Genomic DNA, 72089 nt, shown 5'->3' with positions numbered 1-72089 from the left:
CTCTGCAGGTCAGTGTGGTGGTTCCACAGGAGGCCAGGGGTGGGATTGCCATATGATTGCCAATTGCAACCCTATTGCTCAGTATATACCTGGAGGAACTGAGAGCGGACATTTGCACACTGGTATTTATGGCTGCAGTGTTGTGATTCATAATGGGTGAAGATGGCCTAAGGGTACAATGATTGAGGAATGGAAAGGGGAACTGTAGTGTTTACATACAACAGACAACTGAGCAGCAGCAAGAAGGAATGAATTTGTGAGTCATGCAACTAGGTGAATGAATCTTAAGGACAGTATGTTGAATAAAATGTCAGAAATAAAAAGACAAATATTATCATGTCCCACTCATATGGATTAGCGATAACATACAAACTCAGAGACTTGAAGTTGAGAGCACGTGCATTAGTCTGTAAGCTGTGAGAATGTGATATACCAGAAACGGAGCAGCTTTAAAAGAAGTAATTTATTTGCTTGCAAGTTTACAGTTCTAAGGCCATGAAAACGTCCAAATCAAGGCATTGAGGGAAAGATACCTTAACTCCAAAGAAAATCCCAATGAAGTTCAGGTCTTCTCTCTCAGCTGGGAGGACATATGGCAATGTCTGCTAGCTTTCTCTCCTCATTTCATAAGGCTTCCCCTGGGCATTTTCCTTCTGCTCCAAAGGTCTCTGGCTATGTGGGCTCTGTCAGTTCAGGTTGCTCTAAAGCTTTTAGCCAAATGGTTCCCTCTTAAACGGTTCCAGTAAGCAACCCAAACTTGAATGAGTGGAGACACATCTCCATGGAAACCATCTAATCAAAAGTTACCAGTCACAGTTGGGTGGGTTACAGCTCCATGGAAACAATCAAAAAGATCCCTCCCAGCAATATTGAATGAGGATTAAAGAGGCTTTTCTGGGGTACATAATAGCTTCAATCTGGCACAGCATGGGTTATCAGGTTGGGGCCTATTGTGAAGGATCCTAGATTGTAAGCTTTTACATCAGTAACATATATTTAGGAGTTATAACTGATATTTCTAAATTCTGAGATACTGAACTATTTGTATATAACCTGGCCAGTCTCTGAAACTTCAGATATTTATGTGACACCCAAGACTCAGAGTTAGAGACTGAACTATGAAAGTCAGCATTACTTCATTCCACAACTTTTCAAAAAGCTGAAAAAGTTATCAGACTTTATCTAGAGATATGAATGAAGCTGATCTGGATAAGACTAAGATAAATCAGAATATGGCAAAGGATGATATGGCCCATATTTTCAAACTTCAACCTCTATGCAGGACAAAGGGAGAGATGTTTATTTGATGCAAAATTTGTATTTTGGGTAGCACATTATTTAATTTAAACTTGTATGGTCAGTTTACTTGAACAACATAAGTACATGGAATCTTGAATAGAGCATGAGATCTTATTCATTTGTACAGGTTAGTGTGATGCCCTGGTATATCCCAGAGTAATTTGGGCAGAGAACAAAAAAGTATATGCAAAGTTCCCTTGGGGGACTGGGGAGAAAGGGGGAAAAATTAAACTTCCCCATCTGGGGAATTCCTGATATTCTTGTAACCAGTGAGGACAACCAACTCAATAGGCTGGGCCCTCAATCTTGGGGCTCACCCCTATGAAGCTCGTTCCTTCAAAGGAGAAGCTAAGACTACTGATAATTATGCCTAAGAGTCACTCCTGGACAACCTTTTTTGTTGCTCAGATATCGCCTCTCTCTCTCTAAGCCAAAGTGGCAGGTGAACTCACTGCCCTCCCCCTACATGGAACATGACTTGTGAGGATGTAAATCTCCCTGGAAACATGGGACCTGACTCCCAGGGATAAGCCAGGATCCAGTACCTTGGGAATGAGAAAGCCTTCTTTACCAAGAGGAGGAAGAGAAAAATTAGACAAAATAAAGTCTCAGTAGCTGAGAGATTTCAGAGTTGAGAGATTATCCTGGAGGTTATTCTTATGCATTTTATAGATATCCCTTCTTTAGTTTCTGGTGGAGTGGCGAGAGAGAAATACATGACACTCTTAAACTGTGTTCCAGTAGCCTTGATTCTTGAGGGGGCCTACACCACACTATAGCTTTTACAGTGTGACCATGTGATTGTGAAAATCTTGTGTATGATTCTCCTTTCATCCAGGCTATGGACAGATAGTTTTAAAAAAATGGTAAAAAATAAATAAATAAATGCGGTTGGGTGATGATGGCACAGTGGCAGAGTTCTCACCTGCTGTGCTGGAGACCCAGATTTAATTCCTAGTGCCTCCCCATGCAAAAAACAAACAAACAAATAATAAATGATAGGAGGAGATAAAAGGTAAAAACTGGGTAGATTGAAATACTGTGGGTCAATGAAAGGGGGGTAGGATTACATGCATTCTTTTTTCTTTTTATTTGTTTTTCTGGAGTGATGCAAATGTTCTAAAAATGATCATGGTGAAGATTGCATAGCTATGTGATGATATTGTGAGCCATTGATTGTATAATATGGTTGGACTCTATGAGTGTGTATATTTCTGAATAAAAATATTTTTAAAAACAAACCAAAAAAAAAAAACAGGACTCATAGAGAAAAGTTCAAGAAACTTGCTCAAGATTAAATGGCTGGTGAATACCAGAGCTAGAATTTGAATCCAAGACACTCTTACTCCAAAGTCTATTGCCTGCTCAGCAAAAAATCAAAGTTATTGTTAAGAACTTAAGAGACCAGGGTTCTTGTTATGTCTTTGCCAATATATCATTGAGTGATCTTGAGCATTTGCTTAACATTCCCTGCATCTCAGTTTTTAACATGTGTAAATGATGGAATTTTTTTGAGCAAAGTAAAGTAATAAATACGCTTTTATACATATTTTACAATAAAGTTTTTACAATAAATGAAATTGGTACTTCCTTTACTTTTCTGTGCTAGATCTTGCTGTTTTAGCAATCTAAGACATGAAATATGATATAAGACCCATGTTACTTGATGTATGTGTTTTAACCTTTCTAAGCATCGATATCATATTCACAAAGGAAGGATAGTAATAAATAAATTGCAAGATGGTAGAAAGGAATAAATGAAAATGCAAGTTGATAGTATTATTATCACAATTGTGTTTCCTCTCTTTGTTCCTTTTTCCTTCCCTTCCCATGACTTCCTTTTCGCGTTTTCCTTCTTCTTTCTAAATGTGCATCTTATAAAGTTCAGGGTTGTATAAAGCCTGGGCATCTTATAAAGTTTCAGGAATCTCTGTTAGTGGGAGATGAGGGACATATTCCAGAGAGTTCAGTGGTGAGAATGATTAGGGGGGGCAAGAGGGCAGGAGTGTTCCTTTCCAATGTCATCGTTTCCCCAGAGCACTGGCAGAGAATGGAAAGATGAGCTAATGTGTCATTATCACCTCTAATCAATATGATCATGCTTCTGGCACTGACGCAAGGGCCAGATGTGGTTCAGAGAGAAAGTATGCATTTGGTTTGGAAGAAGTCCTCAGAGCTTTTAACAACCCCTTAGTAAAAATGTCTGATTAACCTCAGCTAGGTTCCCAGGGGACTCTCTAAGATACCATATATATTTTATATATATGTATATTTTTTGCCCATAAAGAATGTTTTGAAAGAGAAGAGGTGAGATGGGAGGAAGTTAGAATGGGAAAATATAAGTGAAGTGTCAGGATGGTTCATATAAAAGGTATCAATGTCAGATCAGAACCAGAAGACTGCCTAATGTGATCCCTGAGTTGTCAAGTTGGCAATGCAAAATTATGAGAGGATAATGAGGATGGCTGACACTTTTAGAAACAAGTGATTGAAATCTTCTCCTGTTGTCCTTTTAGAACAGCTCCTACCTAAAGTCAGACTAAGGCTCTTAGAGCCGGGCTGCTACATTGTATTATCTCCAAGGGTCACCATTTGCACTGTAACCTATGTGAACATCACTCCTGGGTTGCACAGTTGTGCAGAGCAAAGCATAACATAGAGCTTTGCAGTGTAAATTTCACTGATAGGCAAAAGAGCTGCAAGACTCAAAAGGTGAAGTCCCCCTGTTCAAGGTCAATACAGACAGCAGCAGAGCTGAAATCAGAAGCCAAGCGTCTCTACTTTCATTGTAGTATTCTTTCAACTAAACATGTGACTCAATCTGTGGGCTGCAGTGCTCAAAGGAATGTAAAATTGAAACAAGAAGCCCTGTTTGTGTTTGTGTGTGTGTGCATGTCTGTGTATGTTTATCACAATATAAATTAAAAGTACAATTTTTATCATGTACTAGGTTCTTACAGTTTCTAGTATTTAAAAAAGGTTTCTTATATAAGATTAGGTTGGTAACTTCTGCTGTAAACCTCTTTGCCTGTGAGTTAAACTGCTAATACATATTTTGTTCTTTTTTTTTTTTTTTGCTAAAAAGAGAACATAAACATTATCTTTGAAACAGGCGATCTTGAGAACTATCTGCCAAAGAGAGCCTGTATTATGACAGGTTTTCCAGTTAGAGTTTCTTACTTTATCTCAAAAATAAATTACAATGAAAAATGACATATTCATGAAAAAGCTTTATATTTACACATCAGCCAACCTCTTTTGGACAAGTCACTTATCCTCTCTTTTATTTAATAGGTAATTAAGAGTTCATGGTTCCTGGCATTTTTCTGGTGTGAAGAAAGAGACAAAACTACAAATTGTTACTTAAGAAGCTCACAGTCTAAGTCTAATGAGAGATGAGAAAACAGATTATTACCATATAGCACAAGTGCTGTGCTCACTTTGATAACTGTGCACAATGAGAACCCATGGGAGTGAAATCTATCCTGGGTTTGGGGAAAAAGGGTATTAGGCTACTTTTCTCAGAGGAGATTTGAATTATGGAGCAAAATTAGTCACCAGCAAGTGAAGGCAGAGGAATGCTGCCCAGGTAGAGGGAGTGCCGTGTGCAAAGGCAGAAGAGATGAAACTATACTGTCTGGCTCACAATTTTCTTACTCCAATTCCTTGAAACCTAGAATTTCTAAAGAGAAGCAAATTGGAAATCTGTGAGCTATTTTTCATAGTTCAAGAAGCTTAAATAAAATCCTAAAATGGCCTAAGTGCTGCAGAGCCAAAGTAAAATGCTGATTTTCTTAACCTTTGATTTTAATTGTATCAGCTAAGTTGCTTTCTCTGAGTATTCATACTAATCAGAAGCTCTGCTCAAGAAGTATATGACATTTATTTGCAATAATGGGGAAATTAATATTGTTACTTATTAAATGCAATTTGGTAGACAAAGTTCTTTTAACCATGGAATGAAGGAAGAAAGGTATAATTAAATACAAGGGGTTCTAGAGTGCTCTTATATGCTTCTGGGAAGCAGAAAAGTCATAGATGTGCCTGTTCTATTTATATTGCACAAGAGCCATATGTTGAATTAATAAATAAACATAGCTCTAGATTATAGGGAATATTGTTTAGGAGTTCCTTGATTACTTTCTTGTCCATGAACTTTCGAAGCTAGTTTCTCTCACTTCATCCCTCTTTGCTTGAGAAACATAAAGCAAGAAGGGGACACCAACAAGCATATCAAAATGTCTGGTTGCCATCTGTCTCTTAAAACAATTATATTTATAGTAAATATATTTACTCATTACTAGGATAAGACTTCTGCCAATTTTTCATTCTTATTACATTTTGCCTGTTTCATTAGATTGTGGAGTATATGAAGAAATTTAAGATGCAAGTCCTACCTTGAAGGCCTAAGTTAGATGCAAGACAAATAAAGAGGAAACATTTCAAGAAGAGCTAAGAGATAGTCATGAGGTACCTCTTCCCCCAGTGAATCTCAACTCCCTTCTAACAGATATAGCCTCCAGTTTGGGCCATCATTTCTTGAAATGCCTGTCTTTCTGTGTATTACAGGCTCTTTATGCCAATTTAGTTTTCGTATCTGTAAAATGGTAATAGTTATGCTTACTTTGTTAGATTTCTGTGAGGATAAAATGAGGTCATGTGTAAACCATCTAGTGCATAGAACGTACATTAAATGCTTGTTTTGGCTATGAGGGAGGCAGGAAGGAGTAGTAAGGCTGGCTTGATAAAATGAGAATAACCTACATGTATATTTTCTGCTTGTTATTGTTCTATGATCTTCAGTAGTTAACCTCTCAGAACTGCCTTTTTACAATGTATTAAGTAAAGATATAACTTATTTTCTAGGAATTATGTGCAGATAAAATGAACTAATCTATGGCATAGACATAGCACAGTAGGCTGGAATATAAAAGTTAATTCAGTGCAGAAATGCTTTTTTTTTCCATATCAGATAATGAGAAACTTGGGAGTAAGTTGTAACTCCAGCGTCTAGCATATGACTTGGAATTCAGGAAGTTATTAATGAATATGGGATGAGCAGAACTGAATTTTTAAAACACCTATTTGGTAAGGCTTTTTTGGTGCATGGTTTATACAGTCACTCAATTGGAGATTTCTCAAATAAAGGTAGACATGGATTTGGAGTGTGGGGACTCTTGAAAATCAAGATCCAGAGTTCTAAATGTGAAGGACCTCATTTTATTTTTAATTCAAGGATTGATCTGTGTTTAATTGCTGAAGATTACCTTTGTAGCAGAACTAAAGGTCTCTGTCGCAGTGCTCAGCTATTACAAAGCTCAGCTGTGCTCCAAATGCCTGCTGCTTTCTCTTTGCTCCTAACCAGTCGAATCTTCTCATTCTTCCAGAGCAGCCTAGCATGAGTGGAAATCTCAGTGCTTCAAGTCATCTTTTGGAACAGGCTATGAAATAATCCTCTAACCAGTTTATGGATTCTCTGCCTTTTGTTCATATGGTTACTCCTGGTCTACAGAGTGGGAAGCCTGGGAAGTACAGTTCCAAACAGAAGAGGGATGCTAGACTCGTGGCTTAAGAGGCCTGTAGGTATATGTCACCCTTTGACTTCTATCCACTAACACCCTTCATTTGTTAAACTTTTGTTTGTGATGATCTAATCTTAATTAGAGCAAGGAATGGTTAAAAGTTATAAGCCTTTCTGTTGGGGGCTGAGGAATACTGTTTGTTTCTCACCTATATCTTGAAAAAAAAAAGGTGCTGTGCTAATTAATTTTCTGGTTTAAAATATACAAAGGATAAAAGATGATTTTGAACTTCTCAGGATGATCTGGCCAGAGAGATGTTTTGATTTCCAGTCCTGCCAAATTTGTATATGTGAGATAAAGTAGTTGAGCCAAATAAAAAACAAGCCTCCAATCTCTGGGCAAAGAGAACAGCAAGAGAAAGTCGCTTTATTCTAAAGGTCAGGAGCTGAGGGAAAGGGTATATTCAGAAAAGGTCAAGCCTCAGCTGGGTATGATTGCTGCAAGGTACATCTTAAGAGGATACTTAAAGACCGAGTTCAGTCCTTTTCCATTTCCTTTATAAGAACAAGAAAAACGACTCATAATGGGGTCCAAGCAATAGTCAGGTCTTGGTACTAGAGGGGTCATTGCAGGCTGCAACCTGAGGAATTGTTTTAGTTGCTGAGCTGCTAAATACCACAAAATGGGTTGGCTTAAATAGTGGGAATTTATTTGAGGCTAGAAGATGTCCAAAATCTAGGCATCATCAAGGGAAAGCTTTCTCTCGGACTGTGGTAACCTGGGGCTGGCTGCCAATGAGAACTGGTCCTTGGCTTTTTTGTCCCATGGATATGCAACAGTGGCCTCTCTTGGCTTCTCCCTTCTCTTCCAGGTTGTGTTATTCAGCTTCTCACTGCAACCTCTGGCTTTCTCTCTCTCTCTGCAACCTTCCCAAAAAGGCCTTCAGTAAATGGATTGAGAACCATCCTAATTAATCTGGGCCATACCTTAACTGAAGTAATCTCATCAAAAGGTCCTATTTGTGAGAGTTCACACCCACAAGAAAGGATTAAGTTAAAGAACATGTTTTTCCAGGGTGCATAGTTCCAAACCACCATAGAAATAATGCCCAGATCAGGAAAATCTTCTACCTTGCAACCAAGGGGTGTGGGATTAAAGAAAGTGCAACCAGTGCCTTCTTCCTTTTTTTTTCTCACTGTACCTGATACATAAATATTTATTGGGCCCTCCTTTTAAAATGGTGTTTAATTGAATTGGACCATGTAGGCTGTTTAGAGAGAATTAAAATAGACTATATACAAATTAAGGTGGCTAAATATTATTCCGAACTGCTTTTCTTCTGTATGTGCATTTCTAGTATGCTAGCATCACATGTGATTCATGCATAAAATTTTATTGCATTCATCTTATTCATAGAAAGAATTCAAAATCACATCAAGCCACTGTTTTCAGTGGTTGTGATATCATGGAAACCCTTTAAGGGCCTTCATCCTCACCAGACACAATGTCCAGGTGAAGCTAATTCCTCCTCTAGACCCATCTTTTCCCATCTAGATATTTCTCACCATTTCACAACCTATGAACAAAATGGTAGCCATACCCACCAGCAATACACTCATTACAGAGTAATGGAAAAAGAAAAGTCTATTTAGTTAACAATGACTATATTCATTATTATTGTATTGAAAAAGAAAAAGAAAAGGAGACCAGTATCTTCCATGGCCATACATCCTGCATTCTTAGAGTCTTTAGACAACACCTCTGCTGGATAGACTTTATACTCCAGGAAATGTGGTCTTCATTCCTGTGGGGTCTGAGCCCCACAGGAATCGGATATGGTGATTTTAAGAACTGTCTAGAAAGCTTACAATTTCCAGAGATATGCCCAAATCCCTGCAGACACAGAATATGGTAGAAGTCAATTACCCCTTTATACTCAGTATTAACAAATTGTCCAACACTTGAACTCTTTCCCAAATGGTTCTGCCAGTGGCCTGAGAAGCTAGAAATGTCTACATGGTATTCTAAGCTTCAGTTTTTTAGTCTAAGCATTACTGTGTACCTAGGTAGATGCATCATTCTCATGGGAACTAAAATCTATGGACTAGCAGGGTTTATAGTGACTGGGATGGGAAACATTTTGAAAGCGATTGTTTCTCAGTCTTCTATAATTTGGCAAGGGAAGAAAGAGTACCACATATGGATCACTGGTTCAGGCATGTGTCTTCAAAGTTATGCATCAACTTCCAGATTGATATCTTCTAGCCATAAGTGTGGCAAAGTTTTAAATAGGGCTTTTCATCATTCAGTAGCTTGAGTTATTTTTTTGAATGATAGACTACTTAATAATTCTAGCGACCATAAGGCATCAGCACTTTGTCTCCCTACTATCAGTGTAAAGTAGAATTTCTTTGATTAGAAACATTGCTGTGTCTTCAAAGCATTTAACAAATCCATAGATGAGCGTGTCCTCAGAAGCATGATGGACAGGGAAATCAAGTCCATGATAAGAATCTAGTCCAGTGACAGGGTGGGCAGGGAATAAACTATTTCCTCTATTCTGGAAGAAGTTTAATGTAGCTAATGTGCCTACCATGAGATAGCTGCTGATTCCCTCAGTTTTGGGTACCAAATTGGAGTGATGACTGTGGGTTGCTCTCCACAACTGGGGGATTGTTTGTACATTTAGGTGTGGTAGTATAGAGATTAGACAAGAGGAGGTGACCATGTAAATCTCCTGTTTCTTCCAATTAAATTCTAATTTTGTCTATGGCTCTCCATTGGCCAATGAGGGAGGGAGAGGAGGGGTTATTTTCACCAAATAAATAATAAACTCAGGTTCCACACTTCTAGGGGACCATTCATGTTTTTTTTAGTAAACACCAATTTTTTTCTGGTTTCTAGATCTGACTTGAAAGACCAAGCATATTCCCTAATTTGTCAAAAAAAATGGCTTTTAGAGGGTGTATTAATTAGGGTTCTCTAGAGAAACAGAACCAACAGGGAACACTTGCAAATATAAAATTTATGAAAGTGTCTCATGTGACCGTAGGAACGCAGAGTCCAAAATCCACAGGGCAGGCTGCAAAGCCGATGACTCCAATGGATGGCCTGGACGAACTCCACAGGAGAGGCTCACCAGCCAAAGCAGGAATGCAACCTGTCTCCTCTGAGTCCTCCTTAAAAGGCTTCCCATGATTGGATTTAGCATCACTAATTGCAGAAGACACTCCCCTTTGGCTGATTACAAATGGAATCAGCTGTGGATGTAGTTGATGTGATCATGACCTAATCCTATGAAATGTCCTCATTGCAACAGACAGGCCAGCGCTTGCCCAATCAGATGAACAGGTACCACAACTTGGCCAAGTTGACACCTGTCCCTAACCATGACAGAGGGCAATTTTTGTAAGGGTGGGAAGTGATCGAAATCAGATTATAGGACGCAACAATGGAATGAAGAAAGAAAGACATGGAAATGAATATCCTTAGGAAAGTCTGGCAGTGGAAATGAGGAATTCAGGCCTCATTGAGAAACCAAGCAGACTCAGGTGACGGCCCATAAAAATGAGAAACAAGTGATTCTGTCTGGAAGCAGGTGCCAGAGAGCTAGAAAGGAAGGGTTACATCAGGAATTGTGACCTTTAAACTCAGTCCTGTGGTAACTAATGTGACCTTGGACAATTCACTGAGTGTCTTTCTGACTCTGGTTGCTCATTTGAAAATGAGGCAGCTGAGTTACATGATGGCTAAGGGCATTTTCAGCTCTCTCTCTGCTTCCTACAACACAGTAGTGTATAAATTAATACCTTACCCCAAAACATATAGAAGATACCATACAAGAGTAATTGCCTCTGGCTTCATCCCTTACAAGCAATCTCTGTGTGCATAGTGGGTAAAGGTGATTATTGCTCTTGTTTAAGATCACGTTGTCCGCGATGACTCCTCAATTCTGGCTCATTAGATTAAAGTATATAAATAACCTTGAAAAACATCTCCTTGGCTCAGAAGGTGTATAATTGGAAGCCTTCTGCAAAACCTTAGCTAACATCCCACACAAAAATGCCCCACTGCTGCCAGTCTTGCAAAAGCAGCACTGTGAGGCCGAACAAAATGCGTTCTGTTCTGTGTCATGCATCATCAACAAAATTGCCACTTAAACCCTGATTCCAGAATCTTTACTGTTGGTTCTAATTTATGAAGCAAACTTCAGAACACAGCTTGATTTTTTGTGATGCCAAGATGAGCTGGTGTTTGCTAAAATCTTATTCTAACTTGCACAGTGATTATATATGAGGTTAAAGCTATCAGGGAGGTCTAAATATGAAATGCCAATGTCCTGCAAAAATTCCTAGATTTGTGGTTCTAGCTATAAAACCTTTTGAAATGGTGGCTCTGTTAGGAAGGAATAGGATTTGAGGGGTTAGTTTGCAGAGTTCCTTTTATTAGATTAACAAATTATTTGACATCTGTAAATAAATACATAAATAAATAATGTTTAGGCATCAGAGCATATATTTAATAGACTCGGTGCTCAGAATATAAGACTCTTATAGAGCTAGGATCTGTTTAGTGTCTAGTAAACAAAGAATCCACTATGTTAAACTGACTGGACTTATTCAGAGAAAGAAAACATTAGGGTACCCTGATATTTTGTTGAGAGGAAGTAGAGGAAGTAAAAACTTGAGATTTGTGGTAACAGAAGCAGTTGGATGAGACAACTGCTAATCTTGCAACTGTTCAAGGAAACTGTGGTAAATTCCCCCCAGGATGTCCATTTCTTAATCCCCAAAACATAAATATGCTACCTTACTTGGCAGAAGTGACTTTGCAGATGTGACTAAGTTAAAGATTTTAAAATGGAGAGATTTTATGGGGATGGTTACATTTATTTAAACAATTATTGAGTGTTAAATGAAGGTACAATGTAGATGAAAGGATTAATAAAGACAAGAGAAATCCCTGAGCCTATTTCCTCCAGAGTAGTGAAGGTGAAGTATTGCATGCTTTGTTTGTTTTATATTTTCCTACTAATTCCTGAGAGAGCAGTTGTTTGCTTCAGGAATCACTCAAATGTATTCTACAATTAGAAGAACTCAAAAGAATGGCTTCCTCAGGGTGAATCTGATGATTCAGAAGAAAGTGTTCCCTGTATGGCTCAGGCATGGAGGCTCTAATGATAGCTGTCATGCCTGTGGCTTCTGCATGTTAATATGGATGCATTTCAGAAGTAGTGTCAGTCTTAGGGAATGGCCAGGGAAGGCTTCCCTGAGCTAGTGCTAAGTGGAAACCTGAAGGATGAATAGAAGCGAATCAACTTCAGTGTGAGGGTCTTGATTAAAAGCATATTGCAGAAAAGGAAATAAAATATGCAAGTCTAAGAGCAAGCAAGTGCATGTGTGAGTCACTGCAAGTAAGTATTCTTGCTTAAAGTATTGAGTGATATGGTGGAGGTGAAGGGAGTGAATGGAGATAAGACTGGAGAGTGAAACAGGTGATGTTAAGAGTATTGGGCATTGAAGGCTGTTAGGCTTTAGAAGGCTTGATCCCACATGATGTCAGTTTCACAGATGTATGGGCCATGTTGGTCTCATTTATCATTGGATTCTTGGTGCATAGTACAGTGCTTCGGTTTGCTAATGCTACCAGAATGCAATATGCCAGAAATGGTTTGGCTTTTACATGAGGATTCATTATCTTACAATTTACAGTTCTTAGGCTGTGAAAATATCCAATTTAAAGCATCGGCGGGAGGATACCTGGACTCTGAAGACAGGCTGCTGGCATCTGGGACAGCTGTATCACATGGGAAGGCCCATGGCTGATTTCTGCTCATCCTTCTCTCCTGGGTTTCAATGCTTTCAGTTTCTGGTTCCAGTGCCTTCCTCTCTGAGCTTCTGTGAGTCCTGTCTTTGCTTTTCTGAGGCTTTTCTTTATGATTTCTCTTAATTTCACTTCTCTCAGCTACTCTGGGTGTGCTCTTGACTCCCAGATTCTTTGGGGCTTCTCTGAGTTCCCTGGGATTTTTTTATTTATCTTTTATCCTCTTATAAAAGACTGCAGCAGGGAGATTAAGACTCACCCTGAATGAGGTAGATTATATCTCACTTGAAATAACTTAATCAAAATGTCCCCCCCCCCCCCCCATAGCAGATCTGCACCCACAGGAATGGACTCAAAGAATACAGACTTTTCTGGAGTACATGACAGCTTCAATCCTAGAAGAGTAGAGTTGAGTTCAGTAAATATTTGTTAAGGGAAAAAAGAAGGGATGGATGAAAGAAGAATGGTAGGGAAGGCTAGAGAAAAAGAGAGAAGGAGAGAAGGAAGGAAAGAAGGAACAAGACAGATTCCATGAAGTGAAGCCCTGAGTGATAGCTCTATTAATTACATCAACAGGAAAACTTTGCTGCCTGTCTTTGTCCTGTATTTTAAGGGCACCATTTTATTCATCTGTTTTGTGCAAAGTGCAGTAGACATAGACAGACTCCCAAGTAAATTTGGTGGTCTATGAAAGAGACACTAACTTTATTTCTCAAAGTTTCTCAGTGTTCTGGTACAGATAGCATTGTCTCTGATTTACTCCTTTACTCTTACTCACTTTGTTTCTTAGTTTCCCAGCTTCTAAAACAAATATCAGTTGATAGATTGGCTTAAACAGTAGGAATTTATTAGCTTACAGTTTTGAGTCCAGGAGAAGTCCACGATTGAGGCATCAGCAAGGAAATGCTTTCTCCGTGAAGACTGTGACATTCTGGAGCTGGCTGCCAGTGATCGTTGGTCCTTGGTCTTTCAATCACATGCACGTGATGGCATCTTCTCCTTTATCTTCCAGGTTCTGTTGACTATCAGCTTCTACAGCTTTCTGGTGGCTTTCTCTCTGTGAACTTGTCTATAAGGCCTACAGTAATAGGATTGAGACCCATCCTGATAAAATTGAAAGCACCTTAATTAAAAATAACGTCTTCTAAATGTTCTATTTATAATGGGTTCATACCCATAGGAATGGATTAAGATTAAGAAGATATTTTTCCCAGGGTTCATAATTCAATCTGCCACACCTTGTGAAGTTCCAATATTTTCACTGAAGCTAGTAGCATTAACCCTAATGGGAACATGAAAAGGCTGTTTAGGAGAAAGTTTAGAAAAGCTTTTTGTGGTATACATGACATACTCACTGCATGAGTAAAAAAGCCGCAGGGAGCTTTACCTTTTGCAAAAGAAAATAGGAATTATATGTTCCCAAGAGAAGGCATGTTTTAGTTTTTCAATGCTGCTGGAATGCAATACATAAGAAATGGACTAGCTTTTATAAAGGTGGTATTAGTTACAAATTTACAGCTTTTCAGAAGAAAGGCATTTGGCTTTCCTCTAGCTTTCTCTGTCACACAGAAAGGCACGAGGGATGTCTGCTGGGCTTCTTTCCCGGCTCCTGAGTTTCGTTCAGGATGGTTCCTTTCTGCACCTCCAAACATCTGGGTCTGAGCTGCTGAGTTCTCTTCCCATCTCTCTCTTTTAAAAGCCATCAGCTAATTGAATTAAGTGTCACTCATTGCAGAAGGCAATCACAGGTGTAGGTGAATTTCACATACTGATGATTTAAGTCCACAACAGCAGAGCAACTGGACACCATCACCTGGCCAAGTTGACACCTAAACCCAACTACTCCAGGGCAGAAGTAGAAAGAGAGATAAAGTGAGTGACAGGAAAGCAAAAAGAAGGGGAAAAGACAAAGTAATGAGGTGGTGTGAAATCGATACTTTTCCTTGGATGAAGTGGCTGTAAAAAAAATATCCTGATGGAAAGGTCAAAGAAAAATTTAAGACCAGGCACATCTAATATTTAACCTAATTTTTTTTACACTATTAAAAATATAAACTGTGTATTTGTGTACTCAATTATGCGACAAAGTCTACTGTACAAATAAATGCCTTATATTATGGAATTTTTGTAAAAATTGAAGTGCTTTTGTCTAGATTAATATAGTTCAAATTATGATGTAGATGTGATGATAAAATCTGTAAACTAAATTAATAAAGTGACCAGTAGAAACCTGAGAACATTGCTATCCTAGTTCCTCAACAATATGCAGAAATATTGCATAGGCTTTTGAATTTTAAGTGACATGGAATGAGAAAGGGGTTAAATCAATCTTATCTTATTCTCAAATGTTTTGTAGAATCTAGATTATATCTAGGCTACACCTATACTGTAAATGATTCATTAGAAAACTGCCTACCATCAAAGAAATGGTATTTCAGATTATTATCTCCTTGATAACCAACTTCCTTCTTTGAAGTCATCATCTAAGGTAAGCAATATACTATTATATGTCTCAAGTAGATCAGATTCTCCAGAAATCAGATTCTGAGACTAAGAATTGCTTACAAAAGATTTACTCAAAGTGCTCTTGGCAACAAGACAAGTGGGAGTTGGAACAGAGGAAAGTAAAATTGGGCAGAAAGAGAATTTGAACTGTGAATGCAGGTGCAACAGTGGCCTCAACTGATCCCATGGGATTTTGTGAAGCAGGGATGCCATTCAGAGATGTCCCGAATGGAAGCAATACCCCATGTCTTTGTTTCCTTACATAGATTAGTTACTGGATCCTGGCTATTACTAAGGAGAGGTTATAAACTTGTGCAAAGTTGCTTCCTGGCAAAGGGTAATTCCTGGAGAGGGACTCATTTGTGAGCCATCCACAGGTAACCCTCCATTCAGCTGTAGGAATGAATGCCTCCATCTTAAAGCAGGGGATGTGGGATTAGAATTCAGCAAATTTATGAGTTATTATGTACCAGTAACTGCTATGATAAGACTACAGAAATAGTGGAACCATGCTTTCTGCTCTAACAATGTTTACAGCCCCAAAGGAGATGGTAGATATGTAAATTGAACAGATAAGTAAATCAGAGTGATAAAAAATTGTGATTGTGCTAATAGAAAGAGATGTGAAAGGCATAGAAGTAAACGAAAAATTGAACACTATGTGACTATAGGTATCTAAGAGAAATTAAAACTTATACCCCAACAAAGAATTGTGGGAGAATGTTCAGAGCAGCATTATTAACAAAACATAAAAACTAGAAACTTTGAAAATGTCCTTCAATTGGTGACTGTATGAACAAAATGCAGTATATTCATACAATGGAGTAGTATTTGTAAATAAAAAAGAACTAGGTATTGAAATATGCTATAACTTGAGCAGGCCTCAAAAACATGCTCACTGAAAGAAGCCTGATATAAAAGAACACATGTTGTATGATTCCACTAATATGAAACGTCTGGAAAAGACAAATTTTTCACAGACAGAAAGTATATTAGTGTTTGCCTAAGATTGGGAGTGGAAATAAGGAGTGACTGTTAGTAGATACAAAGTTTCTTTTTTGAGTGATGCAAGTGTTCTATGTGATTGTGATGATGGTTACAGGACTGTGTAAATATACTAAAAGTCATTGAATTGTACACTTAAAGCAGATGATTTTATGTTATGTAAAGTTATTGCTAATTAAAGCTGCTAATGAAAAATAATTTTTAAAAATGCACCAACAGCCTCATGGCAGGCAGCAGTGTGGATTTAGTTAGACTGGTGGGAGGGAAGAAATATTTGGAGAAACTTTGGGAGTATCGATGCCACTGGAGAACTTTTCTTTTAGTATAGTTCTTCCTGGTAGAGATGTCAGGAAAGGGTTATTTCAGGCAGAGGAGAGAACACATGCAAGAGCATAAAAAGGATGAACAATTGTGTGAAGATGGTGGAGTATCAGTTCCACAAGAATCAGTTCCTCCATCAAAACAACTATTGAACCAGCAGAAACTATCTGAATCATCTACTTTAAATCTACAGAATCTAGGGGAACAGTGTGAAGCATTCAGGGAAGAGTGGGAGGAAAAGGTTGGTAAATTGTGATAAAATACTGGTGAGTTTCACCCTCATTGCAGTGGCTACCATCCCCCTTTCACCAGCCTCATGGCAGGCAGCTGTGGGGATGAGAGCTTAGGCTTCTGGCACAGCAGGCTTGTGCCCAGGTGGGATATAAGGAACTAGACATCCAAACTCCAAGTAAGTATGGTCTGGTTACAGACCTCTACATTTGATCGGCTCCTTCACATCTCTGGAGGCCTGCTTTGAGGGTAGTCATTGTTCCATTCCCTTCTGCCTCTCTGGGGCAAAGATAGCAGAAGAATCTTAAAAAAAGGTAATCTTCCTCAAAACTACAGAAAACGAAAGGCTGTATTAACTAGGCAAGTTGCTGAATTAAGAAAGTGCAGCTTCAAAACCCATAGAAGGAATTCCTGGTGCCCTTTCCAGTCTCTTCTTTATCCCCTCCACAACACAGGCAGAAGCCAGCTTGCACTACCATTATGGATCCCTGACCCTAATCCAGGGGAGCAGAGTGGCCCCTGTATGCATACTGAGGTTCATGTATGTCAGTGCCCTCTTAGAATTTTTCATGGGGTCAAAAAAGTCCCTTGAAGACAGATAGGACAAAGGAGAAACAATCAAGATGAAATGGCATGGGGCAAAGAATTACCTGCATTAAGTCACTCAAAAGGGCACCCAAAGCAGGAGGAGGTCTATTCCAAAGTGAATAGAAGGGGAAGTTCTCTCAAAGTTCTGTGGAGTTTGAAAGGGGAATTCCTAGAGCCTCTACAGAAGAAGCAGACTCCCTGGCTCTGCTCCATGCAGAGAAGATAGAGAGGACCCTGCACTTCTCATTTGCCTTGTACTGATTTGCTTGATGGAGTGGCTAAACTCTGAAGGAGACCACCTGTTAAAGCAAAGTCAGGTAGAGTGAAAAGTACTTTTTGCCTTCATTTATTTGGTTGATTACCTCCTGACATTCAAAAAACCTCTGTCATATCACTAGCTGTATTCAAACATAAGAGACATCCCATAGTTAAAACTTTAAAATATTAAGATATACATTGTGCAACAAAACATTACAAGACAGACAAAGAAATAGGAAATGAAGGTTGGCCTATCCAAAATAACATGACAAAAATTCCAAAACATCTACAAAGCTTACTGGATAGAGACTTTAAAAATAATGATCCTTAATATGCTCAAGAAGGTAAAGGAAAACACAGAGAACCAAAGGAAATGAGGAGAACAATGAATGACCAATATGGTAACCTCTCCAGAGAAATAATGGAGTATAAGTACATACTAACTGAAATGAAAAATTCCCTAGAGGGTTTCAACTACAGATTGGAGGAGGCAAAAGAAACAATCAATGAATGTGAAGAGAAGACAACTGAAATTATTCAGAAGGAAGATAAAAAAATAAAAATGTATGAACAGAGCTTAATAGATTGTGGTACACCATCAAATATACCACTATACACGTTAAGGGAGACCTAGAAGGAGAAGAAAGAAAAAGAAGCAGGAAGAATATTGAATAAGTAATTTCAGAAAAATCCCAAATTTAATAATAGACATAAATATTAACATTCAATAAGCCCAATGAACCCTTAAAAAGATAAATTCAGAGAGGACCATGCCCATACACATAGTAATCAATTTGACAGACTGAATGAAAAAGAATTATATGACTATATGTTGTTTATAGGAGAATAATCTTAAATTCAAAGATATAAGTAGGTAGGAACTGAAAGGATGGAAAAAATAAATACCATGCAAGTAGTAAACAAAAGAGGGGTGGGTTAGCTCTACTAATATCAGATAAAATGGACTTTAAGTAAAAAGAAACTGTTACAAGGGACAAAGAGGATCACTATATACTGATAAAAGGGTAAATTCAACAAGAAGACATAACAATTAAAAATATATATGCACCTAAATACAGAGCCCAAGAATATATGAAGCAGATATTGACAGATTTGAAGGGAGAAATAGATGGTTCTACATTAATAATAAGAAATTTCAATACAATACTTTCAATAATGGAAAGAACATCTATAAATAAGACCAATAAGGAAATAGAAGACTTGAATGATATACAAAAGTGGCTAAATCTAGCAGACATATATAGAAACCTTCACCCAAGGTATACATTCTTCTCTAGTGCATATGGATCATTCACTAGGATAGAACATATGTTAGGTCACAAAACAAGGCTCAATACATTTTTAAAATATAAATCATACAGGCCCTCTTCTCCAATCACAATGAGCTGAAACTAGAAATCAATTACAGAGGAAGAAATGAAAAATTCACAAATATGTGGAAATTAAACAATGTACTCCTAAATAACCCATGGCTAAAGAAGAAATCACAAGGGAATTAGGAAATATCTTAAAGCAAATGAAAATATAAACAAAACATACAAATCTTATGGGGAGCAGCAAGGCAGTGCCAAGAGGGAAATTTTTTAGCCCTAATTGCTTGCATTAAAAAAAGAAGAAAGATCTCAAATCAGACATCTTACTTCAAAATCTAGAGGAAGAAGAACTAAACCCAAAGAAAGGAGAAGAAAGTAAGTAACAAAGAATAAAGCAGAATTAAATGAGAAAATATAAAATAACAGGAAGAATAAACAAAACCAATAGTTGGTTCTTTGGAAAGACAAATAAAATTGACAATCCTTTAGTTAGACTGACAAATTAAAAAAAAAGGACACAGTACTACTGACCCTACTGAAATAAAAAGAACTAGAGGAGGATACTATGAAAAACTATTTGCTAACAAATTGGATAACCTAGATGAAATTTATAAATTCTTAGTAATGCATAACTCAGCAACTTAAGAAGAAACAGAAGGTCTCAACAAATAAAAGATTATTATTTGTTAATAATAATTTGTTAATTCAATCTTTATTATTAAAAGATTGAATCACTAATCAAAAACCTCCCAGTAAAGAAAACCCAGGACCATATGGCTTCATAGGGGAATTTTACCAAACATTCCAAAAGATTTAATACCTATCCTGCTGAAAGTCTTCCAAAAAATAGAAGAGGAGGGAACCTCCCTAACTCATTCTTAGGCTAACATCACCTCATACCAAGATACCACAAGAAAACAAACAAAAAACTACAGACTAATAGCCCTTAAGAATATAGAGCAAAAATTTTCAACCAAATACTAGCAAACCAAACCCAACAGTATATCAAAAGGATAATACTCCTGATGAAATAAGATTCATCCTAGTTATGCAGGGGTAATTCATCATAAGGAAATCAATTATGTAATGCACCTAATTAACAGAGCAAAGGGAAAAAACACATGATCATATTGATTGATGCAAAAAGGCATTTGACAAAATCCAGTACCCCTTCTTGATAAGAACACTTAGATAACTAAGATAGAAGAAAACTTCCTTAACTTGATAAAGGGCATACATGGAAAAACTCACAGCTATCATCATACCCCACGGTGAAAGACTGAAGGCTTTCCCACTGAGATCACAAGATAAGGTTGCCCACTGTCACCACTGTAATTCAGCATTGCAGTGGATGTTCCAGCTAAAGCAATTAGACAAGAGAAAGAAATAAATGTCATTCAAATTGGAAAGAAAAAAGTAAAATTTCCCTATTTGAAAATGATCCTATATACAAAAAATACTGAAAAAGATCTGCAACAATGTTACTGGAACTAATAAATGAATCCAGCAAAACAGTGGAGTAGAAGATCAACATGCAAAAATTAGTAGTGTTTCTATATACTAGTAAAGAAAAATCTGAAGAAGAACTCAAGAAAAATTCCATCTATATTAGCAACTAAAATAATAGAATACTTAAGAATAAATCTAATGAAAGATGTAAAGGAAATGTATACAGAAAACTACAAAATATTGCTGAAAGAGATCAAAAGGGCTTAAATAAATAGAGAGACATTCTATGTTCATGGATTGAAAGACTAAATGTCATTTAGAAGTCAGTTCTATCCAGATTGATTTAAAGATTCAGTGCAATCCCAATAAACATACCAATAACCTTCTTTGCAGAATTGGAAAAGCCAATCATCAAATTTATATGGAAGGGTAAGAGTCCCCAGATAGCCAAAACCATCTTGAAAAAGAAGAACAAAGTTTGGAGCATTCACATCTCCTGATGTTGAAACTTATTACAAAGTCATATAATCAAAACAGCATGGTACTGGCACAAGGAGAGACATATAGAGCAAACAGATCCAATTCAAAGTTTAGAAATCAACCCTCACATTTATGGCCAACTTATTTCTGACACTATGCCAAGTCTAGTCAATAGGGAAAGAATAGTATCTTCAACAAATGTTGGTGGGAAAACTAAATCTCTGTATACAAAGAATGAACATGGACTCCTACCTTTCTCCATAAACTAAAGTTGAGTCAAAATGGATCAAGGATTACTATACATAAGAGCTAGAAATATAAAACTCCTAGAAGAAAATGGAGGGAAGCTTCTTCAGTACTTTGTGTTAGGCAATAATTCCTTAAACTTTCCATCCAAAACACAATCAACAAAAGAAAAAATAGAGAAATGACACTACACCAAAATGTGAAACTTTTGTGCATCAAAGGATTTTATCATGAAAGTAAAATGACAACCTACATAATGGAAGAAAATTTATTGGGAAACCACATATTCAATAAGGGTTCAATATCCAGAATATATAAAGAAATTCCTCAACTAAACAATAAAAAGAGAAGCAACCCAGCTATAAAATCAGCAATAGACTTGAATAGACATTTCTCTAAGAAGATAAATGAATATCCAAAAGCACATGAAATACATTCAGCTTTATTACTCATTAGGGAAATGCAAATCAAAGCCCTAATGAGATATCATTTCATATCCACTAGAATGGTTACTATTCAAATTTGGAAAATAACAAGTGTTGGAGAAGATGTGAAGAATTAGGAACATTCATTCATTGCTGGTGGGAATGTCAAATGGTGCAGTCACTGTGGGAGACAGTTTAGTGGTTCCTCACAAAATTAAATACCAAGTTACAAGATGACCTCACAATGCCACTTCTAAGGATATAGCTCAAAGAATTGAAAGCAGGGACTTGAACAGACACTGTGTACCAACATTCAAAATGACTTTATCCACTAGTACCAAAAGATAGAAGTAACCAAGTGTCCATCAACTGATGAATGGACAAACAAAATGCTATATATACACACAATGGAATATTGTTCAGCCATAAAAAGGAATAATTTCTTATATGTGCAACAGCATGGATGAACATTGATACTTCATGTGGAATGAAAAAAGCAAGATGCAAAATGATAAACATTATATGCACTCACGGATATGAAATATTTAGAAAAAACATCTCATAGAGGCTTAAATCAGTATATAGGTTACCTAGTGATGGAGTAGAGGAGGGAATAGGGAGTCTAGGCTTAGACTAGAAATATACAGCTTCTATCTGGAATGAGGAAAAATGTTTTATAATGAATGGTGTTGATAGTAACAGAACATTGTGAACATGATTATCGGCATTGAATTATGTATTTTGCATGTGGTTAAAAGGATAAATTTTAGATTGTGTATATGTTACTAGAATAAAAAATTTAAAACAACACAGTAAACCATAAATTACACCATAGTCTATAGTTAGCAGTACAATTATAAAAATGCACTTTTATCAATTATGACAAATGTACCACACCAACGCCAGATGTTAATAGTAAGGAGGTATATAAAAACCTTGTATTTCACGGAAGAGCTTGTAAACTCACAACTTCTCTAATGGAAAAAATGAAGTATCTCATTCCTTTGGTAAGCATGTATTGAGCGTCTAATCCATTCCATGCTGAAACCAGATTTGTTAAGGGTGTTAATTACACTGTATGAGCTCTGTGGAAGTTATATAGCATGAAAAAGGTACATGTTGTATATACAGAAATTAGAATTTTTAAAAAAGGGTTAACAAAATTGACAAAGAGAACTCCATAGACCCAGATGTACCACAATTTTATTGATCCACTGAAAGAAATGAAGATATTTCAAAATATTAAATGCTTGAATGGCAATGGTGCTCTCAGAAAATTCCATATGCTTTTTTGAAAATCTGGCTTTTTTTAATTGACTTTGGATCAGCATCTGACCATCCGGCGCCTTTCAATAGGAAGAACAGCCTCTCTGAATATTTTGAATTTATTAATAAATAAAGAAAATTGAAGCCTTCATTTGCATATTATTTAAGAATAATGTAGGCTAATGTAGGCTTTTAAAATTACATTAAAGTGGATTTATTTTAAGGAATGCTTTAGACTTTTTAATTACATTATTTTCCTTCCAAATTCAGCTCAGATGGAATATTATTTTTTTTAATTTGTATTTTAGGGTAAATACCATGTTTATTCTTTTTACTTTCCCTTTTTATTTGGTTCAAAGTCAGAACTTGAACTAGAACTTATGATGAAATGTGCCAAGATTTCACAGTTCATCCTTACCTGTTCAAATTCAAAGAGTTCCTTGACTTTTCACTCAGAAATAAAATAAAGCAAAACAAACCACAAGTACCATTTTATTATCTTGGAGCTTTTCTATTGATATAGTCAGAAATTTGGTTGAAGTCAAGCTCATTTAACATACTTTTACTTTTTATTTTGAGGACCCTTTATCTTTGGTCCTACGATTGATTTTTTTTTGGCATGGGCAGGCAACAGGAACCTATGATTAACTTTTATAAATAAAAATAAACCATACCACACTTACAAAATTTAGACTCAGGAATTTAAGAACAAATAAAACACAGTCCCTGGTATGACAGAGTATGGATGGACAAGATAGTGATGGGCCATGAAGCTAGAGGTGACTGTGCTGGAGTTAGCATGCAAGGACCTCAGGTGCCAGTCAAGAATTAGATTGTTGTACAGAAGACTATGAGGAGTGAATGAAATGTTTTAGCAAGCCAGTAATCTGGTAAATTTTGAATTTTAGAAAGATCACTTTTATGCCAAAATAGTTGAGGATAAGATGAGAAGAATGGATGGGGTTGGAGGTAGAAAGAGACTTGATGCAAGGGAGTCATTTAGATTAGGGATATAATATCCTGGACAAGGATAATGAAAGTAGAAAACTTAAGGAAGTAGAATTAATATGATTTTGTGAATGGTTAGATAGGCCAGGAATGAAGAGAGGGTTATCAACGATGTTTACTGGTTTTTTGATTTATTGGAAAAGGGTCAATCGTTAAGATATGAAGATAGAGTCTGTGGAGGAGGATGGGTAGTGCCAGAGCTCCCTAGCATGGCCATAAGTCTTGAGACTAATGTAAGAAAAGATGATGAATTTGAGCTTGAGTTGAAAGTTTAATGGAGATTTCATGTCATCACCATGGTGATAGCAGCCCTTTTCATGGACAGTTTTCTCAGGAATAAGAGAAAATTCAGAAGTGTACATTGGAGAGAATGGACAAAATGGTTCTCAGAAGACTATAATTGGAAAGATTGAACAGGAGAGGATTCTGTGAGAGATTGAACAAAAAAGAGCTCAGAAGGATACCTCTATTGTATCTACTTTAATCCAGTTTTTCCTATGATGGTAAAATGTATTCCCATCCCAAATATCTGCCTATATACAAATGTCTTACAATTTCTATGGAGCCATGGTGATTTCAGGTAATTTCATAGTAGTACTTTTCCTGCAGCTATCCAACTACCCAGAGATAAACTCAACCACAAGCTTGCCTCTCAGGTGTAGTCACTGATCATATATGGAATTTGGTCTGAAGTGTGTTATCCTGTCCTTTTGTCTTCTTGTAGTATATAATAAAAGAATACTTGATGCTAAATATTATAATGATAAGCAATTCTTATGAATTTTATATAAACAATTAACCAAAAACAGATTAATATTTCACCATCTCTAGCTTTCCCCACTTCTAATAATGGTAATAAGTACAGTTTAAGATACACTGGGTTTGGGGTGACTCTGGAACATCTGAATGGAGATTTTAAAATAGGCAGCTGAATATTTAGTGACAGTCAGAAGCTTGAAGGGAAATATTTGAGAATTATTGGCTTATGAGAAGGAGTTACAGCTATGTGTATTACTGGCTGACCTGATGACTGACTAGAAATATAGAGCATAAGGAAGAATATGACCATAAAATAACAACAATATTAATAGATAGAAGAAAAATAAGGGAAGTTATTAAAGAGGAAGATGAAATGTATGCTTCTCAGGTGTTTACCATGTAGGTTTCTTGTCTGATCTCATCAAAACCTTTAGTTTCAGTCACTACTTAAGCAGTGCTAACTGAGCTCTGGTGGTCAGTGACAGGATCTTCATATTATTATTATTAGCAATTTAGTAGAAGTGGTGGTCATCAACCTTGTGATGTAAACACCTACTGAAAACCTCTCCTTAGAGATACAGTGTAAAAAAGTACTATTCTCACATGTATAGAACTTTGGAGAAAGGTATAGACTGGAAAAGGCTTCTACAAAAGCTGAATTGAAAATAAAGAAAAATATCAGGTAGGAAACTTCCATCCCAGACTGATTGGTCCTACCCCCTCCCATCACACAGTCTCACATATCTTGGAAGTGTATAGAGATGTCAGCTGGGATCCTTCCCGCCACCTACCAGGACATAGACTATAAAATCTCTCACAACTGTGAGACAGAGCCCCACCTATATCCAAACACAGAGACCAAAGTCCACAGAGACCTATGGCAAGACTTAAGCCAAGGGGAAGGGTGGAATACAAAAAGGAAGCATGGAGAAATTTTGTAAAATGGAGGACTGGGGAAGGGACCACAAAATTCCCTAAATACAGCAAGCAACCAGGCTGAGACTACTCAAGGAAATTGTTTGGGGTCTTGGGGGAACAGGGGAAGACATTTCAAGGCACAGATCAGTGAGGAAAAAAGAGTTTGAGAAAAGGTGGACAGAACCTCTGTTTCCAGCCCTGGGGCCTGGGGCCTCATCCACCCATGAGGGAAAAATCAGTGTAAGGTCTGATCCTTGCCTGGGGGAGGGCAGCAGACTTGAGCAACTAGAGGAATCTTCTTCCACCAGTAAATTCAGACACAAACCCCATTGAGCCAAGTTGTCTGAGATACACAGACAACCCAACTGTCAAAGTAATGCCCCAATATGAACCCAAGTTTTGCTGGACGGTGAAAAGCAGATCACTCCTAGGCTGGCTGTTGGCTGGTGAAGTAGAAACTCTCAGTCTTGCAATCTGAGGCCTTTCAATGTGGGAAGCTGGGAAGTACCAGACATTGTGCCCATAAAGAAGGTCTCACATAAGGTGAACGGTACTGACTCCCTACCCTCAAAGTTAGCAGCTACCAAAAAGTGGTGGCCTTGGCTGCATTGCAATCTGCTTAAGGCCCAGCCCAGCATACTGCTGCAGTTGGGAAGAGACAGGGTTGTTGGGAATAGGTGATGCAAGAGTGTCATCTGTTGTAAAGACAGAGAAGGTGAACTATGGTAAACTGCTTTTCTGACTGTCAACACAATCCTAAGCAAATATAAAATCTGAGGTGAGCGAGGGAAATCAACTTTCAAAATAATTTTATCAAGATAATCAAATGCCTAGAAATTAGCAGAAAATCAAAAGACACATGAAGATGCAAGAAGAGATGGCCAAGCCAAATGACCAAATTAAAAAGCTGGAGGAGACAGAAAATTCAAAATAACTAATCAATCTCCAAAATAATTTCAATGAGTTGGCTAAAATCATCAAATATATTAAAGAGACAATAGAAGAGCCTAAGAAGAATTTGAAAGAGTAAAGAGAAAAATAGCAGATCTTTTGGAAATGAAAAATACTCTAGATCAAATTGAAAGTATACTAGAGGGTGGTGCAATGGTGGATCAGTGGCAGAATTCTCACCTGCCATGCTAGAGACCTGGGTTTGATTCCCAGAGCCTGCCCATGCCAATATATGCTAGAGACATACAACAGCAGATTTCAAGAAGTAGAAGAAAGAATAAGTGAACTAGAGGACAGGGCAATTGAATGCAAATGCACAAAAGAACAAATGGTGAAACAGATGGAATTGGATCTCAAGGAAGTGATGGACAGTATGAATTATTAGTGTCCCAGAGGGATAAGAGAAGACTAAAGGGCTAGGAAGAGTATTTGAAGAGAAAAACTTCCCATCCTTATAAAAGACATAAATATGCAAATCAAAGAAGCCCAATGAACTCCAAATAGAATAAATCCAAACAGAGCCACTCCAAGACACATACTAATTATATTGTCAAATACTGAAGAAGAGAAAGTTCTGAAAGCAGTAAGTGAAAACCAATTCACCATGTACAAAGGCAGCCACATAAGACTAACTATTGACTACTCAGTGGCCACCATAAAGGCAAAAAGGCAGTGTTATGACATATTTAAGATTCTGAAAGAGAAAAATTGTCAGCCAAGAAAACTTTATCCACAAAGTTGTCCTTCAAAGTGAGGGAGAACTTAAAATCTTCGCAGGCAAAAAAATGCCGAGAGAATTTGTTAACAAGGGAACTATCCTACAAGAAATACTAAAGGGAGTTCTGCTGGCTGAAAAAATAAACAGGAGAGAAAGGTCTGGAGAGGGGCACAGAATTAAAGAACATTAGTACAGGTAACTTAAAGGATATAAAGAGAGAGAGGGAAAAAAAAAGACCTGATAAATAAAAACCAAAGAATAGGATTGTTGGTTCAAATACTGCGTTCACAATACTCTTCCTGGCCCTTACAGTAATAACTTTGAATGTGAATGTATTAAATGCTATAATTAAAAGATACAGATTGACAGAATAGATCAAAAGGTATAATCCATCTATGTGCTGTTTACAAGAGGCTCATCTTAGACTTAAGGATACAAATAGATTGAAAGTGAAAGAATGGAACAAATTATTCCACGCAAGCTGCAATCAAAGGAAACCAGGAGTAGCTATACTAATATCAGACAAAATAGACTTTAAATGCAAAGATGTCATAAGCAACAAGGAAGGACACTATATGTTCTAAAAGCAATAATTCACCAAAAAGAAATAACAATCATAAATATTTATGTACCTTCCCAGACCATACACCGCCCCCCTCAATTATGTATCCAATCATGAAGCTCCAGATTATATGAGGCAAACATTGACAAGACTGAAAGGAGCAATAGGCATTTCTACAACACTCTCTTCTATAGATAGAACAACCAGGCAGAGGATCATAAGGAAAAAGAGAACCTAAACAATGTGATAAATGAATAAGACCTAGCAGACATATATAGATGGTTGCATCCCCAAACACCAGGAAATACATTCTTCTCTACTGCTCTTAGAACATTCTCTAGGATAGATTTTATGATAGGCACAAAACAGGTCTCAAAAAATTTAAAAAGATTAAAATTAGTCAAAGCTAATGAAATGAAACTGGAAATCAATAACCAACAAAGAGAGAGAACTTTCACAGATATATATATATATATATATATATATATATATATTAAGTATACATTACATATACATTAAATGACACACTCTTAAACAACCAGTGGGCCAAATATATTGTTAGAGAAATTGGTAAATATCTGGAGATGAATGCAAATGAGAATACAACATGTCAAAACCTATGGGATACAGCAAAGGTGGTGGTGAGAGAGAAATTTATAGCTCTAAATGCATGCATTAAAAAGAAAGAAAGAGCTAAAACCAAAGACTTAACTGAACAACTGAGGAGGTTAGAAAAAGAACAGCAAACTAACCTCAAAGCAAGAAGAAAATAAATAACAAAGATCAAAGCAGAAATAAATGAACTGGAGACCAAAAAATTAATAGAATCAATAAACTCAAAAGTTGGTTCTTTGAGAAGATTAACAAGATTGACAAACCCTTAGCTAGATTCACAAAGGCAAAAAGAGAGAAGGTGCAAATAAAATCAGAAACAAGAGGGGGATCATTACTATGGTTTCTAAAGAAATTTAAAAAATCATAGGACGATATGGTGAACCACAGTCTGCCAACAAACTAGACAACTTAGAGGAAATGTGCAATTTCCTAGAAACACATGACCATCCCTCACTGACTTGAGAAGAAATAAAAGACCTCAACAAAACAATCATAAGTAAAGAGATTCAATCAGTCATCAAAAACCTTCCTAAAGAACAACTCAGGGCCAGATAGCTTCACAGGGGAGTTTTACAAACATTCCAAAAAGAACTAACATGATTTCTGCTCAAACTTTTCCAAACATTTGAAGGAAAAGAAGAACTGCCTAACTCATTTTACAAGGCTAACATCACTATAATACCAAAGCCAGAAATTACAAGAAAGGAAAACTACAGACCAATCTGTAGTTTTTTTTTTTGAGAATGCAAAATTTGTTTTAGAGGTGCAAAAATTTTCAACAAAATATTACAAATTGAATCCAAAGGCACATGAAATGAATTATACTCCATAAGAAAGTGGATTTCCTTCCAGGCATGCAAAGATGGCTCCACATAAGAAAATCAATCAATGTAACACAACACATCAACAAATCAAGAGTGAAAAATCACATGATCACCTCAATTGATGCTGAAAAAGCATTTGATAAATTTCAGCACTCTTTTCTGAATTAAAAAAAAAAACACTTCAAAAGGTAGGAATCAAAGGAAACTTCCTCAATATGATAAAAGGCATATATGAAAAACCCACAGCCAGCATATCTCCAATAGTGAAAAATTGAAAGTCTTCCAAGATTGGAAATGAAACAAGGATGCCCTCTCTCACCACTATTATTCAACTCTTATTCTAGAAGTTCTACCTAGAGCAATCAGGCAAGAAAGAGAAAGAAAAGACATCCAAATGGGAAAGGAAATAGTAATATTTCATTATTTGCAGATGACATAATCCTATATTTGGAAAATCCTAAGAATACTCCATGTTCATGGGTAGGAACGCTAAATGTTGTGAAGATATCAACTATACCCAAGTTGATCTACAGACTTAATGCAATGCAAATCAAAATTCTAACATCCTACTTTGCAGATTTGGAAAAGCAAATCACCAAATTTATTTGGAAAGGAAAGAGGCCTAGAGTTGCCAAAAAAACATTAAAAAAAAGAAGAATGCAGTTGGAGGACTTACATTTCCTGATTTTAAAGCTTATTGTAAAGCTGCAGTGGTCATAACAGCATGGCATTGGCATAAAAATTGACATATTGATCAGTGGGATTGAATTGGGAGTTGTTCTAGTTTGCTAGCTGTCAGAATGCAATATACCAGAAATGGAATGGCTTTTAAAAAGGGGAATTTAGTAAGTTGCTAGTTTACAGTTCTAAGGCTGACAAAATGTCCCAATTACAGCATGTCTCTAGAAATGTCCAATCAAAGGCATCCAGGGAAAGATACCTTGGTTCAAAAGGCTGATGAAGTTCAGGATTTCTCTCAGCTGAGAAGGCACATGGTGAATACGGGCAGAGTTTCTCTCTCATCTGGAAAGGCACATGGTGAACATGGTCAGGGTTCCTCTCTCATCTGGAAGGGCACATGGCAAACATGGCTAGTTTCTTCTCCTGGCTTCCTGTTTCATGAAGCTCCCCAGGAGGCATCTTTCTTTTTCATCTCCAAAGGCCACTGGCTGGTGGACTCTACTTCGTGGTGCTACAGCATTCTCTGCTCTTTCCGAATCTCTCATTCTCCAAAACGTTTCCTCTTTTATAGAACTTCAGAAACTAATCAAGACCCACCCATATGGGTGGAGACATGCTGTCACCTAATCCAGCTTAACGACCACTCTTGATTAAATCACATCTCCAGGGAGATGATCTGATTACATTTTCAAATATACAGCATTGAATAGGGATTATTCTGCCTTTATGAAATGGGATTTTGATTGAAACATGGCTTTTCTAGGGGACATAATCCTTTCACACCAGCACAGGAGTTCAGAAATAGACCCCGAGATCTATGATTAAATGATTTTCAACAAGGCCACCAAATCCACAGAACTGGAACAGAATCATCTCTTCAATAAATGGCTGGGAGGGCTGGATATCCATAGCCAAAGGAATGAAAGAGGAACCCTAAGTCACTTCCTATACAAAAATTACTCTAAGTGGATCAAAGACCCAAAAATAAGAGCCAGTATTATAAAAATCCTGAAAATATAGGGAAACATCTTCAAAATGTAATAGTAGGAGGTTTCTTCATAGACCATGAGCCCAAAGCACAAGCAATGAAAGAAAAAATAGATAAGTGGGAATTCCTCAAAATCAAATGCCTCTGTGCCTCAAAGGACATTGTCACAAAGGTGAAGAGGCAGCCAACTCAGTGGGAGAAAGTGTTTGAAAGCCATATATCTGATAAGGGTTTTATATCCAGTATATAAAGAAATCTTACAAGTCAACAATTAAAGAACAAACAACCCAATTCCAAAGTGGGTAAAAGACATGGACAAACACTTTTCCGAAGAGGAAATACAAATGGCTAATAAGCACATGAAAAGATGTTCAGCTTTATTATCTATTAGGAAAATGCAAATCAAAACCACAATGAGGTATCATCTGACACCTATAAGAATGGCTGCCATTAAACAAATGGAAACTACAAATGTTGGAGAGGATATGGAGAAATTGGAACACTTATTCACTGCTGGTGGGGATATATTTGTTATAGCCTCTGTGGAAGACAGTTTGGAGTTTCATAAGAAAAATAAATATCTAGTTTTTTAATATATACCTGGCAATTCCACTTCTTGGTATACATTCAGAGATCTGAAAGCAGTGACATGAGCAGACATGTACACCAATGTTCATAGCAGGATTATTCACAATTACCAAAACACAGAAACAATCCAAGTGTCTATCAACAGATGAGTGAATAAATAAAACATGGTAAATAAATATGATGCACTATTGTATAGAAGTAAGAATAAAAGAGATCCTGAAGCATATGACAATGTGCATGCACCTTGAGAACATAGTGCTAAGTGAAATAAGCCGGATACAAATGGATAGATACTATATGAGTTCACTATTATGAACCCCCTAGAAAATGTAAACTTGGTATCTTAAATGGTAGAATAAGGGGACATAGATAGAACCTAGAGGAGGGGAGAGGCTAGCTAATGTGTATGGACTTGTTGACAAGATTGATCTTAAATGTATGGGAATGGATAGAAATGTTGGTAGTACCGTAGTGGTATTATAAGTAATAGAGCCATTTTGAAGGAGAATAAGATTGAAAGGGGTTGTTTAAAGTCATATCTCACACTACAAATATGAATAAGTTCTTGCATGAACTATTTCAAAGGTATGATACATACAAAAAGTGAATAATAGAGTGGTATATGGAAAAACTTCCTATTGCATGCTATGAACTATATTTCACAGGAATACATCACTAGTACCACACATATAAGTTAATAATGGTGGGGGAGGATAAGAATTATGGAGTGTTTTGGGTTTTCTCTTTGTATGGGTTTCTCTATGTTACTTTTCTCTTTGAAGCAACAAAAAAATGTCTAAAATTGAAAGTGATGATGAGTGCACAGCTAGGTGAGGATACTTTGAGACATTGTTTATATTGGATATAATTTATGCTATGTGAATATATCTCAACAAAATCTGTAGATTCAAAATAAATAAACAAAAAGATTCAAGTGCTAGAACAAATGTGGAGACAGAGGTGTACCTATTCAATATTGGTAGGATAGCAGAATGGTGCAGCCCCTCTAGAGGGTAATGTAACAGATCCACAGGAGGCCAAAAACAGGGTCACCATATTATTAGGTATCCCCATTACTAGAAATATACTTGGGAGATCTGAAAGCAGGGACTTGAATAGACATTTTTGCACTGATGTTTATATTGACATTATTCATAACACCCAATGGATGGAGGTAGCCAAAGGGTACATCAACTGAGAAGCAAAAGGATGAATGGTGATGCATACATATGATGGAATATTGTGCAGTTAAAGAAAGGAAAAAGGTTGTGAGGCATGCAGTGGAGGTGAATGAAACTTGAGGACATTATGCTGAGCAAAATAAGCCAGAAGTGAAAGGACAAATATCATATGGTCTCTTTTAGAAAATACTTGTAAGAAAACCGGGGCCTAGCTTGTAAGCTCTTACAGCAGTCACCTTTATTCCTGAGGTTTAAGTGTTATTTGTAAATTCTGAGATGCTGTGCTCTATATGGATAACTTGGTATTTCCCTGGAGCTTTGGGTATCTGTGACTCAGAGTTGGAGTTCTGTAAGAGCATTGCTCCATACAGTAGCTGTTAAAGAAGCCAAAAAAGAGAACATACTTCAATTAGAGATAAGAACAAAGCTGACCTGGTTAGGACCAAAGTAAATCAGAATGCACTGTAAAGGATGATATTGTCTGCATTTTAGAATATTACCTATTTTATGAGGCCAAAGGAAGAAATGTTTATTTGCAAAGTACCTTGAGGGACTGGAGAAAAACTATTTAATATTAAACTTCCCGAACTGGGAAGTCCCTAATACTCTCTCTAACATTAGGGACTCCCAAGTAAATAGGTCTTGGTCCTTGGTCTTGAGGCTTGCTCTTACAAACTTTCTCTATAACAAGGAAGCTAAGCCTACCTATAATTATTTCTTGGAGTCACTTCCAGAGAACCTCTTTTATTGTTTAAATGTGGCTTTTCTCTCTCTAAGCCTGTATTAGTTAGGGTTCTCTAGAGAAACAGAATCAACAGGGAACACTTGCAAATATAGAATTTATGAAAGTGTCTCACGTGACCGCAGGAATGCAGAGTCCAAAATCCACAGGGCAGGCTGCGAAGCCGACGACTCCAATGGATGGCCTGGATGAACTCCACAGGAGAGGCTCGCCAGCCAAAGCAGGAATGCAACCTGTCTCCTCTGAGTCCTCCTTAAAAGGCTTCCCATGATTGGATTTAGCATCACTAATTGCAGAAGACACTCCCCTTTGGCTGATTACAAATGGAATCAGCTGTGGATGTAGCTGATGTGATCATGACCTAATCCTATGAAATGTCCTCATTGCAACAGACAGGCCAGCACTTGCCCAATCAGATGAACAGGTACCACAACTTGGCCAAGTTGACACCTGTCCCTAACCATGACAAAGCCCAACTCTGCAAATAAAATCATTATCCTCCTCCCTACGTGGCCCATGTCTTCCAAGGACTAAGTCTCCCTGACAATGTAGGACATAATTCCCAAGGATGAGCCTGACCCTGGCATTGTGGGATCAATAATGCCTACCTGACCAAAAAGGAGAAAAGAAATGTAACAAAATAAGGTATCATTAAGGGATTTCAAATAGAATCTAGAGGCTATTCTGGAGGTTATCCTTATGCAAGCTTAAGCTAGATATTGCTAATTTTCATGGTATACCAATCCCCAACCAACAGTATTTCTGAAAATCCTTTTGTTCCTATGCCAGATAAGCCCTGAATCCCAGAGGCACCAGTCTCTCCAAGAAAATCAACTAGTGCATTTCCCTACCCCATAATGTCGACACTCCTTTTCAACATGAAGAAGTTAGAACAGTCAATGTCCAAATATCCCTAAAGATTGAGAGAAGGGTCAAATGAGAGGGAAGAGTTGTAACAGAGAAGATAAGCTTTAGCAAATGATTGAGGCTACTGAATCAGTATATTGATGTATCTTGTTAGTCTCTAGTGTATTAGAACAGCTAGAAGGAAATACCTGAAATTGTAGAACTGTAACTGGCATCATACTTTGAAATTTGCTCTATAATTACTTGTTAGACTATACTTGAAATTTATCACTTTTCTGAATGTGTTATATTTCACAGTAAAAATGTTGAAAATAAATAAATAATGGCAGCAAAAAAAAGAAGAAATGCCACAAAGAAGTCAAGTGACCACAGTCGGGTCACATAAGAAAAATTGTGACAACTTTCCCTTTCATTTCATTTTACTGCCTGCTCTCTAAATATATTTGGGTTATAACCCTCTAACCAATACATTTGGGTTATAAATTTGTTTGTCATTACTGGATTACTGCAGTAATCTACTAAATCAAGTCCAAATTCTCTAGGTTGGTATTTAAGGCCTCCTAGTAACTACGTAACTAGCATTTATAAGCTTGTCTCTGTTTAGTTGTGGATTAGAAATTTTTGGATTGTCTTACTCTAATTCTTTCAATAAATTTACCAAACATTTATGAAGCACCTAGCCTGTTCCCGATGCAATTAGAAACTAACTACCAAGTGCTGTGTGCAATATATACCTACCCTAATGAATCATAAAGAAAGTAGAAAATATGGATCTTTAGCAAGTAATACTAATTGTTTTGAGTATTATGAAAGGAGAAGTATAAGGCAAAGATTTAATTTGGAGGTCATGAAATTCTCTTTTATGTAATCATTTTTAAGTGAACTTATCTCCTCAGTAGCTGTTATGGAGATCATCCAGATTGTCATGGTGAGAATGATATGGGTGTTACAGTTCAGAATGATTAAAGTTTATAGAACAAAGGCAAGATTGAAAATAAATGGCAGGAGCTGAGGCTTGAGATGTAAGCAGTATGAGAGGCTAGTAGGGCCTCCTAAGTCATGTAGGGTCTTAGACTTTAAGAGACACAATAGGGTCACGGTGGCTCAGCAAGTAAGAATGCTCGCCTGCTATGCCAGAGGACCTGGGCTCAATTCCTGGTGCCTGCCCATGTGAAAAAAAAAAGAGACATGATAAACCACTCCAGAGATTTAAGTTGTGAAGTTAATTGATCAAAACTGCACTAAAAGCATTACTTCAGTGGTTGTGCTAGTTTGAAAGTATTATGTACACCAGTAAAGTCATGTTTTAATCCTGAACCAATCTTGTGGAGGCAGCTGTTTCTTTTAATCATAATTCAACACTGCAGAGTGGAAACTTTAGATTTGATTATATCCAGAGATGTGACATACCCAATCTCTGGGTGTGACTTTTGATTAGATGGAGATATGACTCAGGTAGGTCTTGATTAGTTTACTGGAATCCTTTAAAAGAGGAAACATTTGTGAGACAGCCAGAAATGACAGATCCTTCAGAAATGATAGAAGTCTCAGAACCAAGAAAAACTTCACAGCAGAGCTGACACAGATGCAGACACGGATGTTTGGAGATGCTTGGAGCTCAAGAGACCTTGCCATGTGTCTTCCCATCAGATATTAAGCAAACCAGAACCTGGAGAGAACCAAGGGAATCCAAGAGATGAAAGCCAGCTCCAGAGAAGCAAAGTGAGGAACCCCCACAGGGACAGTGGCTGAAAGCAATGGAGCCCAGGAGCAAGGGATCAGCATGTGCCAGCCACATGACTACCCAGATGACAGAGGTGTTCCTGACCCATTGGTCTTTCTTGAGTGACGGTGACCTCTTGTTGGTGCCTTAATTTGTATACTTTCACTTCCTTAGAATTGTAAACTTGTACTTATTAAATTTCCTTTTAAAAAGCTGTTCCAGTTCTGGTATATCGTATTCCAGCAGCTTGCAAACTAACACAGTTGAATTGTGGAAAACTGATTGACAGAGGGCTGTCTGGAGGCAAGATTGTTTAAGTGGATATTTAAGGAATCCAGATGCCATTTAGTGGTGACCTGCATTATGATATTGGCAATGGAGATGGAAAGAAGTTAAAACAGATGCAAGAGATATCATGAAAAGAGAATTGATACAACTTTTTAGTTAATTATATATGGATTCCTTAAGTGTACTTTGTTCATTTATGTTTCCTTACTTTGTCTCATACTCTCTATCCTGGCTAGAGAGAATTCCAATATTGCTGAGAAGATGGACTTTTCTTTCAATTTTAAGAATTCCTACTTTCATATTTGGCATAAGTCAGGGTTTGGTAATCTTGATTTGCCAGAGTATCACTTTAGCTTGGCTGAAATAAAAATGCCCCACCCCATAGAATCTCAGGTACTTCACAGGTTAAGAAAATCCATTTTATGGTCTCAAAATGGACCTTAACTTAATACACATCTCATGCATTCATAGTTTTTTCCCAAAGGGATACCAAATTAGAACAATTGGAATCTGTCCCATCCCCACTTCTGGAGAAACAACTCAAACTGGCCTTTCAAGGAGACTGAGTTAACAGTATCTTCTCTAGGAAAAACAACATTATTTAAAGGAGGATGAGTACAGCTCATAAATAAGTACCTATTTTAGCTAAATGATCTTTCATGTTACTCTTCATGAATACAGTGCATATTATTTGCTGCCCAGATACCAAAATGAAAGATTCATAACCTATGTGTACCATTGATGCATGGAAACTATTAAGGTTTCTCATGAGCAAAAGAAATACCATCAGCACACTTCAGTGTGAAAAATGCATTTCTATTTTCAGTATTATACATCAGACTAGATATGTCTAGTCATGGTTTTGAATGGATTAGAGTTTTGGATCAAGTTCAGCAGGTAGTATCTTTGGGTCTGCTCTGAATTCTGTGGGATTACACAGAGACATTTGGATTTTTTATGTTTGATTTGCCGTTCACTACTTTTCATACAGTAGAAGGAGCCATTTAGAATGTGAGCCTACCTCTGAGAAGTTATTTGCATATTAACCTGAGTCTCTTTTCAAGAATGAAAGTATAACCTTGACCTTCTGAATCATACCTATTGGGGAAGGCTATGGATTATGAATTGTTGACCTAGTCTTATTAATAAGCTGTATACAGGCAGAATCGTATTCATTTATATAAGCTTCTTCTCTCTGTGGTCCATGAAATTAACATAGCTTAATGGCTGAAAATAAAATAACCTTTGGTTGTACCAGTCACACTCTCAAAGGAAAAGAAAAAAGAGCCTTGACTCAGCAAGCATAAACATTTCAAATTACAAATACCTTCATTAGACAACCCGCGTGAGCCCAAGTCACAAAAACAGTGCTATCTCCAGATAAGTGTAGGATTCCAGGGCAAATCATGGAATATAAACTCCTTTTCTACCCAGCTTCCCTTAGCCGTCTCATTCAATAGTTTTTATAGAATACCAACTTATTATGTGGTCAATATTATAACAGTTTCCAGACCTACCTACCTTCAAAGACCTCACAACTATTGTCAAAAGGCAGAACACAATAGACATTATCCAATTTTGTCCTTTGGCTGTAGGAAAAGACTCTCAGAGAAGGTGGCATTTTGCATTGGGTTTTTGAAGAATGAGTAGGAGTTCTCAGGTTTAGAGAACAGCAATGCAGGTAGAAGAATGCATATGCTATGAAAGGAACTAATGTGTTGGAGAAATGAAGCTAAGTAATGTAGGTCTGAGGGCTGAATTGTAGGGTTCAGTAGCGCAATGAAAATGCAGGATGCCATGGTAAAAAAGCAAGAAAAATGCTATTAAAGGTATGAAATATAAAACTATTTTCATTTCATCATGATCTTCTTTTTAATTTGTCAAGACATTTTAATTTTCTATTTAATATCATTCTAAGTAAAGAAAAAAAATAATTGTCATCATGAATTTTACCATTCATTTTTATAGTATGCAGTGCTAGTTTTAAATGCAAATATGAGAGCACTTTGCTTATACGCAGAATCATTGAATTTAAAAAACTCATACATGCATATGTATTTTGTTATTGCTAAATACTGGATTGCTGCACAAAAGTAAATCAACTGTTTCTATTTCACTTCTTTCCTCTAATATTTTTGTATTGTGAAATATAACATATATACAAAAAAAGCAATACATTTTGAAGTACATTGTAACAAGTAGCTATTCAACAGATTTCAGAGTTTGGTATGGGTTACAGTACTGCAATTTTAGGTTCACTTCTTGATATATGCATATTCTACAACTCTCTCAACTTTTGGTTTCCTAATGAGTAAAGCAGAGCTAAAAGGAAGAGGTATTATATTTGCCCTATCTCTTCCTTTCCTTCTATGTCACTGTTGGTGATAGAATCTTGTCCCCCACTTCAAAAGACATGTTTGAGTCCCAACCTCTGATCCTGTAGATATGAACCCATTTTTAAACAGAGCATTTGAAGATGTTAGTAGTTAAGGTATGCCTGAGGTGGTCTGACGCTGTAGTACCCCAGAAGTGGATGCTCTTAAATGTAATCCATTTCTGTCGGTGTGAAGTCATTGTCAGTAGGAACTTTGGGGAGGCTACTTCAGTTAAGGCATGGCCCACCTCAAAAAAGATGGGTCTTAATCCTATCGTTGGAGTCCTTTATAAGAGAATGAAATCCAGAAAGAAAGAAAAAGTCATGGAAGCAAGAAGTTGAAATTGACAAAACCTGGAAGAGATGCTATCACCACTATGTGCCTTGCCAGGTGACAAAGGAGTCAAGAATTACAGACAGCCAATCTTCAGGAAGAAAGCATTGCTTTGATGATGCCTTGATTTGGACACTTCTCCAGCCTTAAAACCATGAACGAATAAATTCCCATTGTTTAACCTGATCCATTTTGTGGTATTTGCTTAAGCAGCCTAGGAAATTAAAATAATTTCCAAACTCAATGAGGGTGGGCCTTAAACCCAATATTGTTGAAATCCTTATAATCAAAGGAAACTGTACCTGGAAAGAGACGCATGGAGAACAGGAAGAAACCGGAAGTCAATGGAAACCAGAAGAGAAAGGAAGAGATATTGCCCTGTACATTTCCATGTGAAGAAAGAGCCAAGGAGCAAGGATCACCTGCCAGCCAAAAGATACTGATTCTGGGAGGAAGCAAACCTTCTAAGCTCTGAAACTGTGAGCCAATAAACACCTGTTATTAAGTAAACCTATTGCATGGTATTTATTTTAGCAGCTGGGAAACTGAATGCTTAATAACAGCTGGCTAGCAAAGGGAAGTTACATTAATAAGAAAGGATATGATAGGGTTTCTGGTCATTTGTATTCTTTAAAATACTATTTCCTTCATTCTGTTTTGAAAGAAAGTTCTTTCTTATACAAAAAGCATGGAGTTTTGGGTCTATCAGAGAACCCGTTCAGTCAAAGATGTAACACATGTATGTTGTACTTGCTTTGAGTCTCAATGGGCTTCCATTTATGGGTCCGTGGGGATTCTGTACTACTGGGATGTCGCTAATGCTATTTACAAATGGGGTGACAAGGAGCTGCAGAGGAACATATTGTGTTTACCTCCTCTCTCACACACTTTCCATTGTTCCATTGAACTTTACAGACAAAACATAAATTCAAAGATACAATTAGTAATAATTTCCAGATGGCAATGTCTGAGCATTAAACAAAGCCAGAAGCCCTTCTGAACATAGGTGCACACTCATGAAGCTGGCCCTGGTGTGATGATCACAGGGTCCATTAGCAGAAAGAGATGACGTTGGAGTGATAGGTTGGGTGCATTTTATAATTGGCCATGTATGTAAAACATATAGATTGTTAAATTGGTGCTGTTCTATATAAGGAACTATAATAATTTTTATGCATGGCAGTGCTGGATGATATTTAGGCTTACTAAGTGAATCCTGGAGTCAGTGTGGAAAATGGATTGAAATGGGGGCAAAGATGAAGGGGGAATGAACGACCTCAGTAGCAGAAAGTCTATGAAAGCTATATAAGGATGACAGCTCTGAGAGAGAGAGGGAGAGGGAGAATCCTGAAGAAAATATGTTACCTGAATTTAGAGAATGAAGTAGGAATAGAAGTATCTGGAAAAATCTGGACTTTGAAGTAAGCATATTACCTATAATTTAGCCCGCACATTGCATCTTCCAGCTCTAAGTCTCCTAAATTATTAGCAATAAACTTTAGCAATATATGTATTCCACTCTATTCACAGTCTGGAAAAACTGATGAAGAGTGCTCAGATTATATATGGTAGGGCTCATTTAGTCAGAACTCTCGTTCTTATGGAATTGAGCTTTATAATATTGAGTGGATCAAAAATACTATTGTGACTCTTTCAGAGCCTGGGTTGCATAATAAATGATAAATATTTTGAAATCAAGGTAAATCATTTTGCCATATTCCAAAAAACCAGAAAATATCTTGCACATGCAAAGCAACACTTGAAATTCCCATGGTTTCTCGGAGTTCATTGCTAATGAGGGTCTCAAGATATTTCAAATAAAAAAGATAATTTCATGTCTTAAGTCAGTAATTGAGAATGAGAAATGAGCGATGTTAATCTTCAGCCGCCAGGATCAAGTCTTGCCAGAATGAGCAAGTTGAGTTAATCACTCTGTTCGTAGTTTACGTCTAAGAATGTGTTAATTGAAAAGGTGGCATACTCAACTTCTCATTTTATTAGTCAAGACACTAATCTTGGACTTTAAAAAAATCCTTAAATTTTTTGGTAAGGATATTTTAATTAGTTTTTAAAAATTGACCTCCTACTCTTGTAAGGAGAGTGGTTTTCAACCCTGGCTACCAACTAGAATCACCTGGAGAGATTATATATTGGAGTTTTACCCCAGCCCTAACAGACTAATTAAATCAAAATTTGTGTGAAAGAGTCCCACGTCTGTTATTTTTTTTTAATGTTTCCTAGGTGATTCTAAGCCATACCCGAGGTTAAAAACAACTATGTACAACTATGATGGTTTTCCCTCAGGGACACAATTTGCCTCCCAGTTCATGGTATCTTTTAAGACTAAAAGAGGTAAAAATTTTCTCAATCAATTAGAGGTAGAAATAATTCACCGAGTATAGAAAACAAAAGCATTTTTTCCCAAATAAAGATATTCAGAAATGTGTTTCCTTAATAGTGATCAATCTGATTGAGAATCAGTCACAATGCTCACAATCCATGGTTTTCAAAGAGCATTAATCACCTTACATTTCAATTCATGTTATTTCTATAAAAATATGTTTTTGTTTTTCTATTTTCTTTTCTTGAAGCTTTCTCTAATTGCCTTTAGGAACACCAGCCCAGAAGAAATAAGAATACCATTCTCCAAAAACATATTTTCTCCTTCTTGAGCTGTTTCTGGAATTTTCTGTGTTGTTCAGATTAATTTATATGGGTCTAAGCATAGGGGAAATTAGTATTTTCACTAAGATGAATAAAACAGTATAATAATCAGAGATTGCAGTAATAATGTTGCATGACAAACAAACCTCACTAACTTAACAATCTCAAATATTTATTTTTATCACGCAAGGATCTCTGAGGCAGCTGGGGTTCTGCTGATCTTGACTGAGTTGGGCTGGGTTGGCTCTGGGCTGCAGGTCAGTTTCAGGTCTGTTCCACATCTCTGTCTCAGGCTGAATCGGTATCAGCCATAACTGGGCATACTCTTACAGAAGGTCAAGAGCTCAAGGGGAGAGTGGAAGTACATGATGTCTCTTAAGCACTCAGCTAGGAAGTAGTAAAACGTCACTTCTCCCCACATTCTATTTGCTAAAGAAATTCATGTGTCCAGGCGCAATGGCAACTGGCCAGAAAAATATATGCTGACCATAGTAGGAGGCCTTACAAGGTCTCATGAAAAAGGGCTTAATGCAAAACCTTATTAAATGATGAGTAAAGAATTGGGAAGAATGATCCAATTAATCCCAAACAAAATTCTGCATTTATAAAATAATTTAGATGTATAAAATGATGATTTCAAATAAGTGTGAAAATAGAGCTCCAACGATGCTTATTTCTGCCTGATCCGTGAAGTTGAGTGTAAGGTAGACCACTTAAAGAAGATGGAGACACAATACACTGATGCTCAGTTCAAATCCCAGCCCTGCCATATACTTGAGTGATATTCCTTAATCTTTCTGGAACCATTTTCCTCATCTGTAAAAATGAAAAGAATATCCACTCTTCCTGTGAGGAAAATCTGAGACACTGCATTTTATACCACTTGGTGAAACCTAAAATATCATTAAAAAGGGGATTCATAATTATGAAATGAACTTGGTTATTTCAAAGTGCCAGTTTAAAATTATTTATCATGATATAATTCAGAGTGCCATATTTTCGCCTATGGCTTGCTTCAAGGATGGCAGATGAAGAAGTTCTGATAACGCTAAGGAAATTCCTTGAAGCTTAAAGCAGAGATGGCAAGTTTATGGTTCACCAGCCATATCTGGTTTGGTTTGGCCCACACAGTATTTTGCAAGTATCTGCATTTAGTTACCAACAAGAAGAAATTTGGAGGTTTCTCTTTGAAGTCCCAATCTCTGGCTTCTGTTGAGAAATCAGAAGTTAGTACCTACATGATATAGTAACAGCAGGTAGTTAACAATCTACCATGGCCACTTAGCACCTGCTTCCTTTAGGTGTGCTCTTCTATATTCCACATTTCTGACCACTTTCTATTGTATTACACCCACTCAATTCATTTCCATTAACTTTTGTGACTCTTTAAGCAGGACTAATATTCAATTAATGTAAAAACATTTAAAGCCAAGAATCATTCAGAAAGGACACCGGTTACAGCACTGAAGCAGGGGCCTGGGGGTCTATTCTGATGCCAGGTATTAACCCTGGCACATAACGTGGGAAGTTCTGGGGTTCCTGGGGATGGAGTCTCAGTAGCCATGGTGGGGGAGGGTACTCTGAGGTTTCAGAGTAGGGGCTTTTTATAAAGCAGTAAAGAAGTATTTCAATATTTTAATAGGTATGTCCCTATTATATGTACCTTCTGAATATATAACTTAATGAAATATTTACATTTCTCTCCTAGAAGTAAAGGATATGAGTTAGGAATAAAAATTATAGAGAATCAAACTATTCAGAAAACGTGGCCAAAATTGTACTGCTAGAGTATAGAGGATCAGTGGAATAATTGCTCATTCCTGGAAGCTATTTGTTTCCCTTATGAAGTCCATATTATTCCATTGCCTTCCATGTATTTGATGAGTTTCTTCTTGGACCCTAGAATTCATTGCTTTCCTCTGAATGATCCATCTCAGCCTAGCTCCTCTTCCATAGGACTTTAGGTGGTATCAGCCGGAAGCTTGGAAAACTGCCTGACAGTATTCGTCCTCTTAGAGATAAGATAGCGCCAGTTTATGATGTATCTTAATGAAATGTAATGGGTTTAGCTTTGGAAGTTACAGCTCCTTTCCCAAGACCTCCATGAAATATCTGTTTCTGGGTTATAAATTGTTTAATCTTGTCATCCATAAAAAGGGGTAAGTATGCTATTTCATTTATGAGGTAGAATATATTTCCCCATGATCATCTTGAAGATTTTGTGATTGTGGCAAGAAAAAAATGAGTTTTAAACAACGTCTATTTTATGATTCTTCAAATAGCATATTTCTCTGAGTTTTCAATTTTTAGAAAGTGTGGAATGTGCCATTTAAATACATCTATTTGATGATGAAAAAAAAAAGCTTATGTTAGAGTATAAAAAGAGCCATAATTTAATACTAAAACCTGATGTGCACCAGAAAAATCAGAATAGGATGATTTGGAGGACCTAAAACTATACCAATATAGTTTTCTAGACTTATATAGATTTTCTATAGTTCTAGCTTTATATTTCTCAAATCAGTAACTAAAAACTGATAATTCATGCACTTAAATCATCACATAACTACACTTGCAACATTGCTCAGGTTGTCACTTAAAATATAAAGCTTGGAAACAACACTAAAGAAACCAATGATGTGCTGTGCATTGGTTTAAGGTCTCCGTAAGGTCAAAGAGAGTGGCTGGCAGAATTGAACACAGCATTCCAGATTAAAAGAAAAAACGACAATGATTTTTCCCAAAACTGTAGCAGGTGATAACAAAGGTTTGCGAATTTACTTAAACTTTACGGAACTTCTCTATATGTAATCATTAATGGGGTGATTCTCTTTATTAATGAAGAGTCTCATGCCATGTGGGGAAAAGTAAAATGAATAAATGACCCTAAAAATATGTAAATTCTTTATAATGTTTTCTTTCTTTCCCTGCCCCTGCTTCCTCTCCACATCCCCAGAAACTTTCTTTTCTTCTCTTTTATTTCTCGCCTATTTCTGAAACTCCTTTGTTTTTATTGAACAGAATTTCAAGCAATTGGAAATGAAATGAAGTTCCAGGACCATGCAAGGAAGTGAAGTGAAAGAACACCCATGATGGTGGAATGTCTTACCCAGGCTATCTCATCTCACCTTCACAAACTTATGTGGTTGATTGTTTTCATTTTCCAGTTGAAGAAATTGAGGCCGAAGGATATGAATTTAAAAGCCTTGACCCTGATGATATATGTTCTTACATTAGATATAATTCTTTCCATCACTATCCTGAGAAAGAATTGGCTAAAAAAAAGTCGTCCTTTGCTGTGATCGTCTGTTTTTGTTCTATATTCCTCTCTTCTTTCTAGTTGACCTTTCTGAGCCTCTAGGTTGAGTGGAATGGAAAATTAAATCCTATTATGATTAACAGAGGGAGAAGAAGCTCAAATTTGGGTATGAAGTGGGTAAGCTATGAAATATCATAGCATTTTATTCCTGAGAGCAAAGAATAAACCATAAGTAGACAAATCTATTTCCAAGGTAATTTTAGAATTAACTTGATCAACTTAGTGTTGTGCCTCTACCATGACCAAAGTAACCTATTGGGAATATGGAGGTAAAAAGAAATGATTAGGACAGTGTTGGTCTCTTTAGAGCGCGTCTTCACATGGGTAAAGTTTTTATGGGAACTCTAGACTGTAATATAAAGCATACTAAAATCGATGCTGTAGTTGAAATACAATTAATGAGTAGGAGATGCTCAGAGTGGAGAGGAGATTCATTCATTGGAGTTGATTGGGGAAAATTTGTTGAGAAGATAGCATTGGAAGTTTTCCTTGAAGAGTGAAGAAATAATTGAGAACATAGCATGAGGATTTTGGAATAATATACAGAATGAGAACTTTGATATGAGAATATAGAATGAAATGAAAATTATGGAAAGTTGTTTTGTTTTGGTTGGAGCATAGAAGGATTTTTAAAGGACATAATGAAATATAGATTGAGAGCAGATTCTGAAGAACCTCAAATACCATGCTAATAATCTGAACTTTTGTCAAGAGACAATAAGGAATTATTAAATATTTATTATATTTAGAAAATAACATGTTTTGATCTGTGTCAAAATAGTTATGGCATCATATGAAGGCTGGGCTAGGGACAGTCTACGGACAGAATAGTGTTAGAGGGCTACTTCAATAACGTGGTGAGAGATCAATTATTAGTTATCTATTGCCAGATAACAGATTACACCCAAACTTCTGGTTTAAAACAGCAAACAATTATTATCTCATAGTTTCTGAGTTAGGAATTTTTGTATATCTTTGTTGGGTGCCTCTGGCTCAAGTCTCTAATGAGACAGCAATTAAGATATAAGTAGTGGCTGCAGTCATCTTAAGGCTCAACCTGGAAAGGATCTGCTTCCAAGTTCACTCACATGGCTGTTTGCAAGCTTCATATCATTGGTGACTGTTGGCTGGAGATATCAAGTCAAGTGAGCATCTCTGTAGGTCAGCTCATGACATAGCAGCTGGATTTCCTCAGAAATGAGAAAATGAGTGAGAAATACATGGTGCCCAAGAGAGAAGCCACAATCTTTTTGTAACCTAATCTCTGAATTGACATCCCTTCAATTTTGCCTTATTCGGTTAATTGGAAGCAAGTCATCAGGTCCCACAAGAGAAGGGGGTTATTCAAGAAAACAAATGCTGGAAGGTGGGCCACCTCACACAGAAGATAAAGGTATAAACTTGAACAGGGAGAGGGAGGATGGAAAGGAGAGGGAGGTTATAAGAAATTATTACACTTTGTTCAACAAGTACAATGTTAGCTCTTAGAATAAAAAGTGGCCACTCACAGGTAACCAAAAGGGATAGAAATTCTTACTACTAATAACATTAAACAAAACTACTGTTCTTTGTTTCTTTATTGATTTTGACAGGAGAAACTGAACTATAGGGCAGGCACAATATAATGTAACTTGATTGCAGCTGCACATTTGGCAATACTCTCTGTCACCGGGTGGGGTTTCTAGAAGCAGATACTGAAACAGAGTTTGAGGTACAAGAAGTAGAAATCAACACAAGTGAACAAAAGTGAGAGAAATCAAGACTGGGGAGAGAGAGAAGTCAAACTGTGATGCAGGCCCTACAAAGCTTCTGCCAGGTTGTCAGGAGCTCTAGAGAGAGGATTGTCTGTGAGAGTTTTCTCACAGTGGACCACATGGCTGGCCTTTTCAACTCTCTGTTCCTTACATTCTACCTCTTCATGCAGGGCACAACCTGGGGCAAGATGGCTTTGCAGCTAAGGCTACAAGCCAAAAGCAGCACTCTCTTGGCAGGTCTCCCTGCAGCTGTCCAGCAAGGTCTTCCTTGAAGGGATTAGGTGACACATCTCCAGGTTTACCAAAGCCTTCTCTGTTATGAGTGAGATATATGCTACGATATAACATGGTTACCTGAATTCAAAACTAGGCTACCTGTACTGGCACAAGGACAGACATACAGACCAATGGAATTAAATTGAGGGCTCAGAAATCAACTCTCACATTTACTGCCAACTGATTTTTGTCAAGGGGGCAAAGACCACCCAATTGGAAAAAAAGTTTCTTCAACAAATGGTGCTGAGAAAACTGGATCTCCATTTGCAAAAAAAATGGAGGACTCTTACTTCACCCTCACACCCTATACAAAAATAAACTTGAAATAGACCTAAATATAAGAGGTAGAACTGTCAAACTCCTAGAAGAGAATGTAGTGGAAGCATTTTCAGAAACTTGTGTTAGCAAATGGTTTCTTAGACTTTACAAGCAAAGCATAAACAACAAAACAAAAAATACATTAATGGAACCTCCTCAAAATTAGAAACTTCTGAGTCTCAAAGGACATTCTCATGAAAGTAAAATGACAACCTACACAATGGGGCAAAACATTTGAAAATCATATATTGGATAAAGATTTAAGAGTTAGAATAAATAAATCCTTCACCTTAACAACAAAAAGACAACCTGTTCTAGTTTGCTAGCTGCTGGAATGGAATATACCAGAACTGGAATGGTTTTTAAAAGGGGGAATTTAATAAATTGGAAATTTACAGTTCTAAGGCTTAGAAAATGTCCCAATTAAAACAAGTCTATAGAAATGTCCAATCTAAGGCATTCAGGGAAAGATACCTTGGTTCAAGAAGGCCAATGAAGTTCAGGGTTTCTCTCTCGAGTGGAAAGGCAAATGGCAAACACAGCATCATCTGCTAGCTTTCTCTCCTGGCTTCCTGTTTCATGAAGCTCCCTGGAAGGCATTTTCCTTCTTCATCTTCAAGGGTGGTGGACTCTGCTTCTCATGGTTATGTCATTCTCTGCTCTCTCAGGATCTCCTGGCTTTCTCTCTTGTCATTCTCTTTTATAGGATTGAGTAAACTAATCAAGACCCACTCAAATGGGTGGAGACACATCTCCACCTAATCCAACTTAACAACCACTCTTGATTGAGTCACATCTACAGGGAATTGATTTAATTACAGTTTTAAATATACAGTACTGAATAGAGTTTAGAAGAAATGGCTGCCTTTACAAAATTGGATTAGGATTAAAACATGGCTTTTCTAGGGTACATACATCCTTTCAAACCAGCAGACAACCCTAACAAAAAATAAGCAAAATATTTGAATAGACTTCTCTCCAAAGAAGATATACAAATGGCCAGAAAGCACATGAAAATATATTCAACATCATTAGCTATTAGGGAAATGCAAATCAAAATCACAATGACTACTGTTTCACACATATTGGAATGGATGCTATTAAAATAAGACAGAAAATAACAAGTGTTGGAAAGCATACAGAAAAATAGGCACACTCATCCATTGCTGACGGCAAGGTAAAACGGTGAAGCCACTGTGGAAGACAGTTTGGTAGTTCCTCCAAAAGCTAAATATAGATATCCATATGACCCAGCAATCCCTACTAGGTTTATACCCAACATAATTGAAGGCAGTGAATTGAACAGATATTTGCATACCAGTGTGCATAGCAGCATTATTCACAATTGCCAAAAGATGGAAGCAACTCAGTGATGCATCAATAAAATGTGGTAAATACACAGAATGGAATAATATTCAGCCATAAAAAAGGAATGAAGTCCTGATATATGCAACAATATGGATGAATCTTGGAGACATCATTTTGAGTGAAATAAGACCCAAAAGGACAAATATTGTATGATCTCACTGATTTGAAATAATTAGAATAAGCAAACTTATAGAGTCAGAATCTAGAATATGGGTTACCAGGGGATGGGATGAGAGTAGGGAATGGGAAGTTAAGGCTTAAAATATACAGGGTTCTATTTGGAATTACGGAAATGTTTTAGCAATGGATGGTGATGATGGTAGCTCAAAATTGTGAATATAGTTAACATCACTGAATTATATATATGAATGTGGTTAAAAGGAGAAATTTTAGGTTGTATATATGTTATTAGAATAAAAATTTTAAAAAAATTATTCAATCATAGGAGTGCATAACACAAACAGTGTACCCTAAGGTAGTATAATTATAATCCTATTCTTTCCTCAATTGTAATAAAGGTACTATGGTAATGCAAAATGTTAATAGTGGGGATATGGGATCTTTGTATTTTTTGCATGATTTTCTTGTAAATTTACAACTTCTCTAATAAAACTAAAATAGAAAAATAAAAAATACTTAGTTGTTAAAAGTTAATTATGTGGTAGTCATGATGCTATAGTATCCTTTCATTTATTCCTCAGAAAATCTTTAAGAAGATGTCATTATTATCACCGTTACACAGATGAAAGACCTTAAAATTTAAACAAGTGAATTTCTTCCCTCAAAGTCACATTATAGACGCTGGATCTGGGATTAAAATCTGTGTCTCTTGACACCAAAACCCATGATTTCATTACTTAACTATATTCCATGTAGATTAATAGATGATGTCAAACAAAAAGTATTTCTTAAATGTCACTACCAAATTATGTTCACATATCTGCCCGAACAGATAACACTTTTCAATCACTGGTTGAAGGTTTAGCAGACAGGCTTGTCAAATTTGTAGATGACAAAAATCTGGGGAGGATAAAAGATATTTGGGACAAAAGAATCAAAGAGAGTCCTAGACTACAATGATATTCAAAATTATGAAGATAAAATTTGGATGAGATACACATTAAATTTTACACTTAGGTTCAAAATTGTATGCATAAATTCTGAATGAGGGAACCCTAACTTAACAGAAATTTATGTGGGAAAAAAGTCTTAGGAGATTTAATTGACTAATGCAACTCAGCAAAGTGAAAAAGATAAGATTTGCATATAGAATTTAGATCTTGGTTCTAATGCTTATAGATGGCTAAATAATTTAAATCTTTAAGAATGGGTTCATTCATTTAAATGCAGATATTGACATTATTTACCTTGACAACTCCAAAGACTTCTTATGAATATTCTGTAAAATAACACAAGTAAAAACAACTTTATAGCGCATTACATAACTTTAAAAAAACAAATCTTTGTAATTGTTTTTATCATTTCATTGCAGGCACGCAGAGGATAGTCTAATCCATTTATGTGGTTTGGAGCCTGGCTCTGCCTAGAAGCATAGTTATAAATGAGTAGATTTTGATATATAGGCATCCTTAGAATGATTGTGTTTAGATTGAATAATGCTTAAGTTTATTTCCTATCAATAGACTTTCTGAGTGTGAAATTTGGTCATAGCCGATTTTTCTTTGTCCTTCTCAGTCCTCCTGGAATCTGTGGCTGTTTTTTCCCTCATTGGATCTCTAAAAAAAGTTATCTAAACAGAAAGAAGAAAAGAATAAGGACAGCAATTAGTGCTGAATATCGATTATATACTCATCACTGTGCTAGATGTTCTACAAATATTTTGTCTCACCATTGTCCTCATTTTATAGTTATAAAAACTGAGGCTTGGTTTAAAGAAATATTTCATAAGTAGGTAAATACATTATTCACCTGATAAGTAGTAAATCTGGATTAAAACTGAGATTTCTGACACCCAAGTCCAGTTTTGAACATCCTTCCACCACCATGACGGCAATGCTGCGGGGTGGGGGGGTGATTCAGTGGCAGAATTCCCGCCTGCCATGCGGGAGACCCCGGTTCAATTCCTGGCCCATGCACTTCCCCAAAACAAACAAACAACAGTGAAAAACCAAACAAATACAAGAAATTCAACAAAGGTGATGCAATAAGGGGATACTCACATGGAAAAAAGAATGAATGTGACCCCCGCCACAGCATACAAAGAAAACAAAAGACAACGCTAAACATAAAATGCTTTAATTCATCACTCTCTGTTAGTGTCTCCTTTGCCAATCTGCTCAGGGAAAGAAAACTGTTATAAGAGGATAGTCAAAGGTAGTGACAATAGTTCTTGTTCTAAGTAATAAACTTCTGTTAAATAAAATAAGGTTTTACTGGCATGTGAACATCTTTATTTCCATCCTTCTTATAATTGTGGTCTCTATAGGATTTCAGAGACCTGTTTGGCTTAAATATTCTTAAGATTTTATGGATGCCATAAATAATTCAAATAGGTGATACAATATCTGGGGCTCAGCCCTGAAGAATCAACCATGGTAACTATGGACATAAGTTAAAGGTCCTCTGGGGTACCTCATATTTTAACAATATTCATCTTCCCTCCCTTAGTTAAGCCTCTCGTCTATAACCCAATGATTTATATCCCAGAACAAATCACTGGAGTCCTGTGGATTTAGCAGCAGAGGTGGAGGAACTTGCTTGCATATTTAAGTTAGTGACATTGTAGGCCTTTAGATGAGGATCAATCAGCAATTCCAACATCCTATACATGCACTGATGCCCAGCTACCATGAATATTTGTTAAATCTATAGATGTTCTTCCTAACAAGCTACCACCACCAAGAGTACTTAAATTTTTAGAATCGCAGGTCAGACTCTCTAGCAATACCCACATCATAAAAGGAATGTGCAATGATCTAAGATAAAAGGGGATATGAGATGACACTGAATGACATGATCAATATATACCTTTCACGTTAGAGAACTATAAAAGCACTCTCCAGAATTTCAGAGGGAGAAAATTAGGGCTAGAAAAGTTTGAAATGTCTTCTAATTTCAAATCTAAGTTTCTTAGTTTGGGTACCAGTATACTCCCTTAATTCTATCTTTTTTAGGCCTGCCCCATACAATATTTGTGAAAGTGCAAATATAAAGTGATATTTAAAATTTTGGAATTGTTATTATTTTCATTATTATCGTATGTTTGGCCAGGAGTAGCATGTGATGATATTAGAGAAATTTTGTAGCTGGTTGGATCCACTGAGGCAAGGAGAGTATTCCTCTTTGATAAACAGTAAAAAAATCCCCTAAAAGAGGTTAATTCTGGGAGGGAACAGCATCATTGTTCCATGACCTCTGGAGGCATTGCTGGCATACACATAAGTGAACCCTGGAGAGCCAAACCACAGGGGTATCTCAGATCTCCTCTCCTGCTTCTAAGGGATTTGATGCTTACAAACATGGTTTATTAGACTGAACAAACCATTTGGAAGTTGTTCTAATTTTTTTTTTTTACATGGGCAGGCACTGGGAATCGAACCTGGGTCCTCGGGCATGGCAGGCAAGCATTCTTACCTGCTGAGCCACCGTGGCCCGCCCAATTGTTCTAATTTTGAATTACTACTTAACGCATTGGCATAGATAATGCTCTCGAGCTCATATTTTTTGAAGAAATATAACAGCAAACCTTTCTTTTGATAGAATGAAATTTTGGCATCTGGATAGCACAAAATGAGTTAAAAATTCACCTTATCAAACTTAAAATGCACCAGCATGGGGTTACCATAATGGTTCATGAGAGGCCTTTGAAATTCCATTTTCCCCACAAGGTAAAATAATTAATCAGAACCCAATTAACCAGGGGATTGTGTGAATATGTTGGTGTAGGGAGCTCTAGGATTCAAACCTTCCACCAGAACAACTATTAGACAGGCAGGAGCTGTGTCTGAAACAATGAGGCCAGAAGAACACTGTACAGAATCTGAATAAGAGCAGGATGAAGAGGCTGAAAACTTATGATAAAGAAGTAAATTGCTCTCTCCAAGCTGCAGCTAACAGTGCCCATCCTGTACAATTTGGGAAGGCTGCCATTGGGTCTAGCTCCTGGGCAGCTTGCTGGCATCAGAAAGGGACATAAAAATCCTCTTCTTCAAGACCATGGGTGGGGATGGCCAGTCACGGATCATCACTTTTGATTTCACAACTTTGGATCATGGAGAGCCCAGTGCTGAGGGCAACCATTGTTTCAACCCAGCCCAGACAAAGCGGCAGCCATCATTGTTTCAAACTGTCCAGGGGAAAGGTGACAGCAGTGGAAACTTAAAGATGCTGTGATTTCTCAGGGCTGAGGGGGTTACATAGTTGAAAGGGTGAATTTGCTGGGCAGAGCAAAAAAGCTTAGCTTTGGGGAGCCATGCAACAAGCTCTTGGTGCCCTTCCTGATCCCCTCCCCAGGGCACTGTGGAGCTGGTCTGTGCATCCTTATGGGTCCCTGGACCTGTTTTGGCTGGGAAAGAGTGTTTTGGGAAAGTCCTCTCCCAAATATACCCTCCAGACAAAAGCAGCTTGAAACTATGAACAAAATATGTGACTACAGAGGCAGAAAGACTGGGACTCAGCTTGCTCACTTTAAAGATTGGGGAGTGGGAGGTCTGTCTCCTGGGAAACAGAGGGACAGTCAAACTCCTTTCAACTGGGGAAATGCAAACAAACTAACAATCAAAAGTCCAAAACAAGAAAGACAGGGGAAAACCTACACACAACATTCACTTTGGGCAGACCTTCCAGATAGGAGGGCTGAAGTTCAAGAAAATCTCTGATCACCAACTATTTACAAAATCCATAAACAGACATCTCAGGGATGAATTCCAGAGTCAAAACTTTTAAATATTAAAATGTACAGTGTGCAAGAAAAGAGTACAGGGCAAAGAAACAGGAAATGAAGGACCATTCATACAAAGAGGAAAAAAAGTCCATAATGAAGATTATAATGTGGATACACTTAATGAAGCCTTTTAAAAAAATGGTGTTAAATATGCTGAAGGATATGAAAGGAAACAAAGAGAAAGAACTAAATGATATCAGGAAAACAATGAATGAGCAATATGAGAAACAGAAATTTTAGAAAGGAAGCAAATAGAACTGCTAGAGTTGAAGATCACAATAACTGAAGTGAAAAACACCCACAAGAGGTTCAAGAGCAGATCGGAGCTGGCAGGAGAGGAATCAGTGAATTCAAAGACAAGACACTGCACCAGGATGAAGTCTGACCCAGAGGGTTGCTAATAAAAACTTCCATGTAACTTCTGTTTCTGCTTGAGTTGTGCTTATTTTCAAAGAATATAACTGCAAACACCTGCAAAGAAGCTGTTATCAAACTGCAGCTCCTGCAGCCACTGTCCACCCCAAAGTGAACCACAAAGCCAATGAAAGAGCAAGGACCCATTTCGATGCTAACCATAAGTTCCTGCCTTGCCACAAGTAGGGAAGTCCCCTTCCTGGCTCATGCACGCTTAACTCCTACACTGACTTTACTTCACATTTGCTCATATAATAGTAAATTATCCACCTCTGCGTAGGATTCAGATTCCATTTTCTGAACACGTGTTTATGTAGAAATCTGTTTTAGCATGAACAGAGCACATGCTCAAACCCAATTCTGTGGAAATCTCCTAGCCCACTTGTACCAGATTCTTGTGTGTGCATTCCCAGACCCCCTATAAACGAGCCATGCTTACCTACCTTCAGGGAGAAGTCACCGTTAGGACCTGGGTCCACCCTTCTCCATTCTTTGGTCAAAGAATAAAGTTCTACTCTGCATTACTGAATCTGTTGTCATTCTACTGATGTGAGCGACACTGGACAGGAGACCTGTTTTGAAGGGTCTGCCTCATAAATGGTCGGTAACAACACTTGAAATGAGTCAGGCTAAGGAGCAGAAAAAAAGAATTATAAAAAGCAAAATAGCTTAAGACATCTCTAGGATATGAACAAGTGTGTCAATATAGGCATTATGGGTGTTTCAGAAGAAGGAGAAAGAGAGAAAGGAGTGGAAAGGAATATTCAAAGAAATAATGATGGAGAACTTCTCAAGCTTCACAAAAGATGTGAATAGGCATATTCAAGAAATCTAGAGAACACATAAAAGGAAAAACAAAGAAAAATATGCCTTGTTAAATATTGAACACACTATCAATTGTAAAGGACAAGGAGAGAGTTCTGAAAGATATAAGGGAAAGCAACATGTTATATACAAGGGAGTCCCAAATAGATTGACTGTCCATTTCTCATCAGAAACCATGGAGGCAAGAAGGCATTGGGTTGAAATACTTCAAGTGATGAAAGAAAACAGTTACCAGCTAAGAATTTTGTATCCAGTAGGATTTCCTTTCAAAAATGAGGCAGGAATGGGGTGCATGGGTGGTTCAGTGGTAGGATTCACACCTATCATGTGGGAGACCCAGGGTTGAATCCTGGCCCATGCACACCCCCCACCCCCCTTAAAAAAATGATGAGCAAAATTCCCTATGATATACATATCACATATTTGCCTCTGTGTGTGTGTGTATGTATAGATATAGAAATACATATATACAGGGAGAAACATACAAAAAAAATATCAAGGGAGAGATTAAGACATTCCTACATAAAAAAAAGCTGAGGAAGTTCATCGCCTCTAGACCTGCTCTACAAGCAATGCTAACAGAAGTTCTTCAGACTGAAAGGAAAGGACATTAGACAATGGTTTAAAGTAGCATAAATAAATGAAATCTCTGGTAAAGGTAACCATTTGAGTAATTATAAATGTAGTATTATTGTAGTTAACTGTTTGGTATGTAACTCCACTTCTTACTTCTACAGAAGCTAAAATGCAAATGCATAAAAAGTAATGATAAATCTATGGTTTTTAACATACAATGTACAAAGATATAAGTAGTAACAAGTACGAAAAAAAGTGGGGGAAGAAGTATAGTAATACCATATGTGCATGTTATTGAAGTTAAATTGTTATCAAGCCAAATACTATTGTTATATATTTAGAATGTTAAATTTTAATCCCATGGTAACCAGAAGAAAATAGATGAAAATCATATCCAGATAGAGAGGTCTAAGACATGCAAAGGTTAAAAAGCAAAATGGCAGAAAATATCCCTCCATTATCAGCAGTGGCTTTAAATGTAAATGAATTAAACTCTTCTGTCAAGGGTCAGAGTTTGACAGAATGGATAAATAGCATGGCCAGCTCTATGTTGTCTGCAAGAGACTCATCTTAAATTTAAAGATACAAGTAAGTTGAAAGTGAAAGGATAGAAAAAATATACCATGAAAGTAGTAACGACAAGAGAGTAGAGGTGGCCATACTAATATCAGTTAAAATAGACTTTAAGTCAAAAGCAATTATGAGGGACAAAGATTGTCATTATAAACCAATAAAGAGAATGATTCATAAGGAAAATGTAACAATTATAAATACATATGCACCTAAACAGCAGAGTCCAAAAATATATGAAATAAATACAGACAAACTTGATGGAAGAAAATGACAGTTGTACATCAAAGTAGGAGACTTCAATATACCACTTTCAATAATGGATAGAACATCTGGTCAGAAGATCAGAAAGATAATATTGGACTTTAAGAATACTCTAAACCGACTAGAACTTACACACATATATAGAACACTTCGCCCAACAAAAACAGAACACAGATTCTTCTTAAGTGCATATAGAGCACTCCCCTGAATAGATCATATGTTAGGTCACAAAACAAGTCACAAAAAATTTAAAAATATTGAAATCATACAATGTATATTCTCTGACCACAATGGAATGAAGCTAGAAATCAAAATAAAGGGAGAAATGGAAAACTCACAAATATGTGGAAATTAAACAACAAACTCTTAAATAACCAGTGGGTTAAAGAGGAAATTACAAGCAAAATTAGTAAATTTCTTGAGGCTGGTGAATTATGAAAATACAACACACCCAAATTTATGGGATGCAGCTAAGGCAAGACTGAGAGGGAAATTTATAACTCTAAATGCTTGCATTACAAAAGAAGAAAGACTTCAAATCAGAGAACTAATCTCAAAACAGAAGAACTAGAAAAATAAGAGCAAACCTAATCCAAAGTGAACAGAAGGAAGGGAAAAACAAACATTAGATTGGGTATAAATGAAATGGAAAACAAGAAAATAGTAGAGCGAATCAGCAAAGTTAAAAGTTGGTTCTTTAAAAAGATCAGTAAAATTGACAAATCATTGACTAAATTGACAAAGAAAAAGAGACGTTACAAACAGCAGAATCCAGAAGTGAAAGGGGGACATTTCTCTTCGCTCTGCTGAAATAAAAAAGACAAGAGGAGGATACTGTGAATAACTGTACACTAGTAAAGATAAAATGGACAAATTCTTAAAAACACACAAACTATCTACATTAACTCGAGAAGACATAGAAGATACCGGTTAGAAAGCTGTGGCAGATTTTAGGAGAGGAGTGGTTGCTGAGTATTACAAACAAGTAAAAAGATTTGAGATATATTTTAGTATTATATGTATTTATTGAACTCATTGTTTGGATGACAGTGCATTGGGTGGAGAAAGACTCTTGGGTTTTTTACTTCAGCAACCGAAGAAAGATGACACTATGTATTGATAAGTGGAAGAGATTTCAACAATAAACTTGCACAACGTCTTTTAAGACACAAGTAATACATATCCATGAAACATGAAACAAACTTTTAATGACAATCAAAGCTGTTATCATGTTGGAATACACAAAAAAGAGTAACATGGAATGATTGCTTCTCATACATCTGTGCTTTATGTGTGGCCTATCCTGAAACCTTTGGAGAAAGACTGTACAGAAACTAAATATTTATTTTCAAAAATCACATACAGCATTGGTACAAGAGAGTTCTGGAGGCTGAAGAAAAGGTACTTGCTTTGTACTGTAGGTTGTGGGAAGAATATAGTAATGACACAGACTATGTGGATTGCCTATATAGGTATCTTGACACAGAGCTTATTAAAAATAATAAATTAACAGAAACTGACCTTCAGTGTGACTGCGGTGGTGTAGATATCAATGAACCACTTAGCATTGGATGTGTAGAGGAAATTGGTGGTTGAACCACTTCAGACTGTGCTTTTACAAATGTTGCTCCAAGAAATAAAAAGAAGACTCAAGCCAGGAAGTAATCCATGGAGTTATTAACTTCTTTGTTCATGTTGAACAGTGTAAGAATAAATTCTCCTTAAAGTCTTATCAGGAAATCTCTGAGTCTCCTTTTCTAACTGAAACAGGAGAGTATTACAAACAAGAAGCTTCAACTAGGTTAACAAGAATTAAACTACTTACAGTATATGGAAAAAGTTCTAGGTAGGTTAAAAGATGAAGAGATTCAATGTGAAAAATACTATACATTCAAATTCACCTACTAAAGTGAATGTCATAATATCATTTGACAAGAGAAAAAATATGATATGGCAAATCACTGGTTTACCCCATAATTTTCAGTAGCTGCAAAATCACATCCATGATGAGGGCCTTAGAGCAACCACTAATCTTACTCAAGAAAATATGCCAACACTATTTGTGGAGTTAGTTTTGGAAGTACATGATAAATTTGCTCAACTTATCAACACTGAATTGAATGGTGATCAGCGCTTTATGAGTATGTTGGATAGAGCCTATATGTCAGTAGTAAATTACAGAGAACCAGGTCTGTTTGGAAAGATCCTGAACTGCTTGCTAAGTACTGTGACAAATGACTAAAACAAAACAGCAAAAGGGATGAGTGAAAATGACACAGAAGACAAATTCACAAGCTTCATTATTGTTTTCAAGTATAGTGACTATAAGGAGTTTTTAAAAGTTCTATGCAAGAATGCAGGCAAAATGTTTAATTCATGGCTTATCTATGTCTAGGGATTCTGAAGAAGCCATGATCAATAAATTGAAGCAAACTCATGGTTATGAGTTTACCAGCAAGCTACAGTAGATGTATGCAGATAGGAGTGTCAGTGCTGATTTCAACAATAAGTTCAACAATTTCATCAAAAACCAAGACACAGTAATAGATTTGGGAATGACTTTTCTATTCTCTATAGGTCGGCACATGGCCTCTTTCTTAGGCTTCTTCACCTACATTTGCAGTTCTCCAGGAATTGAAAAAAGTACACAGATATTAGAATTATTTTACAGCCAGTATTTCAGTGGAAGGAAACTTGCATGATCACATTATTTTTGTACAGGCAAAAGTAAAAATGAACTATTTAGGCAAACATATGTAGCCATGGTCATGGCATACCGAATGGCAGTTTTCCTTGCCTTTAGCAGTGGTGAAACTGTCAGCTATAAAGAACTTTGTGGCAGAACCCAGATGAATGAAATGGAACTGACAAAAATCATCAAATCATTACTTGATGTGAAAATGATTAACCATGATTCAAAAAAAGAAGAAATCAATGCAGAATCTTCATTTTCATTAAATATGAATATCAGCAGTAAAAGAATAAAATTTAAAATTATGACATCAATACAGAAAGACACAACATGGGAGATGTAGCAGACTAGAAGTGCTGTAGGTGTGGACTGTAAAATGTATCTCCAAGCTACTGTAACTTTGCATCATGAAAGCACCAAAAGAGTTTCAGCGTAATGCTCTTATTCAAAAGGTGACCTAGCCAGTCAAGAGCTAGGCTTAATCCAAGTATCAGCATGATTAAGAAATGTATTGAGGTTTTGATAGATAAATGGTACAGAAACACAGTCAAATGTCAGCAGATGAAAGCTATTTAGTGTGATGTTGCTGTCCTCCAATTATGGATGAAAGATCATTGCCATCACTATTGGTGTGTTCCCATGGGAAAAAGAATTACACTTCCATAATTTTGTTAAGTGGCAGCACCTGTTTATCTGCTGTTTACATCACCAGTGCCACATCATGATCATCAAATAAAATGCCTCTAGATAATTTCAAAACTCATGCCATTGTGACATTTCTTAAAACTTTATTTAAATAATGAGTGAATTATTGCAGAAATGTGGAAATTTGGTTGGGTACCATACTTTCTCTTTCTCTCACATTTGTAGTTAATGTGTGTGTGTGTATTTTATTATATCTTAGAGGATATAAAATTTAAAAAATCTAAATAATACAATATGACTGATAACCTAATAATTATATCTGCATTAAAATGAGAACATAATATTGCTGCTTATTAAATAAAATAAAGATAGAAAGGAAAGTGTAGAAAAGCCCAACAAACCAATCACTAGCGAAGAGACTATATATGTAATCAACAACCTCCCAACAAAGAAAAGTCAAGCACTAGATGGATTCCCAGGGGAATTCTATCAGACATTCTGAGAAGAATGAACTCCAATTTTGCTCAAACTCTTCCAAAAATAGAAACATAGGGACCATTTCCTAATTCATTCTGAGGCCAAAAATCACCTTAATATCAAATCCAAATAAAGATACCACAAGAAAAAAAAAAAACAACTACAAACCAATATCCCTATGAATATAGATATGAAAATCCTCAACAAAATACTAGCAAACTGAATCTAACAATATATCAAAAGAATCATACACAGGATCAAGTGGATTTGTCCTTGGTATGTAAGGTTGGTTCATAATAGCAAAAACAATTAATGTATTACATCACATTAACACAATGAAGGAAAAAAGACACATGATCATTTCAATTGATGCAGAACAGACATTTGACAAGATGCAGTACCTCTGATTGATAAAAACCTTAAGAAGAGAAAGAAACATCCTCAACATGATAAAGGATATATACAAAAAACCCACAGCTAGCATCCTACATAGTGGTGAAAAGACTGAAAGCTTTTCCTGCAAGATCAGGAACAAGACAAAGATGCAAACTTCCAAGCATGATCCTGGAAGTTTTAGCCAGAGTAATTAAGCAAAGAAAAAAAAAAGTGACAGTAAAGCCACCCAGATTGGAAAGAAAGAAATAAAACTTTCAGCAGTTGAGGATGGCATGGTTCTCTACACTCTATATTAAAAAAATTTGGAAAGATTCATAGCAAAGCTCCTAGACCTAATAAATAAATTCAGTAAAGTGTCTGGGGATAAGACCAACACCCACAAACCAGTACTGTTTATATACACAAGCAATGAATTTTCAGAAGAAGAAATAAAGAAAAAATATTCCATCCACAATAGCAACTACAATTGCCAAATATCTGGGAATAAATCTAACCAAATATTTAAAGGAACTGTACACAGAAAACTACAAAATGCTGCTAAAAGAAATAAAAGACAACTGAAATAAATGGAAGGACATTCCATGTTCATGGGTCGGAAGACTAAGACGTCAATTCTACCAAAGCAATTTATATATTAAACATGATCCCAATCAATATTACCAACATATTCAGCGTAAATGGAAAAACCAATCACCAAATTTATATGGAATAGTAAGGGAGCCTCAAATAGCCAAAGTCATCTTGAAAAAGAAGAATGAAGCTGGAGGACTCACACTTCTAGACCTTAAAACTTATTGCAAAGTCAAAGTAATCAAATAGTATGGTACTGGCCCAAGTACAGTCATATGGACCAATGGAACTGAATTGAGAGCTCAGAAATAAACCCTCACATTTATTGCCAATTGATTTTTAACAAGGGGGCAATGACCACTCAATTGGGAAAGAGTAGTCTCTTCAACAGATGGTGCTGGAAAAACTGGATCTCCATTTGCCAAAAAAAAAAAAAAAGGAAGACCCTTACCTCATCCTTTATACATAAATAAACTAAAAATGGATCAAATATCTAAATATAGGAGGACTATCAAACTCTTAGAAGAAAAGATAGCAAAGCATATTCAGGACTTTTTTTCAGGCAATGGTTTCTTAAACTTTACAACCAAGGCACAAGCAACCAAAGCAAAAATAAATGGAACTTCATCAAAATTAAAAGCTTTTGCTTAAAAGAAACCTTTCAACTTAACAACAACAAAACAAGCAACCCAATTTAAAAACGGATAAAAGACTTGAATAGACATGCAAAGATCCTTATCATGAAAGTAAAGTGACAACCTACACAATGGAACAAAATATTTGAAAGCCACATATCTGACAAAGCTTAATATATATCCAGAATATATAAAGAAACCCTTCAACTTAATAACAAAAAGACAAACAACCCAATTAAAAAATGGGCAAAAGTCCTGAATAGACAACTCTCCAAAGAAGATATACTAATGTCCACAAATCACAAGCAAAATGCTCAAAATACTACCAGGGAAATGCAAATAAAACCCACAATGACATACATTTCACACCTATTAGAATGGCTGCTATTAAAATAAATTGGATTGGGGCGGGGCATGGTGGCTCAGCAGGTAGAGTTCTCTCCTGCCATGCCGGAGACCGAAGTTCAATTCCCAGTGCTGCCCAAGCAATAAATAAATAAATAAATAATAAAATGGGTTGATAAAATAAAATGGAAAATGACAACCCTTGGAGAGGATGTGGAGAAATAGGAACACTCATTCATTGCTGGTGGTGATGTAAAATGGTACAGCCACTGTGAAAAACTGTTTGTTGGGTCCTCAGAAAGCTAACTATAAAAATACCAAATGATTGGCATTCTCACTACTAGCTATATACCCAAAATAATTGAAAGCATGGTCTTGAACAGATATTTGCACAACAGTGTTCATAGCAGCATTATTCTCAATTGCCAAAAGATAGAAACAACCCAAGTGCCCACCAACTGGTGAATGAATGAATAAAATATGGTATATACATACAATGGAATATTATTCGACCATAAAATGAATGAAGTCCTGATACAGACAACATGGATGAACCTTGTGGACATCTTATTGAGTGAAATAAGCCAGACAGAAAAGGGCAAATTTTGCATGATTTTATTGATTTGAAATAATTAGAATAAGCAAACTCAGAGTCAGAATCTAGAATAAAGGTTACCAGGGGATGGGGTGGAGATAGACAATGAGAAATGTGCTAATTTAAAACTACGTGCCCCAGAAAAGCCATGTTTTAATCCTGACTCAATCTTGTGGAAGCAGCCATTTCTTTTAATCCCGATTCAGTATTATAGACTGGAAAGTTGATTATATTATCTCCACGGAATTGTGATACACACAGTTGTGTTTGTGACTTTTGATTAGACAGAGGTGTGACTCCACCCATTCCAGGTGGAATTATTATTAATTTGACTTAATAGCAAAATCAGAATTTCAGAATAAAAAGTGAATTAATGAATGAAACAATAAGTTGTCTAAACTGTGCTCTTGATCAGAACTCACTACCGCATCAGGAAACCCATACAAAAGCTGCATGGTTAGAAATATCATCACAAGCTAAAACTAAGACTGTCTCTTGTAAACTTCTCTCTGGTGAGCTTCATTCTGCTTCGTATTCTCTGTTGTCATAGTCTTCAGCCTTCTATTCTTCAACTGACACTTCTGTTCTTTTGATTGCTAATGATCTCCATGTCTCCAAACCCAATAGTCAATTTTCAAATCTCATTTCATTTGACTTTTCTAGTTTGGCTTCCTGGATATCATACTTTGCTAGTTTTCCTCATACTTTTTTGGTTGTTCTTTTTCAGTCTCCTTTGTTGAATCTTCCCTTTGCAATTTCAAACCTTCGGGTGCCCCCAGGGCACTTTACTCAACCTCTTTTTATACTCTCACCCGAGGTGACTTCCTCCTGTCCTAAAAATTAAATTTCCCTATATTGCTGATTTTGGCTTTCAAATCTGTTACTCTAAGCCAAGACCTTTCCCTTGACACCCATACATCGAACTCATGTGTCTACTTGCCTCCTTGGCATCTGTACTTAATTCATTCAAAATTAAACTCCTGATCCAATGTCCTCTTCAAACCCACCCCTCCTGCATCTTCCCCATTGTAATAAATGACATTTCGATATAATCAGTTGTTTAGGATCCACATTTTGTAGTTTTCCTTGACTTGATTCTTTCATTCATATCTCACATCAATTCCAACAACAAATCAGCTTTCCTTTTATAGTATATCCAGATAGCATTTGCTTATTAACACCTCCATGATTACCACTTATGCAAATGTCTCAGATGAAAAAATAGTTCTAGCCTCCTAACTGATCTCCTTGCTCCACTCTAAACCTCCCTTACAGGCTATTCTCCATATTCTCTATTGTTTTCAAACCCACTGAATGATTAGGCTTCTCTTTTCAAACCCTCCAATCACACAAAATAAAACCCAATCTTTACCATGTCCTATACTCCTTGCATGATCTGACAATGTTGTTAATTGTTTTCCTAATCTAACTCCACCATTGTGGGTTGCTTAAACATGCTATGAATATTCATGTATCAGGGCCTCTCCATATACCTTTCCCTTTAGTCTGAAAATATTTTACCCTGGGAATCCACATAACTCACTTTCTCACTTCTTTCAGGTCTCTGTTCAAATATCATCTTCAACAGGCCTCCCAGGGCCACCATATTTAAACTACAGTTTCCATCACTCTTTTTCTTCATCCCTGTCCTACTTTTCTGTATAGCCCTTATCACTTTTTTGTTTTGTTTTACTACCTATCTCCCACCTATAGAATATCAGACCTAAGGATCAGGATACTCATTCATTCATTCATCCATTCAAAAAATATTTATTGAGCACCACTATATGCTTTTTCTTTTCTGGCCATTATGGATTCATTGGTAAACCAAGCAGGCAGACTATATGATGGCCATTTAAGTACACTGTTAAACATCTCCATGCTTCTGCATTCAAGCCAAAAAAAATTCTTACAAAAGTTCATAAAGTACAGGGGAAAGGATGTTCATTCCAGGGTTATTTGTGATCTCAGAGAATTAGAAGAAACCCAGAGGCCCAGGACATGGAAGACAGAGAGGTAAAATATAGTAGTTGAACCTTAAGGAAAAATATGCAGGAGTTAGAAACAGATTAGTACATACAGCAGTGTGGATGCATTGCTAAGGCATAATGCTGAATGAAAGAGAGCAATTTAATACAATACCTTTTATGTGAATTTAAAATTCATTTACAAAAAACTGCATGTGTTTATAAGAGAGCTCATCACCAGAAAAAGATACATATCAAACACAGTAGAATTCTGCCATTAGGGAGGACAATGAGAATGGGGCACAAGGATAAAAGGCATTAGCGAGGAGTAAGTGAAAACCAAAAAAGCTACATTCTGTAAGCCAATGATGCCAATATGCCATAATGAACTTGATCTATGCACAATGTATTTTCATTTCCAGGGTAAGCAGTGCTCTTTCAGTATATCCTCCTGTGTCAGCTTCCAGAACCTGCAGCATCCCTCCTCTGAATGCACTTAATTTTGTTTCCAGTTTGTTTAATATTCAAATACATTGCCCAGATTTCTTACTGCCATGTTGTGAGCAATAATTAATAAGATTCAAAATTGTGTCCTTGAGAATCTACAAGGTCCTAAATTTAGAAGTAAGTGTTCACTTGTGCTCTGTATTTTGTACTTACTAAGGTAGGGGAATGGTTACTAAAATTTAATCAAAAAATTCAATTAAGTAGGTGCTCTGAGCTTTCTAGCTGACTGAAATTTTATGATATGTGACTTAAATAAGTTACAAAGCACATCAACAACCACTAGCAGCAGTAAAAGTGACCCAGACGACAGAATATTGATTTCTTGAAGGCAGTATAGTGAAGTGGTTAAGAGAAGGTTTCTGGATTCAGCCTTTTAGTATCTGAATCTTGTTTCTGTTAGTTGTTGACTCTGTAAATGGTATATTTACATAAATTTACTAAGCCTCAGCACCTTTATTTTTAAAAGGGGCATAATATCCTTTTTCACAGAGTGGGTGGGAGAATTAGTGAAATACTTCATGTAAGGTACCCAGTAGAGTGCTTAGTCCCAATGCAAAATTACTATAGCTTAACAAAGTAGCTCATTCTCTTATCAAACGCATATTCAGATATCACTACTATACTATGTGTTGTATTAGATTATGAAAGAAAAAGAAGCTAAGAGCTAGATTTTTATCTTGATACTCCAATAATCTAGTGGGTAAGATAAATTTATACATAAACTCCTGCAGTACAATTTGTTAAAAATTCAATATGTGCCAGATACTGTGGACATAGGGGTTTAATCTTGTGTGAAGGAATTAGGGAAACCTTTTAGAAGAGCTGACATTTGGAGCTAGAATATTCATTCGTTCATTCAATAATCACTTGTTAAGAGACTATGTGACAGGATTTGTGGTGAAGGCAAAAGCTATAAAATTAATTGGACATAGTTCCTGTTCTGAATAACACCTCAATTTATTGGAGTAGATGGACAAACAATAACACAATTACAATATTGTAATTATGATTAAAATCATTTGGATTTGATTAAAAAGTATGATTTTGATTAAAAGTATGAATAAAATACTATAGAATATCAGATAGTGTCATGCTCAATTCTGGTAGGCATTTCCAGAGATGCATTGATAGTTTAGCTGTGAGTGGATCAATGAGCAGGTGTAGGAAACAAATAGAAAAGGGGAAGGAGGGAATTCCAGGTAGAAGATCAGTATCGAGGAAAGACCCTTCAAGAAAAGATTTGTACAGGGGCAGATTTACCATAAATTATAGGAAGCTTAAGTTTATGAGCCTCTCACTTGGATGCGCCTCTTCTATTTCTGTTTCTCCAGGTGTTCTTCTCCAGGGTGCCAGGAAAAAGTAGCACAGCAGGAGACTGGAGGTATGGAGTCTAGTCCCTGAAAATGTGTGGGGCTGCAGGCTACTAGCACAACCTCTGCTTCTACCTGGTTGCCCAGTAGCATCCTGCTTCCTGTGCACATTACCGATCATCCTAACCCCACCTTAGGTCCCAAGAAAAAAGACCTAAATAAAATGCTTCTCTGGACCTTACAGAGGTAAGGGGTCACATAATTTTGGCTTTATGGCTACCTGTTCTCACCAGAACCCTCGATTGTTTTTTGCAGCCCTCCTGGGCATGATACAACTCAGTCCTCTCAGCCCTCCCATACACACTCACTCATGGTTTTCAGAAAGCACCTCAATAACCTTATCATTAGCTCTCCAGAGTCGAATGTGTACTTCCTTATGTCCTGGCTCCCAGATGATGAATTTCAGTCCTGGTGAGACTGTGTGTCACAGATCCATAGGGGAGACTTCTGCTTCTTGGCTGCCCTCAAGGAATTCACTTATTCAGCCCCATCTCTCTGGCCAATTACCACTCCTACTTAATCAGACTTGGCAGGCAGCTAGTTAGTTCCCCAAATGAAATGCTTTATATATTTTCCCATGAGGCTGTCAACCTCCTGGGACTCTGCTGGGAGATGGAAGGGTTGGAGTTACATTTTAAATCTTTTCTTATTTTTATGGAATTCTGATGCAAAAATAAAAAGGGAAGGTGGTGATTTGCTCAAAATTCAGGCTTTAAAAGGTCTCACCAACAAAATCCCTGTGGTCAAAAAAAAAAAAAAGCTGTCACTCCACCACAAAGTACTTTCCCTCATGTGATTCAGTTTTTCTTTCATTAAATGAGGCAGTTAGAATAAAGCCACTATTACAAACTATTTTCTGCAGAGCCCTAGAGTCTCATTTCCTCACATCAATCTGAGTATAAATATTTGCATAGGATTTCATCTGCAGGAAGAAGGTTCTGCTGCACAAGATAACAAAAGATAAAATATCAGGGAATAAAATATTATTCCATAATCTCTAAAATCCCTATGAACTCCTTCAGTTATTCTATAATTTGTCCATGGACCTAGTGTTCTAGTTTGGTAAAGCTGCTGAAATGCAGTATACCAGAAATGGACTGGCTTTTTTTTTTTTTTTTTTTTTTTTTTTTTTTTAAAGGAAAGACAGAGAGAAGGAAGGAAGGATAGAAGGAAGGAAGGAAGGAAGAAAGGGAAACATCTTTAAACATTTTCTTGTTTTATTGTATTTTGTTTTTCCGTTTTTTGTTACATGGGCTGGGGCCGGGAATCGAACCGAGGTCCTCCGGCATAGCAGGCAAGCACTTTGCCCGCTGAGCCACCGCGGCCCGCCCTGGACTGGCTTTTGATGGTGGGGATTTATTAGCTTACAAATGTACAGTTCTAAGGCCATGAAAATGTCCAAATTAAAGCATGAACAGGAATATACCTTCTCTGAAGATTGGCTACCAATGAGGTTGGGCTCCTGTCAGAGAGAAAGGTACATGGAGATGTCTACTGGTCCTTCTCTCCCAAGTTTCATTACTTCCAGCTTCTGGCTTCAGTGGCTTCCTCTCTGAGCTTCTGCGTATTTCTCTCTTTTAGCTTTTGTCTCTCTTAGCTTCTCTGGGTATTTTTCATGTAAATCACTCATACTATATGAACTTTTTTCAGGCATCTGATAATCTTTAGCTATAAAGCCTGATGGAGGGCTCTAAGTTCACAAGTAGGTATTATGACTGTGAGTTTCACTAGCGTGCCTTCACTGAGCCATTCAGTTGAGGATACTTTGATGTTAATATGTCTCTTTTCTTTCCTCTTGGGCTGAGGATTCCCCAGGGAGATTGCTACCAATTTCCTGTCTGGACAGTAAATGCCTGGCTGCCAACCTTCTGTGAATTGAGTGCTGGAAGGGCACTTAGGGTCTCTGTATCCAAACATATGTTAATTTCCTTTTACAAGGCAATGAATCAGTTCTACTGGGTAAGCTGCCTTACAAAGAATCTGGTTTTACATTTCCACAAAATATACCTTTAAGCTCTTGTCAAGGCAGAGGAGTAGTTACCTGGTTGCATGGAATGTGTAAAGGATCTAATCTTTATGACTGAATCTTAAACAGGATATCAACCAATCCTCCTTTTTTTTTTCAATCTCCTATTTACCTCCTGTTCTAGAGTACCACATTGCAAACCCTGAGCAAAGGGTTTGAGAATTCTGCAGCCATGGGTTGATTATGTTCTCAACTTTCACCCCTGCCAGCTCGGGATTCAGTAGTCTCAAATCTAATCACTCCCATCCATCACTTTTTAGATTCTATAACTTTGTTGCTAATGTCCTCTCTACTTTTCTCCCGATTCTTTGGGTTGGTTTATGCCTAAAAAAGCCTTTACTGTCAGTTCAGTGGAGTTTTAGAAGAGGGTGGAAGTAGATATGTACATTTCATCTACCATCTTTACCTGAAATCCCTGGATTTATTTTTTATTTTTAAACTTCCTTGCATCTTTGAGCAAGAACATGACCTTGTGTAATGATGAGGATGAGATATATCCTTCTTGGATATGAAAAGCGCCTTGCAGAGTTCCGGAACGTTCAAAGCAGGCATGATAATCCACGTGTTTAAGAAACATTGCAGCATGGGCACCGACCACCTTGATTCTATGATTTTTATTTCCTTTATTTCCAGACTGTTTGGGTCTCAGAAGTAAGGAATCTGTTTCAGTTTTCTTACTTTTCCCCCTTTATGCGTGGCCTAGTATCAGAAGTCAATCAATGCTTGTTTTAATTCTGTAGATACAGGCAGAAAATTTTACTAACTCTTTTGATAATTACTACAGGTTCACACTTTTAAAAATTATTCTAATTAACTTCCTACTCTATATCACTGTGGATGTTATTTTTGAAATGTCAGATTCATACCCTGTCACTGTTCATGTTCAGGATGGGACGACTCATGTAGAAAGCAAAGGAAAACTTTTGAGATCCCTGAGCTAACTTCTTTCCAACCACAGTCCCAAGAGGATGAATGCCCAGTGGTTGGGGAAAATGGAGACATCTCTGTCTTTCTCAAAAGAGAATGAAGAAGCTGGTGAATTTGACAACCAGGAGGAAATGAGGGCATTCGGTGGCTGCTTCACAATTCTTCCACCCAGAGTGCAAAGTCTGAAAGGGTGTTAAGGAGAAATAAGAAAAAGAAAAAACATCTCGGTCAATGCAATATTCTCCACAATAGCATTGAAACTTTCCTCACCATCTTTACCTGTGTAGGGCAGAATGCTACATCCCCTTTAAGGTCTACTTTCTCTCTGGTCTAGTTACATTTTTCTTTTTCTTTACCACGTTCACAGTTGTACAAGTACCTTACTCAATTTCAGTGAATTATTGCTGGGCATAGATCAATACATGTTCCAGGACCAACGATTTCTCAAAATGTATAGCTCTTCAAAGCCACCTTGTGAACAATTTCATACAAGCCCCATTTACTGCTCCCTAGAAATTGAAGCACTTGGTAGGGATGATGCCTAATCGATTTTCTAAAGCAAATTGAGCCTCTCAGACCCTGGACAAGCATTAGAGCTTGCCATAATAAAGTGAAATGGGAGCTCTTAGCATAAATGTTTGTGGGTGGGGGAGAAGGTTCAGTGGTGCTGACCTGAATTGGAGAATGCTGATTACCTCATCCTCCCCAGTAGTATGTTATCAGAGAACCTCTCTTAGTGGCGATAAAGACAGCCCAAATCCCTGAACTCTGTCGACAATTTGTTGGAAACTCCCTTGCCTTCATTTCAAGTTTTGGTTATATTTTCCCATCAAGATCAGCCATCCTAGTAGGTATCATATTTTTAAAGCAAATGTAAGATTTTTTTTTCCTCTACAAAAAGAGTATACTCATAAAAAATTATAATACATAGAGAGGCCAAAAATGGCAGAGAAATTCCCAACCCCCATGTTCTTAACAGATAATCATTGTTTATGTGTATGTATTTTTGAGATCTGTTTTCCCAGATACAAATTTTTCAATGTTTAAAAAATATGTAGTTTTACTCCTATCATTTCTAGAATTTAATTGATTGGATTTTTCCAACTTGCTTTAATATAAAAGCATTTTTAGTGCTATTGCAAATTCATTATAGTATTATATTTAATTGTAGTACAATGCTCTATTGAATAGATGGATTAAATTATCTTTTACTATAGGATATATGTTATTTTCAATTATTTCAAATTTAGAATATGATAGAGATAGTATTTCAAAGTGGTATGGAATAAAAAATAAACTATACTCAACACACCCTCGATTGTGTTGAAATAACTGGATAATCATAAGCTTGATCCAACTTCTTATTTTATTCTTAAATAAATTCTAGATGGATGAATGATTAATTATTCAACATTATATCATAAAAGGACTAGAAGTATACATGCGAATATTTATATGATCTTGTGTAGAAGAGTACTTCTAAACATGAAAACAAAGTAGGAATCACAAGAGAAATAATTGATAGATTTAACTGCTTAGACTATAAAAACTGCTATATAGCAAAAACATACATATGCATATACATATATACATAAATAATGTTAAAGGAAAAAAATGATAAAACAAATGATTTAAAAATCTCTTAGAAATCAGTAATAGAAAGGCAAACAAAACAAAACACAGGGTCTAAAAATGGTTTGAAGTTGATGTTTGTAAGATTCATTAAAGCAAAGATACATGCCAACTTTTAAAAAATGTTCATATATACTAGTAATAAAAGATATGTCAATTAAAATTATGATATGCTATTTTTACTTATACTGACAATGTTTAAAAATCTAGTAACAATAGCGCTATCATGACTCTTGGGAAATAGGTATTTCCAAACACCCAAGTGAGGAATTGTTTGTTAACTGGTACAAATTTCCTGGCAGATATTTTGGCAATATTTATCAAAGACCCTAAACACTGAGTACTATAAAGGCATTTCACTTCTTTGAGTTTATTCTAAGGGTGTAATTAAATAAGTATCCATAGATATGTGTGTGCAGATACTCATTTCATTGCTGTTTATTATCATGAACAGGCGAAAGCCTTCTAAATATCTGACAATACTGGATTACAACATTCTGGTATAATCATATAGTAGAAAACTTTGTAGTTCCTAATAATGATAATAATTCATGTGTAGCATTATACGATTGAGTATAATTTTAATATATTAAATGGTAAAAAGCAGAATACAGAAGAATATGTATGGTATCCTATTTTTTCATGTATTTATGTTTTTGTTACTTAGGTGAAACCTGGGAGAAAGTCAAGAAAATGTTAGCAGTGGTTATTTCTGAATAGTGATACTTTGGCTAATATAAATTCACATCCTTCTCCTAGTCTATACTTTCTACTTTTTTCTTGCCTTTCTCTCAGGTTTTCCCCAAGAAATTATATACTGCTATTGTTAAGACTGTACATATTTAGATATATTGTTAAGCCCGTATATATTTAAATAATGAAAATGCACAAATAATATTTTGATAAATTTTTAAATACATATATCCATAATTGCATTTGTTATTTTTCCCTGTAGAAAAAAAAAGACTAGAAGCGGGATGTCAGTTCAAAGGATACAAACACTTTTGAAGCTCAAAATACATTGCAAGTTGCCCTGTATCAACTTAATCTTCTCATAGGTATTAACATAAAAGTACCCTTTTCACCATACTCTTATCATCATTGGTAAATTGATTCTATAAGATATCATTTAAAATTTTTAAATGTTTATTAACCAAGTGAATTTTCCCTATTGGAAAATG

General features: G+C 36.6%; 1 pseudogene; it reads left to right on the top strand.

Annotated features, from left to right (window-relative positions):
* The first annotated feature begins 16497 nt into the window (after window positions 1–16497).
* On the top strand, window positions 16498–59397 carry LOC143649133 (cullin-2 pseudogene; annotated as a pseudogene).
* The last annotated feature ends 12692 nt before the right edge of the window (window positions 59398–72089 follow it).

Source organism: Tamandua tetradactyla, chromosome 11 (genome assembly GCF_023851605.1).
Source record: "Tamandua tetradactyla isolate mTamTet1 chromosome 11, mTamTet1.pri, whole genome shotgun sequence".
In the NCBI taxonomy this organism is placed as follows: domain Eukaryota; kingdom Metazoa; phylum Chordata; class Mammalia; order Pilosa; family Myrmecophagidae; genus Tamandua; species Tamandua tetradactyla.
Note: the sequence above shows the minus strand (reverse complement) of the source record. Positions and strands in the feature narration are given on the sequence as shown.